The 71,176-nt window shown below is 40.2% G+C and overlaps 1 protein-coding gene across 2 annotated transcripts; it reads left to right on the top strand.

Annotated features, from left to right (window-relative positions):
* The first annotated feature begins 37,595 nt into the window (after nt 1–37,595).
* CA2 (carbonic anhydrase 2) lies at nt 37,596–55,617 on the top strand. Of its 2 annotated transcripts, XM_018078775.1 has the most exons (7): nt 37,596–37,829; nt 38,339–38,536; nt 48,906–49,024; nt 50,398–50,490; nt 51,227–51,289; nt 52,324–52,479; nt 54,764–55,615. In XM_018078775.1, exons 1-7 carry the CDS (start codon nt 37,796–37,798, stop codon nt 54,881–54,883), a joined length of 783 nt encoding a protein of 260 aa, XP_017934264.1. In that variant the 5' UTR covers nt 37,596–37,795; the 3' UTR covers nt 54,884–55,615. The 2 variants fall into 2 exon arrangements, with proteins under 2 accessions (XP_017934264.1, XP_017934272.1); XM_018078783.2 differs by lacking the exons at nt 37,596–37,829; nt 38,339–38,536 and adding an exon at nt 46,672–46,693 and having other exon boundaries at nt 54,764–55,617.
* Nucleotides 55,618–71,176: the final 15,559 nt, after the last annotated feature.

Raw genomic sequence — 71,176 nt, 5'->3', positions numbered from 1 at the left:
AATTGAAAAAATGATGGGATTTAATTTTAAAAATGAAAGCAGAAAAGGAATATAACAATTTCCAATATTTTCTAAACATCAATACTGCTGCTGAAAAATGTTTGCTTCTTTGCTCCATTACATTCCAGAACTTCCCTTCTGACTTGGTTGTTTTTTGGTTTTTTTTCAATTGTAGCTTCTCTTCTAGCAGTTCCAACCTGTCCTTTGATTAGATTTTATTATTCTCTATTCTCTATAACTATATCTTATCACACCTTCAAACCGCACTTCTTGGGGTGTTACCAATTGGCATTACTGTACAGGATCATGTTCTTAGACATCATCTTCCATTCAAGGCAGAAATTGTTACTATTCTTTTATTTCCTGTTGCATTGCTTTCTTCTGTATCCCCATGTAAATGACATCTAGGAGGGACATGCACAATCATGAGTTCATTTAGCCAGTTATTTCTTCTTTCCCATTCCAATGCTGAGAAAGGCATAGAAATACTGTTAGTTGAGAAAGGGCTAATTTCCTTATTGACTGATGTGTCTGGACCTGAAATACTGGGAGGTGAGTCAGTTGAAAGTTCATAAACCTTTCAACAGTGGTCCAGTTCCTGATTGAAATGCTCTGACTTTTGCTATCATGTTTCTTCTGGAATGTTCCTTATTAGATAACTTGCTGCTTTAAATCCTTGATGAATTTAATGAAACAAGCAAAGTGCTTCAAGTAACTGAACTTTCTATTTAAATTGACTAGTTTGGTTCATTCAGCTAATGGTAACTCCTGCAGTAAGTTGACATGCATTATGATATTCCTAATAGACTTCATTAAAAGTGGGTAAAGTAAGTTGCAATTCAAAAGTAACTTATAAGCTTCAGAAAGAGTAACTGAAGAGATACATGCACAGGTGCTCCAGAAGAAATATTATAGGCACCTGTATATACAGTTTAAAGTGTAATGCCTTTATTTTGTTCATTTAATGATAAAGGCAAAACCAGAGACAGACAAACTGATAAACACTCTGTCAGTGCTGTCCCATGGTGACCAACCAACCCTTACACACTTACTTACTGCTTTGGTACTGATTGGCTTTTTGTACATCTCAGGTGAAAGATAACACTGTTGGGCTATTCATAGGTAATTCATTTTACAGTGAATCCAGGTAAAATCCATGACACACAAATATAGAAACTTCTGTGACTTCTGAGAATTGTCAGTGGGAATGACTGTCTTTGAAACAAATGACTGCACAGAAAACCCAAAAAAGGTTGTAGCCCTTCCCCAGAGGGAGCATACATGGGTCTCCTCCCATCTTCTCAACTGCTCTATGGAGCCTGCAGGAAACAAAAACTTTGATTACTCTATCAAATTTGGCCAATAGATTAAAACATGGAGGGGCCAACTACCAGACACATGCACATACAGATATGCACAAGAACATTTTGTTTTGGTGAGCAAAACTACTTGTCAGGCTTTAAAAATCAAAATGGCCTTTATAAAGAGCAGAAAAATATGAACCTGTCCACATGAAATTTCATGATCACAAAAATGGTTCTTATAAAGTGATAAATACACTATTTCTGTGGGCTTACTGTTTTGCTAAAATTTATGAATTCAAACTGTAAAAATATACCTTCTGTAGATATGAGTTGAAGACAAAGAATGGGATAATGCATTTAATTGATGGCATATAATAAAGAATGAGGTTTTTTTGGTTAGTGACTCTTGTTTGAAACTGGTAAATTCCTGTTCTTTGTTATTGAGATTTTAAAATCACTCTGATTTCTCCACTACCTGGTTCGCTCGTAAGGAAATAAAAATAATGACATTCTTTCGAAGAGCCCTGGTAATAGACAGATCTTTCTAGATCAGTGTTGCAGGAGATGACACTTTCCAATCTATTTTTTTTTCATAATAAAAAATATTAAAATCAGGACGAATTCTTGGCTAAAGCACATACTTCAATATGAAAGAGAATGTGTGATTAAAATTATTAATTTCTTGTGAAGGTCACCTATTTTTTACTTTTTCATAAAAAAATTTCTATTATTTGCATCTGCATAAGGCCATTAAGAAAGAGGAATGAGTATCAGTAGCCATACTCTCCCCTATTACAAGCACTTACAGGCTGCTATTTGACCCTCCACTCTGGCAGACCAGCTCTTTTATAGCTTTTTACTCATGACATTGGTGTGGGAGGTTTCTGAGGCCAGAGCCCAATGTGTCTGAGCAGCTGTTCTGCTAGGGATCACTGATGATCTTTGTGTGAAAAAAGGTGATTTACTAGAAGATTAAGTGTATATTTGCCCTACATACAAGTCACATAACTGACATATATCCCTGTGTTTATTCTGGCAGACCTATGAGGAGATACAGATGGGTTTCACCTCAGATACTTCAGTGTCTCCCCAGGGTCTTGCTCTGTTCAGCCAGGTCAGGATAGGTTTCCCACAGTGTCTTTACAGAGTGTAACATAGCCCTCAGAGTAATACTGATATTAGTTCTTGCATTATAAAATTATTCAGTCAATGAGTGAAGCTCAATAGCTCAAGCCACTAAGGTACTTCATGGCCTTTGGCAGATTCTTCTTTTCATCTTGAAGCTGGAATGCAAAAACATATCCTAAGAGAGTCATGCCAATGCTTGGCCCAAGGAATGACTTATGGTAAGCAGTCACTGAGCATAATGAACACAGCATCTCTGTGATGAGGAACACATCACATGAGACATGGGTCTCCTCATATCCTTGTGGAAATCCCAACTGTCCTGCTAAGGTAGTTCAGGATCCTTTTTTTCCCTCTCTCTCTAGACCCCTGAATACTTCAATTTTTTCTTCAGGAACTCAGCAGCTTCAATTCTTGGAGGACGAAGAATCTCTAAGACCTAGTTATTGGCATATTAACCTTGGCTGGCAAAAATTTTATGTCTGAACTGCCTTTGGCTGGATAGCTGCAAGGGCTCATGTATGCATTGTCCCAGCAATCCTTTTTAAAGAACAGTGGCAAAAACTGCTTTGGAGAAGATTTTGTTCTGCACTTTGTATTAGTTTTGCTGAAAAGAAAATACTTATCATTTGGCTTCTTCTTGGGTCTAGCAAGAAATATAGAAAAATTCTGAGCCTAGGGTATGTTTATTAATTTGTACACTGCTGAAACTTTAGTTTGCCAGGGTACCTGTCATTCCAGATATGAAGGCCTTTCTATGTTCTCTGCAGAATTTTTTTTATTTAAATTTTGTACTTGTGCAGCTATATGTAGCTAAGATTAGTTTAGTGTTTTGGTATAAACAAATAGATGAGAAGAAAATTCATCTTTGATCTGATCACAAATAATCTCTCCTCACATACTAGAATAACAATTGCTTTTTTTTCAAGGTATTACAAGCTTTTAGTTAATGGATTTTATGTACTATATGTCTAGATTAGGTGTGCATTTATAATTTTTTGCATCATGAATAAAGGTATTAGCACTCAATTGCTTGGTGGACTATAACCCCTGTGTCCTGAGCATAGTCCCACTGAAAGTCTTTAAGCAGAAAAGCTACTTCAGGGTTTCTAGGAGTGTTCTCCTCCTCCACTCTCCAGTGGTGATATCTGAATGTGCAAAGAATTTCAAGCATATACACCCTGTGGTCACCTGTTGAAAATGGTTTCTCTGGACAATACTCTCAGGAACGTGGTGTTACTCTTGGGGGTGGTCCTGTGCAGGACTAAGAGTTGGACACCATGATCCTCGTCAGTCCCTTCCAACTCAGCATATTCTGTGATTCTTTCTGTGAAGTTAGAATCATGCCCCATGGTTTAGCTGTAACCCCTAAGGGGACAGTTCTCAGAGAAACAGTGGACAGTTTCACCTGTAGAAATACTGGGATTTAGCTCTTCTGTTCTTACTCTCTTCAGGGGCGCACTACATTGAGTGGTTTTCCACAGCAAGTTGGGAGTGTGGATTCACTTTCTTGTTACCAGCTATGCTGGAACTGTCTCAGATCTGACATATTACAGCCTTCTGCATTCAGAAAGGTAGGGAGGACACAAGAATTGGAGTACTATTCTGAAAATTGTTAATTTTTTGTTTGCATATAAATTCTATGTGTCTCTTAACAGATGTTGTACTGAAGAATACCAGATACGCTCCGTCTGATAGAAAATATGGATACTGGCACATTATAGAAATAGATTAGAATTTGTGATAATTTCTTAAGTTTAGAAAAGGTTATTCTTCTATTAGTCTCAGTAACCACCATGGTCTTAAGTCTGTTTTGACAAATCAGTTGGTGCTAAGGATAGTGAAAGAGTTATAGCCTTGCTTGCACTCCTAGCCTTGAAGTTTCATCCCAGGTCTTTGCATTCCTCATTTTCTATTTTGTTCCTTTGAGCTATTCCAGTGTGACTCTGTATTCCCTTCAGACTACAACTGAAGGTCAGCATCTGTCAAGCTTTGCCTTGGGAGAGTCACCAATCTGCTGGAATTTCACAGTGAGACTGGAGCTGATAAATAAGCTTAGGTCAAACTTTTATTCCTGGATTACTCCAAGCAGACTGTGCCAGAGCACATTTGTTCAGAAAGCTCAGATCAGATTTTCATTCTTGACTGGAACCTTGAGTTTCAGCAAGCACACCATTCAACTGAGTTCATATGAAAGCATGGCAATAATCACCTAAGGAAAGAGAGTATGCACTGTGCACAAGCCCTGCATGCTTTTGTTCTAAAGGAAGCAATTACAAATGAAGTGCAAGACTGTTTTTATAGAAAGGTTGGGGGTCACTGATCCCCAGGAGAGACAATGAGATTGAATAAATATTTAACTATAATTTGGGGGGGGTTGTTTATCTGGTACTGACATGTACAGTGATTTATGTAGTGCATGGCATAACAAACTCCAGACATAAATTTTCTTCTCAGACACTTATCAAGATAGCAATGAGAGATCACGTTATTGCTAGCAGAATTCCCACATTGGTATGGCAACATTCATCATCTCAGTTCATGTGGGTCACATGAATTGCAAATAAAAATCTTAATACGCACATATATAAACATGAACATGCATATTAGAGCACATAGGTATTCTCATTGAAATTCTCAATTTTTTAAAGATAAGTCTGTACTATTTTATAATAATTGTTTTTACTTATTTAAAGTCACAGATATAAAGCAACCTATTGAACAACAGCTACATCTCCCTTCCTTTCTAATTTATAGATCCTGAATCCTGTGTTAGAAGAAGAGATGGAGGGAAGCAGGGAGATGCAAACTCAGATAATTATAACGTAAGCTACAGGACTGAATTCCCTTGTATGATCATCAGGGACTTGGTGTAGCTGTATCAGAAAATGAAGTAGAAAAAATAAAGGAAAAAAGTTTTCATTTTCCTGTTACATTCAAAACTCCTAAGGAAAAACCAGCAGAGAAGTAGAATAGGTTCAGCTCTCTGAGCTGTCTGGAAGGACAGTCACACAGATGGGATCCAATGTCCCTTTCCTGCACACGGAGACAGAGGGAACCACTGGGCTTACCTAGGATGGGGCAGCTAGCTTGAGTTGGTTATTAATTACTCACATCTATTTCTACAGAGGACTCCTGGTGGTCTAGTGGTTAGGATGCAGCGCTCTCACTGCCGCAGCCCAGGTTCGATTCCCGATCAGGGAACTCCCCCGGGGCAGATGGAGCTGATCAGCCCTGTAAGGCCATCCATCTAAGAGAAGGTCACTCTAAACAAACCCATGTCCTGAGGATCTCGCTGCCACCATCCAAGCTCGCTCGGCCCCGGCAGATGAACCTCAGGATTAAAGGGTGGGCTCAGTTCAGCGCACACTGTGTCTCACCTAAAAAAATCCACTGCGCAGGCTCGAAGGGTAATGACCTTTCCCAAATCTTCGTTAGCGAAGACTGGCCATGACACTACCTGACACTACCTGACTACCTATTTCTGCAACAGGTGGGCCTGTCAGAGGTCTCCAATACTGAAAGGAGGCAACTTTCATGTGTGCTTGCCTCTAGTATTTTGGTTGTGTTTATGCCATCTCTCATTTCTCTGACAGAAAACCATTGTATTTCAAAACAGAAAATTCCATCGGCTGCATGGGAAACTAAATGGTAGGTAATGTCACTGCTGTTTCTCTTGTCCATGATCAGGAAGGGAATTGACATTCAAAACGTACTGTTGGAGACCGAGAGAGATCCAGATAGGCTGTTTCTCTCTGAATCCTTGACACTAAAACTTAGTAGTGGCAGAAGAAAAGCAGTTGGTCCTGCCATGAGTATCGTGTGAGTAGCCCACTGGGACCCATATTGTCCCATGGGTATGTGACCAGGCAGATCGCTGGAGTGACTCCCATTGACTTCAGGAAACTCTGGATGAAGCCTGAGGGCTGTGCACAAGTTCCCTGATGATCACAGTTTTCCACAGAGCTCAGTGTAGCTCCAGTACTTCCACAGATCGGCAGGTGGGTTCACAGTGTGCAGCTGGCTCCTGCAAACCCCCATACTGAGGCTGGCACTCTCCTGCAGGAAGGCATGGGACTCCCAAATAGTGTCTGGAGGAGACAAGCAGGCTGCTGCCAGACAACATAAAGCTGCCTAAAGAATGGCACTGGAAAAGCTTAGACATTGCACTTCGAATAGACTGTTCCCCAGTGGAATACAGATCTCACTTTGTGACAGCATGCCTAATTTAGTGACTCACGTGTAGCAACTGCTCGTTAATTTGTCCAAATATTTTCCATTTTCTTCACTCCCAGTTTCTCCAGCTCCTCTCACTTGCACACATCTGCCCAGACACATTGCTGCAGAGCCAGGCATGAGGCTGCTGTGAGCTGGAGAGTCTGGTGGCGAGGAGAAGGCGCCCACAACCATGTGGAAGAGTGGGACAGCGTCTCCCCCACCCCAGGAAAGCAGGACTGTCTGGCACAGGGGGACAAGATGCCAGGAGGAGGCAACACATAGGAGCTACCTGGGATGTCAGCAGTGTGCTGGGAAATCAAGAAAAAAACTCTCAGGTTGCAAGGATAGTAATACCTCAATAAATCTGTTTTTTTTTAAAAAAGAAAAAGCCCTAAACAAATCATTAACATACTACAGAACTAGAGAAAGACTCCATAGGAGTAATTTCAGCTCAGAAAGAAACCAGTAACTCTAGTGGAGATCAACTGGGAAAAATACCTTATGCAAACATGATGAAGAGGAGACCTGACATTTCTGGGGTTTCAGTAAACCTACCTAGTGCCTGACATTTGAAACACACAAAACTTCAGAGATTTCAGATAAAACAGCAAGATTTTCTTCTTTTGCACACAGGTGGATCTGAGGCCAGTGTGGGCTACCCCAAAGCAGCAGAACTGCTCAGCTGCTATGGCCAGTGGGCACGTGCCCTGTGGTGCCCTTTATCATTCCATCTCAGTCTCGTGTGAATGAAATCTACTAGCAGGAGCAGCAAGGCATGGACACCGCACCTTTCCTGACCTCTGCCAAAAAAGGTCAGGTCCACATCATGCTCTGGTATCCCAGGAGTCACAGCTCAGCAGGAAATCAAGACAATAAAAATAAATTGGCATGTACAGCGATAAGAGTCAGAAAGCACTGATGGAAGGAAGGAATAAGCACGATCCTTTTGCCCTTTCAATTTTGATTGTTGATCCCTGAAAACTCCTTTTCTCTCGGTCTTCTCTTTTTTTTTCCCTGGTGTCCTTTCACTCCCTTCTTCAAAGATCTGTTTTATCTTTCTGGTTCTCTGGTTTTCATCTTTCTGAAAAGAGCCTGCAGACCTTTCAGCAGTATTATTAGATACGTAAAGCCATGGTAAACTTCAATTAATCCTTATTTAAAGCTAGCTCATTTTACCCTCTTTCTGCTGATAAGCTATTCAGTTCAAGACACATGAGGGAGCCTGCCATGGTTTCTGCGGTGACCAGAGGCAAAGCTACAGGGACCTAAAAGGAAAATGTAGAAGTTAGCAGGTGGCAAAGGCCTCTCTGGAGTAGTACACTTCTGCTTGCCAGATTCCTACATTAGCTCTTAAAAGCAGATCACTTGGATTGGGTTGCATTATGGTCATTTTGCACAGTCCCCTATCCCAGAATAGACTTCATGAAGCTTTGATACAGTGGGATCTCAGCTCAACGTTTCTGAGGTGGACAGCTACAAACAGGACAGCTCGAATGGGACCATGGCACAAAGTGCAAAGGAAAACCTCCATCAGCCTTACTCTGAACTTCTGCAGAGCTGCAGATTGATAACCTTGCTTGGTCAGCAAGAATGAAGTCCGTCCTTAACATACACAATTGTAGAGGAACGTCTCTGAAGAGGGTCGACTGTTTCTCACCCGTGTTAGTAACATGACACTCATTTCCCAGTTCACACTTTTCTGTTTTATTTCTGTTCTGGAGGCACAAGTTCGAACCATTCAGCACCATCACTGTAAATGCTCAGTTTCTGCCTCACTGCCTGTAACATCAGCCACGACCGGACACTCATTCCCCTCCTTCTGAAGGGGCCTCGCTTCAGAAATATGACCAGACTTTGAAAAAGAGTCAACATGTCCTGTGTGGTGTGTGGAGGGAGCCCGGCTCGCAGTCACGAGTGCTTCCGTGACGGTGCCTGCCCAGCCCTGCTGCCCTCGCTCTCTGCCCCCGGTTCCCGCAGCCTGTCCTGCCCTCTAGTGCCGGCCGTGTCGGCTGCCTGTGCCTCCCTGTCCCGCTGAACCACACTGGCCGTGGTTCTGGGCAGGGACAAGATGCTGGAAAACTCAGGAGCCCCGCAGCAGAGCCCAGGGCACACTGCCAGCTGCTATGGACTCTCACCTCTGTGTCTGGGGACGGTGAGTTCCTGGATGCAGAAAACGTAGTTTTGGGAGGCTGGCTGGAGGAGCATGGCTTAGGGATGGGTTTAGGCTTGAAAGAGGGACAAAGGGTAGAGCTGCCATCGGAGGGGGGGTGGAAAGGGGCTGTCGATGGAAGAGGGAGGCTACAACTCCAGAGTTAACATGTTTCCCCTAACCCTAACTTTAGACATTTGCCACAGCTGAGCTTTGACGCAGACAGCTGCAGATGGCCCTCCTGAAGGATGCTGTAAACTGCGGCACAGGTTGCCCAGGAAGGCTGCGTAATTCTCTATCCTTGAGGACATTCAAAAACCTGAGTAGATGTGGTACTGGACAACGTGCACTGACTGGTCCTGCTTGAGCAATGGGATTGGACTACATGATCTGAAGAAATCCCATCCAACCTAAATGTTTCTGTTATTGCTATTTTTTTGCCTAATTTACCAACATCTTATAAAGTAATTTCTACAATTCCATTTGCTTGGAAAATCCTATCAGCAGCATTTGTATGTGTGTCAGTGCCTTTGACTTGGTGTGCGTGCATGTATATCTTTGAGACACTTCTTTTAGTCTTAGATTAATGAAGTCTGAGGAAGCTTTTCAGGTCTGTTTGTTTGTTGTGTTTTGGGTTTTTTCCCTCTTTTTAAAAATTTATTTATTTATTTATTTCACGGTTTTCTCTTGAGCTTTGTACTAAGAACAGAACTAAGATAAAGTGTTTTAGTCCAGAAACTCAACATTTTGGCTTTGGCAACTAGAATAATTTATTTGGGTAGGAGGGTTTTGGTTTTTTTGTTGTTGTTTGTTTGGGGTTTTTTGGTGGTCTTTTTTTTTTTTTTTACTTGAGGGTTTTTTTTTTTGTTTGTTTTCCTGGTTTGGTTTTGGTTTGCCTTGGAGTTTTTTTGTTTGTTTGGGGTTTTTTTAATTTTATTTTTTAGTTGTTTGCTGTTGTGGTTGTTGGGTTTTTTTAATTCTGGGCATAATGTAAAAGGAGGTTCATCACTGACAGTTCTTAGGACCAAACTGTGACTTCAGTATCTTCCTCATGGGCTACAGTTGAAAGCTTTGTAGAAGGAGGTAACTCTTCAGCCTTATCTCTCTATGCTGAGGCAGGAGCAGCACCTTTCAGATAGATGTGATCAATCATTCTTTTTTCCTCAAAAAACCCCCAAAAAAACCCCAACCAAACAAAACCCCAGAACAGACAGATACAACCTGTAGGCCAGGCTATTTGTATGTCATAGAATAGATATTATATTTTTGCCTTTTTCCCCCCTCATATGTCAGAAATTGGGCACATCTGGGGATACGATGACAGATATGCTGAATCACCAGTGTTTTGGTAAGACACATACAATTTCCAATGTTGTCTCCTGAACATATCAGTTTGAACTATTTGGAATCTGTATGCAATGTTAATAACCTGAGAAAAAAATCATTATAAAGCTATAAAACTATACAACAACTTGACTTTATAATAATTTTTATTAGAATAATAAGTTTATAATAAGGAATTTTGGTGGTTTACAGCAAAGAAAAGCATTAGGCTTAAAAATAGGTTACGAAGTGCCCAGTAAACCTTTATTGCTTCTGTCTGAAAACAACAGGTGCTCATCAGGAGTGAGTAAACACATATGCAAAATGACTAACCACATAAATCATTTCTATCATTATTTGCACTTCTTATCAACAGTAAAATTTATATCTAACTAGTCCTTTCTATCGTTTGCTTTCATGTGATCAGTGATAGAAAATTACCCCATTATCACAAGGTCATGTGTTCATTTCAATGACAAAGTGTATTATGGCCATTTGTTCGTGTTTTGGTTACTTATGATGACAATGCAGCCAGGCCATACTGAACGAAGGGAACAAGAATTGGATTTGGTAGCTCCTTTGACTTTTCTGGTTACTTTATCTTTACCATCTAATTTTTATAATAACTTTTTTGTGAGACAAAATGCCCCCTATGTGTTCATAATTACAACTGGATTGTGGTGAGACAATTTCTAGAAATTATTGTACCTAATTATTTTTTTTAACTCTGCAACTTCTTTTTTGTATTGTAAAGGAGCAGCACAAAGACAACTTTTTACATGTTGAATAATCAGGATGCTTAGTTCAAACTGTGAGTTATCACTTCAGTCTGCAGAACGGGTGTCTGGTGGAAATTTTAATTCTTTCTTGTAAGGACAGACAAGGTTTTTCAAGTCTACACCTGACATCCTTCTACCACTGCCAAACATTCAGTACAGAAAACCACAAAGGAATCCTGTCTTTGTTGTTTCACCTTAGTTAATCCTTCTTTTGGAAACATTATTTTCTGCTACCTCAAGTGCTTCTTCCAGATGCTCAGAAAACAACTTGCATTGTCCCTTCATGCTGGTGTGATCTCATTAGCTTCTGAAGCAACTAATTCTGAAAATCATTTCTGGGCACATTAGGGACAAGAAAATAATCGGGGTAGTCAGCATGGCCTCCCTAAGAGGAAGTCTTGCCTGGTCAACTTTATAAAGTTCTACAATGATATGAGTGACCTGGTATATGAGGAAAGTGCAGCAGATACTGTCTACCTGGACTTCAGGGAGTCCTTTGTCAATATCTCCCATAAGATCCTCATAGAAAAGCTGTTGGTATACAGGCTGGATGAGCAGACACTGATGTGGACAGAAAACTGGCTGAATGGCCAGGTCCAGAGGGTGGTCTTCAGAAGCATGGAGCCTAGTTGGAAGCCAGTTACTAGTGGTGTATCCTGGGAGTCAGTACTGCATTCAGTCCTGTTTAACAGCTTCATTAATGATCTGGATGATGGGGCAGAGTGCACCAACAGCAAGTTTGCTGATGACACAAAACACGGAGGAGTGACTGAAACACCATCCAGAGGGACCTTGACAAGATGGAGAAATGGGCCAACAGGAATGTCATGAGGTTCAACAGGGAGAACTATAAAGTCCTGCACCTGGGGCAGAACAACGCTGTGCACCACTATATGATGGCCACTGGAAGGAAAGGGTTAATGACATTTGCAGCACATGCCTTAAACAAGTGCCGCGTGTGAAACTTGTTGCAGAAAACATGAGGGGTTCTTATGCACAAGCTGCAAAAGGAACGAACTTTCAGTTCTGGCCTTCCCTAGGATGGAATAAAACTGATACTTTTCATCACAACATCCCATTGTGACCCCCAGAGTAGACCCCGACATGAGCACTAATTTAAGACCTCACTTCTCAAGCTAATGAGGGACTGTATAAGGTAACTTGGGGATTGAACTGGATGGGACCCCACCAGCAAGAAGCCCAGGACACTGAAGGACCAGTGGGATGCTGCTGTTGGCCCTCCTGGCTGCCAGGGCACTGCTGACTCATATTCAGCTTGACATCAACCAGGACCCCCAGGTCCCTTTCTGCAGCACTGTTTTCCAGCATCTCACTCCCCAGTCTGTACAAACATCCAGCATTGCTCCACCCCAGATGCAGAAGCCAGAGCATCCCCTTGTTGAACTTCATATGGTTGGTGATTTTCCAGTCCTTTAATTTGTCAAGGTCTCTCTGTGGGGCCTCCCTGCCTTCGCAGGAGTCAACTGCTTATCCCAGTTTTGTGTCATCTGCAAACTTGCTTAGTATCCCTTCCAGTCCTGCATCCAAGTAACTTATGACGGTGTTAAAAAACACAGGGCCTAAGATGGAGCCCTGCAGAACCCCACTATTGACAGGTTGCCAGTCTGATGTTACCCCATTAACTATTACCCTTCCATGGGTGCTTGTGTCTGCCATCACCACTGGTGACACATACAGAGATGGAATTGCGACAGCCAGCCTGAAGGTTGTGTTACTACATGGCACTGACAGACCAGCTTGTTGGATCTCAAAAATACAATATCAGCAGAGAAGGAGATGATGAGATTATGTAGCAGGCCGTGGACAGCTGGAGCTGGGAGAAGCTCCTTGCTCTGAGGACACTCTATCATAAGACCTATTAATATTTAGCTATGTTGATTGGCCTGTCTCCTCCAGCAAGATATGGAAAGCCTTTGTGATGATGTTATCAGACCATGTAGAAACCCCTTTGTCCTTTTCCCCCCATGTGGTCCTAGCTAAGGGAAAATATTAATCACTTGTGTAACTGTAGAAGAAAATTGTGTAATCCTCTAGTTAGCATGATCCATCCCCTAGTTAGCATAACCCATCCTCCTCATTAACATGTCCTGACCCAAGACCCTTATATTGTGAGACACGTGTTCAATAAAGTATTCCAGTTTATACCTCACACCTGGGATCGCTTAGTTTTTGACCGCCCACTCCAGCTGGTGTAAAGACATTATTCCCAGAGGACCGGTTGCACAGACCTGAAAATCTGCCCCAGTGTCTCTCCCTACAACAGGGAGGGCATTGTTTTATTCTCTAAGACAAAGTCCTGAGCACTTAAAATCTTACTAGAATGTCTGCTATTAAAAATCAGCCAGAGTCTGGCATTAGTCTTTTGAGGGCAAGGGCCATATATTTACTTCATGTGTCTGCAGAACCTAAGTACCAGCTACAGATGGGTAATGCCTCATGATTGAAGGTGTTGCCACCATACACATGAGTTTATGAATTACAGATAATTATCTCTGAAACAATGAAATTTCAAACTAATGTGACAGTGCCAGATAAATTTATTAAATATCTATCAAAGTGGTCATTTTCCTCTCTGTATCAGGCCAAATGTTCTTCTGAACACTGAACAGCTCTGGCCAGCTACCAGACGAATGATCTGCTTCTCTTTCAAACCTACTGAAATGATAATACTGAAAAAAGAGCACTACCTGAATTCCAGCTGAGATCTAAAATATGTGCAGAAAATTGGACCAGTGAGTCAGCACTTATCTATTGTATTCCAAATTAATTTCATACTAAAATGAATATACTCAGGTGGGCATAGTAACAGATGTTGGCATTTTTGTCCCTGAGGGAACAGTGACTCAGTAATGACCCTTCTTTCATCTGAGCCACAGATGAATCTGTAGCTGATGCTATGCAACATAGATAGATGAGTCAGAAATAAGGCTCTAAACAGATCTGTATTTTGCAGCCAGAAGCTTCTGAGATCACACCAGCATGCAAGGACAAGTTTCCAAATATCAAATAACTTTAGTATCACAAATAAGAAATTGAGAAATACCTCCCAGGCATCTCTGCATTCAAATGAGTTGGTCAATACTAATATTTAAATACAGCTGTATAAAAGCTTATGTTAACTTTACCCTAAGACTTCAGTTCACATCGTGTTTGCAGTCAAGTGATAGCATCCATTTTTCACAAAAAATGAGCAGGCATATTTGTATGGCACGCTAATGTGAGCAAAACCACCAACTTAGTTGTACAGTACCCATTAATTACCATGAGACATGAGAAGTTTTATACATGATTGTACAAAACCGCAGAAAGTATCTTTTAACTGAAAGAAATGGAAGCTCACATTCCCACTGTATTAGACAGAGTATTTAAATTTAAGCACTTACTTAGGTGAAATTTCAGTGGACAAGAATTATCTGCATAAGAGAAACAATTGCCAGAAGTTGAATTTAACAAAATGTCAACAATTTTATTACCTCTATAGTGGTTGTGGAGAGAGGGAGTGCCCCTTAGGATTAATCTAAAATGTTATGCTTCAAACACTTGGATTTTGGTAGTTAGGAGAGTTAACCTCATTTGACAGCAACTGGATGGCTGGATTCCTGTTCTCCTCCTTCACTTATCATTGACTGCAGCGCTTTCAGTGCAACTTTCCAGCCAATCCCTTATCCACTGAGTGGTCCATCATCAAATCCATGTCTTTCAAGAAAAGGATGTTGTGTGAGACTGTCAAATGCCTTGCCCAAGTTCAGGTATATGATATCAGTTGCTCTTCCCTTATCCACTGATGCTGTAATCCCACTGTAGAAGGTTACCAAATTTGTCAGGTCTCATTTGCCCTTAATGAAGCCATGTTGGCTGTCACCAGTCACCTCCTTATTTTCTATGTGCCTTAGCATAGTTTCCAGGAGGATTTCCTCTAGGATCTTGCCAGGCACAGAGGTAAGATTGACCAGCCTGCAGTTCCCTGGGTCTTCTTTTCTTCCCTTTTTAAAAATGGGGGTTATGTTTCCACTTTTCCAGTCCATGGCAACTTCACTGGACTTCTGCAAGTTTTCTACTATGATAGATAGTGGCTTAGCCACTTCCTTTGCCAGTTCCCTCAGGACCTCTAGATGCATCTCATCAGATCCCACAGACTTGTGCACCTTTAGGTTCCTTAGATGGTCTCGAACTATATCTCCTCCTGCAGTAGATGGTTCTTCATTATCCCAGTCCCAGCCTTTGCCTTCTGCACCTTGGGTGTTGTGGCTTCAGCAGTTGCCAGCGTAAGATCAAAGCTAAAAAGCCATTGAGAACCTCAGCCTATCCTGAGTAAGCAAGTCTCCCACTTCCTTCTGAAGAGGGCCCACATTTTTCCTAGTCTTCATTTTATCACTGATGTACCTACAGAAGCTTTTCGTGTTGCGCTTGACATCCCTGGTCAGGCTTAATTCTGTCAAGGTTTCAGCATTCCTGACCTAATCCCTGGCTGCTCGGACAATTTCTCTGTATTGTTTGCCCATGCAAGCCACCTGCTGTTTTTGCCCAACTTTCTCTTTGTCAGGATGCATTGCTCCTAAGATTGGAAGAGGTGATTCTTGAATATCAACCATCTTTCTTGGGCCCCTCTTTCTCCCAGGGCTTTATCAAGCAGATCACTGAAGAGGCCACGGTCTGCTCCCCTGCCCATGGTAGTGAGCTTGCTGTATGACCTGCCCTAAGGGTCTCAAGCTCCACCATTTCATGGCCACTGCAGTCCAGGCTGCCCTTGAGCTTCACACTCCCCACCAGCCCCTCCTTGCTGGTGAGAACAATTCCAGAGATCCATCCTGATGACTTAAATCTTCAAAGGCACACTTGCATAGTCTCCCGGGAGGGAAGTTTTAGGCACTGACCTAGGTTTCGCTTCTAATTGACGACCAAAATCCCTGTTAAGTAGCTATCTCTATCTTGTACTAATATATTTTCCTCATTAAGACCTGGAAGTGTTGGAAGGGATATAACCTTTCTAATTTTTAACTGTTTTAATTAAATCTTTTAATTACTTCTTTTAATTAATCATAAGATGTAGTAGGCCTTAAATTACTCTTAGCCAGCTTTTAGCAAAAAGCTGTCATAAACTACTTTTGTGAGAACATAGCTTGGGAAAAGTATTAAAACTGTAAGTTTTGCTAAACTAACCTTGATATGCTTCAATGAACAAAGCCTGGGAAAGAAAGATATATTTTTTAGTTGGACATATGGAAAGACATTTTGCAAAAAACAGAAAATAAAGAAAAAGACGAACAAAGGCTTAGCATTTGTGTTGGGGAAAAGATATTAAAAAGACTAAAGATAAGGACTAACTATTATAGAAAATGAGAAATTAATAACAAATAGAAGATAGTATACTAACTGAAGAAACAGAATTATGTAATTTAGAACCAATGAACATTAATGTCTTTGTTTTCTAAAATGTATAAATAAGTTAAAAAAATATTATTGATGTCTGTGTGGGGACTGGAATTCTGTCAGTCTTTCACACACCCCTCTGGCCAGAAATAAAGTAATGCCTCGCTTTCTAACACTACAAAGATGGTGTTAGAAAGTTTTATTTATCCAAACACTTTTGGAGTATTTGGCAACAGAGGGAGCCAGTAAATATTGACTCTACATTTATGGTGTGTACTTATTTGAAATCAAGGACACAGCAAAGTTTCGAACCAGGAAACCCTCAATCCAGAGAGCAGAGAGCAGCCCAGTCTGGAAGTCAGCCCCTCTCCTGATGTCACCCTGCTAGAGCAGCTCATGCTGCAAAATGTGTCAGTGACAAGGACAAAGCTGAGGATCAGCTGCAGGTGCCTTGTCTCAGACCCAGCTGCTGGGTCTTCCAGTTGCATTAGCACAGGGCTTCCAGCATTGGCACCACAGGTTTAACTGCCCAGAAAGACTCACTTGAGAATTGCATTTACCGAGAGGTTTTTTGTGCTCCCAGAACCTCAAAGAAAAGGAAAAATAGCCTCATACCTCATTACTAATAACCCACAGGACTGACACAGGCTTCTAAATCCACACTACGTGGGGAAAGTCACAGACATATGAAAAAGTGTCATGGAGGACAGCATTCCTGCAAAGGTTATAGCTTCTCTCCTTTTAGAGGAGCCCACATGCTGCCCTTCTTGCTGCTGTTCCCCATGCTGAGGATGCTGAGATGCATCCTGTTCTTCAGACAGAAGGCTTGCCACATCTGCAGTCAGATCATGGATGGATATCTAGTTTGCTTTCCTGTGGCAACCATGGCAATCTTCCTTGGGAGGAGCATTTCACCAGGGCAAAGCCTTGCAAACAGTGGCCCAGTGTTGCGTTAAGAAGGCCTCACTCCTAGACTTAAGAGTCCCAGCCCACAGAAACCAGCAGTCACTGCTGTGACATGCTGAGCAGTATTGAAAGCTGGCTGAGAGCACCTGGAAAGCTATGCAGCACAGCCACTGGCTTCCAGGTGCCCATGGCAGTCATGGGTGACCTGTGTAAGCAACTTCTACTTTATTAACATTATGTTCCATTGTGGTGGTAATAAGGGTGGCAACAAGTTGCCTTGAGCCAATCTCCTCCTCATCAAGTAGTTTCTCTCCACTGCTCTCCATGCGTATCTTGTCTGGTGTCTTTTGTCTTTTTTTCTGTCTGTTGGAGAGCAAGGCAGTCCAGGATGGCTCAGTGCAAACTGATCAAACCAGACAGCTCAGTGTCTGTGGTGTTAGGACAGAGGGACCTAAATCCTGGAAGCATCATAGTCTTGGCCAGCTCAATGGCTCTGCCTAAGAAAGTGTTTGTGGCCTGCAAACCTGGACTGGTAGCAAGAGACAGTGAGGGATTATGCTGCTCAGGTTTTGGAAAGGACTACACTGTAGCAACAAAGGGGGTCTCTGTTGAGCCCTACTGCACATCAAAGGGGCCCTGAAAATCTCTGCAAAATTACTCTTTGAGGTTATTACACATGGTTAACGGGGACCAAGCAATACTGTAGTTGCTGCTGTACTCATTGGGGCAGACACTTTCCCATTTCCACACAGTAGAAGTCACCCTCTCCCTATCTTTTTTCCACTGGGGATAATTATTTTTTAACTGAGTGTATCCATGGGGAAGAGTTCCAGAAGAAGAAAAAAAGAGAAACCTGTCTCCTGATTGTCTAAACTGCTAATGAGGCTTCTTTACTGAGAGGAGGGCAAGCCAAGTTCAGGTTCCAGTTCTGACCCACTCAGAAGCATAATTTTCTTCTTCAGAACTATTCCTTTACTAAAAACCAATGTATATGCTATTTGATTAAGTGTAAAAAACCCATGTTACAAATAATCTTCCACGTTTGATCTCCCCTCCCCCTGTCTCCTGCAAAAAAAGAGCATATAGGTATATGGAACATCAAGAACAGTATTAATCCAAATGGAATTAAAAACTGTTCATTTGATTCTTGTCAGAAAAAATATAAATAAGCAATCGTTCATTGCATTTTGGCAGTTTTTCTTTTATTCTAGTATTTTACCATGTAATACGGATGAGCTGACAGCACCTCCTCCACATACTGGGATTTGGTGTTTCAGAGATAGTTATCTGTCATTCATATATTTAGCTGTGTGTATGGTGGCAACACCTTCAATCATGAGGCATTACTCGGCTGTAGTTGGTGTGTAGGTACTGCAAACATATGAAATAAATATATGGCCCTTGCCTTCAAAAGACTTACTACCTGGCCCTGACTGATTTTTAACAGCAGACATTCTGGCAAGGTTTTAAGTGCTCAGGACTTTGCCTTAGAGAATAAAACAATTCCCTCCCTGTTTTAGGGATGTGTAGAAGAGTTGCTTGTAGCTGATGAAACTGAAGAGGGTAGATAAAAGTAGGGACGTACTAGAGGTGGTTAAACTAAAAAACATGAATGTCTGCAGCAGCATTCAACATACAAACAATTGTGGAGAAAAATTTTTGGCTATGGTCAGTGAATTACCAGCTCACTGACATCACACTCTTAGTGTGAAATGTCACATTTTAAGAAAACTTTGCTCTCTAATTTTCAGAAGAAAATATTTATGAAGTGTGTCAAAGAGTATGCATTTTTCCGAGTTTAATGTCCAGCTAAGGAGCACAGTCTTTGCCTTCCACAGGGCAGTAAAAGAAGAAATCCTCCCTATGAACTGCCATGGAGAGGAGTGTCATATGGCTCATGGCAGCTCCTGCACTCTACGCATAATGAGTGTCTCCAGGATCTCTGGGTTACTTTTAATCACAAAATTTCATCGATTTTGAAAATGCCATTAGTCTGGGTCAAGGATTAATAAAGGGCCTGAAAGAACTTGAAAATAATTGCTCTTTGTTTTCAAGTCTATGTTGTTGGTTTGACTTAGGTAAATGATTCATGGTAATTTAGTATCATAAATTGGGATCTGTTTATAAATATGCATCATGGAAGACCTAAACCACACTGTCCTGAGTGTGTTTTCATACATGGCTTTGGTAGGAATTCCTCACCGGAGTGTAACCTCTACCATTAGATACTGAAATCTGCATTTGCAGCGTGCAGCTGTTTCTTGTGGTGAAATTGTGTGTGTTGCTCTGAGCCTTGTACTAACCTAACTGCTCATTAAGAGCACATTTGCCTGGGTTGTCTGTGAACCTCCAGCACTGCCAGGAGTATCTACCACACTGCAGTGTCAAAGGGCTGGATTTATACCCGAAATTCCTCTTCTCACCTTGATCTTCTCCTGGGTAACAAGTGACAGGATGACAGGAAATAGACTTATATCGTGCTAGGGGCAGTTCAGATTAGATATTAGGAAAAATTTCTTCACCCACAAGGGTTGTCAAGCATTGGAGCAGGCTGCCCAGGGAAGTCACTATCCCTGGAAGTGTTCAAAAAACGTGGATATGGCACTTGAGGACATGGTTTAGTGGGGAACACAGTGCTGCCAGGTTGACAGCTGGACTTGGTGATCTTGGTCTTTTCCAACCTTAGTGGTTCTCTGATTCAATCTGCAATCTCTTTCTGAATGAGATCACAAAATCACAGAAATTGTTAGGGTTGGAAGGGACCTCTGGAGATCATCTAGTCTTACCCTCCTGTCCAGGTAGGTTTTGAATGTGTCCAGAGAGGGAGACTCCAAAACTTGGGAGCCTGTTCCAGTGCTCCGCCACTCTCAGGATAAAGAAGATCAAGTGGAGTCTCTTGGACCTAACCAATGGAGTGAACTTGAAGGGGCATTATTCCGGTGAGTGTGGGCATATGGATTGGGTGGAAGACCCTGGTCTTTCTTCAGTGAAGTGCCACCTCTCGCTGGAACGGTGGCTTGTCCCACACAGGCAGATAGGACAGCTTTGAGCTGTCCTCTGAGTCGTGAAATTGTTCATGACAATTCTCTACTTGTTTTATGTGCTGACGATTTCGTTTCTGAAGAACAGGGCCCGCTATTACTAATGTGGGCATCGGTGAGAAGCAGAATTTGCTACAGACTGAGCCCACAGCAGAGTCACTCACGAACGGGAGAACGAGATGAAATCGGGGGACGTTTCCTGCCGCGTCCCATTTCTGTGCTGGCGCTGCAATGCTCAGTTCCAGTGCCTGAACCGGAGCCCGGCCAAGACGAGCCTGGGCCGTCAGAGCCGCCTCGGCCCCCGCCGCGTCCCGCCGGGCAGCGCCGCGCTCCGCCCGCCGAGCGGCAGCAGCGGCACAGCGGCCTCGGCGGCTTCGCCCTTCGCCTCGGCTGGACTGGGCTCGGCTGGCTGGGACTGGGCTCGGCTGGGCTGGACCGGGCTCGGCTGGGCTGCTCTGGGCTGCGCTGCGCTCTCTCGCCGCCTGCTGCGGCGGCTCTTGTGGCCGGCGCCACCTTCCTCCCCGCGCACGGGCAGCCTTAACTTAGGAGTTCCAGGGAACCCCGATACCAGCCCGCCGGGCTGCGCTCCCGGCTGTCTGCGAACAGCACCGGCCATCTGCTGTGGCAGCGTGGTTTCTCCACAGGGAGAAGCGAATGCGAGAATGGGCAGTGGCAGGTCGGTGTCCCGCTCTGTCAGCCCCCGTTACGGGTCACGGGTTACCCGGTGCGAGCTGCGCCACCTCAGCTGCGGCACTGAGCGAGGGGAAGCCCGGCCTCTGATGAAGCGCAGGCTCTGCCCGCTCCCTCCGGCCCAGCCTGAGATGCGGGGAGCAGCCTGGGATGTGGGGAGCAGCCTGGGAAGCCCTGCTCATACTGAGCTGGGCATCCCCCATGGCCCAGCCGAGAGTATGGGCTGAGATGTGGGGCTTGGGGAGATATAATCAGGTTGTGAGCTGAAAGCAGGGAGCAGATTAATGGGGATTTGAACTCGCTACAGAGGGAATTGGAGGGGAGGTGTACAGGCTTTGGCAATGTGTTTATGTTTGGTATAACCTTTCCTCCCTGGCTTATACACATCAGATTTAATAGCACAAATGTAGACCTTTGCCTTCACCCTTGAGAAGAATTTCTTATCACTATAGAGATGTCGTCACTGTTACAGCTCCATGCAGTTACAAGTCCCACTGCAGTAGAGATGGACATAAACCATGTTTATATGCACATCTGAACGACAGTAGAAACACAGGCAGGCACAGGTAAATGAGGCTTAGATTGTGCAGTCTTCTTGGGTCAGCCCTATTGTGCATTTCCCTGTAGCCCTTCAGATGCTCTCTCCTCATTGGTATGCTGTGTGCTAAGCACATTGTGTCCAAGTAGTTAAATTTCCATGATGAACCAGAAACAAACCTTATAAATCCTGTCAGAGGCAGAAGAAAGACTCGGTGTTAGATGGCAGGGTTTAAAATGTAAAGCCTGAATCAGATGAAGAGCTCTTTTCTGCTACAGGTTGAAGGGCCAAAAAGTCACAGACTTGTAGTGGTTCCGAAACTCACACTGTAGGTTCAGCAGGGTCAGGCTTCCAGATCAGGTATAGCATATTCTGCTGTGTTTCAGGGAGTAAACAAGAGACAGTTTTATCTGTCACACTTATTTAAATAATTTCATTTGAGAAAGGAAAAAGGAATCAAGATGAACCCTCAAATAATGGAGGAACTATTTCTATTAGATAGGTCATATTTTCTATAATTTCAGGAATAATTCTGAGTCAACATCTCCTTTGCACAATACAAATCGATGTAAAATTTATCTAAACTGAGTAGTGTCCCCAGTAAAGCTGTAGGAAGCATTTTCCTCCAGTTGCTCCCTGGCAGATCCCAGCAGTGGTGGCAGGTGATTACAGAAGTTGGGATGTTGGCAAAGGCACAGGAGAAATGTTCCATGCTGCCTTCAATTGCCAGGTCTCTGAAGGGTGGGCAGGAACAAAAACAGAGAGACAGGCTGAACCTAGGGCTGGCCAAGTTGCTGCTTTCAGCTATCATCAGGAGCAAACATTACCATGCCATAAAACTTAGAGAGTTGGAGCTCTTTCTAGAACTTTAATTTGCATTTAATTCCAATTTTTATATAGCATGATTTCTTCTGTATGACTTTTTACCCTATACAATGCCTTCCCTACCTCCCCTAAATCTGTGATTTTGCGCCTCAGTGAGCTTATTATTACTGTTTCTCCTTTCTTTGTTTATCAATATAGAAAGTATGCTAGTTATTTTTGGATTACCTGATTTGATCTGTTCTTCTGAGAGTGTACCCAAGATAGTCTGTACTAATTAATACTTCTTAAAGTCACCACAAGGTGAAGTCTGTGAGTGACTGAATGCAAAGCATGTACATTTTTATTGACAGTGGTCATCTGCTGCATTATTTTATCTCCGTGTTTCTTAGTTTCCAAGTTATGTAGGAAGTCTAGAAAATGGAGCTGATGTAAGTGTGACTCTAGGTATGTCTTGAATTGTCTTACGCACTTTGCAATAAAGATGCAGAAGGATATATAGGTTCATATTCCAAGGCACTGATGTTTCCTTGAATTTTCATGAAATTCTTATCCTTAACTATCAGTATTTATTTCCTTGTAAGCTTAAAACTATACGAGAAAAAAAAAGCTATTAAGCAAATAAATAGAGCAAGAGTAGCCAGCAAAATAATACAAATACAGCAGGACATAGTGAAATAATTAACCCTAAGTTCATGAAACTGAGGTTGAACAAAGGCTTGCAGGCAGCCTGCCTAGTAGCAGTTATATAATAGCAATAATTTGTTGCCTTTCTGCAGAGTCCTTCTTTTTTTTTTTTTACCCCCGATAAAATGTTTAGCACACCTTGTACAGCGCAGCAGGGGCTTAAGCACATGAGCTCATTGTTTCACTGTTTGTACCTCCCTTCCCCAAATGCCTGGGATTTCTGGTTCCCCAGCAACCTCAGGGCCGTCCAAATCTGCACTTTGCAATATGCAGTAATGTCTGTATGGTCTGGAGTGGTTTTAGGGCTGAAAAGTCATGGTGCTTCAACTTGCAAAAAAGAGCAAGGAGTGAAACCTGCAGACTGCAGTACCCACATTTCATAAGAGTGGGTCACAGAGAGCATTTCAGCCATAGTGATTTATTAGTTTGGAACCACTTTATGGACTCTTGCTTCTACTCATCCTGTTTTCGTGGACATTTCCCGTGCAACCCAAGACTGTGAACTATGAAAATTGACTGAAAATTGGCACATTTAATAGACCTACATGTCATGGTCTGAAGTTTTTCTGCACTGTCTCACACCAGTTTTAGAAAATTATTGCATTCACCGAATAGGGCTTATTCATGTAAAATTGCAACATTGCTTTTATAATGCAGTGGTAGTATAATGCAGGAGGGGCATGGCTGCTGAAATTTTTTTCACCTTCTGGTAGGACAGCATGTAGGATGGGGGGGGAATCAGCAGGATTAGGAAAGGAAAAGTGGTATGGTAAGGTATTTGCCTCATAGTTAAAACTAAGTGTTCCATGTGGGAAACAACAGCCCTCATGAGAATAGCCATTAAATATACTGTCATCCCTTTGGCATAAAACTTTTTGTTCAGAAATACAGACAACTTTTGTGAAAGCAGGAAACTTAATTAACACTATAGCTTATGGAGCTTTCATAGTCTTGTGGTTCTTCCTCTCCCACATCATCTCTAATTTCATTCCTCCCCTCTGAAAATTTTAAGATGTCCATTTTGAAGCAGAATGTTGGAAAAAACTCATTAAGCATATTGTTCCTGATTAGATGCATAATGATTGTAGGCTGCTGTTCAGAAACATCATCTTCTTGAAATCAGACTTTCCAGAGAATGATAGTGATAGAGCTTTATCTTCCATACTTTGGATAAGACCTTACCAAAAAGTTGTAGAAGGGCACACGGTGTGTGTAAGAGACAAACATTTCAGTGACGTCCTTAGCCTCACACTGATGCATGTTGATTTGCTAATGTCATTGATAAAGCAACCTGAAGAGACTCAACTGCACCTGCTGTTGCAAGACCATGACATAGTGATGCTTGGAGCTTCTGCTAATGTCATTCTTCCAGGGCCATTCTTTCCATCTACCTATGAGAAATCTAGTATGTGTCCACCATCAATGAGTTTCAGGTTGCGAGCCTTTCTTGATTTGAGAGGACAAGAATTAATATTAATGATGAAAATCTTTGAGGAAAAAATGAAGATTAACCAGCAGTATGGTATGTCTATACACTTTTCAGAAAACAGAGGAGTGCCAGGGGAAATGAATAGCCAGTTTGTACAAAGCCTGGAAGACACAGAAATATCAACAGTCTGCCTGATCCTGGTTACTTTTCTGTCTGCTACCCTTAACCTGAGAAATTAGGGGGGGGGGAAGCAGGCTTTAGTTTTCTAACTCAGTTATATTCTCATAAGATTACTTTGCTGATTCAGATTTTATTATCCCATAAGGTATGTCTGCTAACTCATGATGCTATCACTGCAGACATATAAGGGCTTTGAAATCTTAGCTGTGGGATTGGAATATAGATGTAATTAACAGGAAAAGTGCTTGCAGTGTAGAGTTTATTGGAAGAGTTTAGATGTCCTCCCAGAAGATTCAAAAGCTGCATGTGCACCACAGAAAATGTAAGGGAGAAGTGAGGTGGAAATGGCACATTTAGTCTGAACAGAGCTCTTTAAGAAACAGCCAGCAAGACCAAGCCAGGAAAAGCCAAGCTAAGATGCTTGAAAAATAAGGCATGAACTGATTTTATCAGAAATTCATCAAATCACAGTGAAAACAGAGCAAGATGTATTGCTGAATATTTGCAGAAAAAAAAGAGAGAGAAAAGGCCTGAATGGTTTCCATGAATTAGCCACAGAAGTAGAGTCAAAGTGGGAAAGGAAAGAGAGGCATTCTTAAGGGAGATAGATAATAGTGTAGTGGAGACTTTGGAGAAAGGAAAATGTCCAAAAATGGCCCTTCTAGATGGTAGAATGAAGATAAGAAACCTCAGGAGCTCAAAAAGATTGAATCAAGAGTGGGCCAAGACAGAGACTGAGATGCTTAGAAGAAATGTGGATATTTTGGGGGGAATATAGTGTTTACTGGAGTAACCATAATTTATAAATAGAAGAAACTTGGATTGAAGAACAATACTCAGAAAACATGACATACCAGCATTTAGTTCATGAATCCTGGAAACTAAAGTAGCAGCCAGTTAAGAGAAAAGGTAAATAATATTTTAATGTGTGTCTATGTTATTACCTTAATCATCCTGACTTCCATGTTAAAAATACTTAAGCTCCTGGATAAATATTAACATAAAATAGATGTCACAGATCAATACCACATCCACAAGCTTTTCTATGCCCTTGTAATCAAACAAAACATTTAGTTTGTTTCAGAGCCAAATCCTGTGCAGTCAATTTTATTTAGCGTTTTATTAACACTAAAAGATACCCTGTTGTCTCTTATCTGTCTTCTCAAGGAAAAATAATTCCTTTAGTTAAGTCATTGCTGTCATGTGCTGCTGCCATTATATAGACTCTTCTTGGTGTGTAATGATGAATAAATACAACATAGCAATTAAGTAGGTTTGATGCTGGCATGGACATATTAATATGCAAGCTGTAGAACAGGTAGAGCCGATAGACTTTGATAATACAAATTCCTTTACTGAGTTCTGTCTCAGTTCTGACCAAACACAAGACCGGCAGGTAAGTTAGGGTCACTTTTCCTACATTTGCCAAGCAAGAGGACACAAATTGTTATGAAATGCCTACACTCAAGCAGATGAATAACATCTGCTTTTCAAGTCTGTCATCATTCAGTGCCTAGAATTTTAACAAAGATCAAGATATGCTTATCCCATATACGTAATTATGAGCTATCCACACGTGTTACCTTATTCTTGTGTAAGGTCAAGTCAGACAAGGGAAGTGGGAGGGATTTAAGGGTGACACTTGTGGTTGTTCACCTGGAAAGGAGATGGGTGATTCTTTTCAGAGTAGATTCAGTTTGGTTATCAGTTAGAGAAGTTTATTGGCAAAAAATATACAGATAATGCATAAAAATATATTCAAGCAGAAAATTCAGAGGTAGTTTTAAAACATCTTGTATATAAAACTGTTTAAACTTTGAAATGTCACTGTATATTTTTGCCCTTAATACAGTATAGAGTGAGTTTTCATCATGTAATAGACATGGATTTTGAACTTACCACTATATCAATTCTTTGGTAAGAACAGCTGCAGATTCTTCTACAAGTAATGATAAAGACAGTTTACTATTAGTGTGCACCTCAGGCTGCCACTGGAATATTATTGTAACCAGACATATTGAACCATAGAATTGAAAAAATAGTAATTTGCTAGTGAAGCACCATATAGTTACTGTCCAGAGTGTCTTTCAGTTTAGTTGTAGTTTCTTGAGTCTGGAAGAGTTTTACTCCATGGTGGATCGTGAATAACCTTTTCCCCAGAACCCTTATTGTGGGGAAATGTCAGACTTGTAAAGAATGATCATGAGGCAAAGAGGGTGAGTTAACAAGGTCAGGGAGTGTACAAATGACTGTGCTGGTTTATATGCAATACATGCCCTGTATTGCACAACTTGCAGTGGTGTTCAAAGCTCTTCCATTTGCACCTGTTTTTTCAGCCAATGCTATTGATCAGTCCTTTGTCTTGTTTGCTCTCCAGTCCAGCAAGCTGTTCCTGCTCTGAGGGACTTTGCTTCATCCTATTCTCCATTATTCTGCACAGCAAATAATTGATATGAATTGATGTTAACTGCACCTAGTCTAGTGTGTCTTTCAGCATAGAGATGACTGTAACTTGACATGTAAGTTTTTTGTAACTTGCAAGTAATTCAAGCACAGCTCCCACACTAGAGGGTTCTGCCATTTGCCTGAAAGTGAGTCTGTGCTATCACAGATCTCATGAATAGCCCCCACCTGTGGGAAGAAGTGAGCTGGTACAAGCTGATGAACCCCACTAGTCACATCAGCACTTGGTGTTCAGGCAGCAAGCACAGCCTGGCCCTGATCACAGTGAAAACCTGCTTGTCATATGCGAACTATCCCCAGAGTTCTTTCTTCCCTCAGCTTTTCAAAGGTCTGGTACATGTCTCATGACCAGTCAAATGAAGCTTTGAGTTGTGCCTCACCAATTCCTGGAGCTCATTCTTATCAGCTGCAGATCTTCTTTTCACATTCTTACTTCCCTTATCAAGAGCTGCTTAGTCCTTCAAGCCTCAAACTGTGTTATGTGTTCTGCCTGTCATGGTGGCATGGTGCCTGTCAGTGATGTCTTTATGACAATGCAGTCAATATGCAGCTTGTTATATCACCTTACAAATTAGCCCATGTTGCTTGTGAGAAGCTACCTTCTCTTAAATAGCCAGGTTTTGTACTTGTCTGGCAGAGAGGTAGGTACAATAGCTTTGTACAGCTTTAGCCTAGCAGAGAGCTTGATTCTATGTTAACCATATAGTCCCTGTGAAAGTTTGGCAGAAATGATTGTTCTTTCCTTTTTCAGGAAATCACCTCTGTGTCCCTAATGACATTGTCATTCAAATTGCTTGTAAAATCAAGAGTTACACTCTTTTCCAGAACTTTCTGATAAACAGTCTTGCTGATTTTTTCAAAGGTGTTCAGGAAGTAAATCATTAGCATCAACAGTTCCTATTAATCCCTCTACAAAGGTGTATAAAAAAAACCCCAAACTTTTGCAGACTGAATTGAGTCTGAGAACTTGTGATTTTGGAGATTACAGAGCATCATGCATCATGTCCTAAGCAGGACAAGCTGGATGTGCTTCAAGATGCATCCTTTTTTAATGTTCCTTATAACAACAAAGTGCTTGAGAAGGCTTGACTGACCTTTATTCTACCTTGCATCTCATCATGGAGTTATTTCAAAATTAATAGCTGCTCTTGGACAGGAGAGACTTTCCAGGAATCTTCAGAGTCTGGGTTTCTGATTACATCAGAGGTTTTAATAAGCTCATGGAAGTGACGTAAATGTTGTAAGTTTTACTTCTTCCTTTTCCTGTCTTTATATGGTGATAAATGCTATGGAAATTGTTCCATTGTTTGCCTGAAAACTGCTTTTTGCTTTGTTAAAGTAAGTATTGGCAGCATATGAATACAGTAACACTGGTGCTCTACCACAAAGGTCTTTCATATGATACAGCTTGATCTGGATTCAGTGACAAATGGTCTTTAATCCAGCCTGCCAGCAGGTATGTCTGACCAAGATAACACAGTCGAAGTGGTGCCTATTTCCTTTTTAAACAGAAGCTGACTGGCCGTATTACTGCTGGCAAATTGGCTTGGATGTTTCCACTTCATACTGTCAAACCATCCCTGCGCCAAATGACAAGCCTCATCTGAGCTATTTCTTCAAATAAAGCATAGCCTATGTGACTTTGCAAGTCAACCTCACTAGCTATTTTTACTCAGTACAGCAGCTATGCCAGTTGCCCTTCAGTGTTACTTTGCATTCTGGAAGAATTTTCTCCTCTGTGCATAGAAATTTCAGATGGTAGCTGTAACCAACTGCCATAATGTGTGGTTTTGACCACAGCTAAAAAGGATTCAGCACACACAGCATGTGATGTCTTTTCAGAAAACATACTATTTTTAATTCTTTCCCATTGCAGAAGTTTGGCCAGTAGTCCTAATTCCCAATTCAAAGTTCTATGTGAAAGCACAGAGCAGTGCTCTTGTCTTTTTATTAATTTTTTTTTTTTTTACACCACCCTGTATTCTAGGCTAGCTGTACACAGCTTTATGCTTGTTTTACTACTCTTCTGCCTGCATCCCTTTCTACAGGATTTCTTCCCAGCATTGGCAACTGCAACACATCACTGCCACTGAAAGACTTACACAGCACCATCATGGATCTTTTTCTGGGTCAGTACATCACTGTGCTAAGTGTCTCCACTGCTGTGAACTTATTATATAGGGGTTTTCAACATTTTTGTAACCAACAATTTGCATGGTAAAATTAAACATTCAAAAAATGTCAGCTGCGCGTTCTGACAAAGCCACATACATGGTTTAACTGGTCAGCCAAGTCTGTTTCCCAGGGAATTGCTGACAGACAAAATCATGACTACCAAAGTCATGTTCTTGGTAATGGAATGAAATGTAGAAATTGGGTTTTGTAAGCAACTGTTTCTCCTCTGAACTCTCCAATGAGTCTAAATTCAGTCTGAGTTCCATTCTTGGAAGGATATTTATGTCAAAACAAGTGGTGGCAAAGAGTTTATATCCTGCTGCCAATCCAATATAGAAAGACACTTAGAATTTAAATGCAAACATAATTTCTGTAATATTTTGATATAAAACAGGTGGTAGCTGCTGATCATTATTTGCAGTTGTTATCTGTAATAGCAGACAATTTGGTACACAATGTACAGTTATTTGTACATTTTGAAAGAGTTTTTACAATGAGCTGCATAATCAAACCAGTTTTGTGTAGTATATCAATCCTGGGAGAATACTACTCCAACCAGAATACTTAAGAAGGCTGGCTAATGCTAGTGCTTACTGAATAGAAATTCTCAGAACTGCATGCAAGAAACACCATGAAAAATGATAAAATATGAAAATACTAGTTACATTACTGATCTTTGCTTTCTGAATTGAACAGTTGATTTTGTGAGATATGTCATAAATCAGAATATGATAAGTTAGAAATATTCAGGTAACATTAGAATTTTCAGTTTTGATTAGTTTAGATCAATCCAAATTCAGAACATCTACTCTGTATTCATTCTCGTAGGAGATAAAGTCAGAATCAGAATCACAGAATATTCTGAGTTGGAAGAGGCCCACAAGGATCATCACATCCCTTGCATTCCACCTACAAGTAGGACCTTCCTCTGCCTCTAAACAAGGGATAAATTTTTCTGCTTCTTCTGAAAAAGAAGCAGAAAATGTATGGCTTGGAAAGATATGAAAAACAAAGGGAACTTTGTAGAGCATTTTACAATCCCTGACCTTGTAGAGTGTCTGAAACTCTGATGAGCTTCTAACAAGAATATTTTCATCATTTTTAATGGGTACTAACTCATATACTCGAAGTAAACATCTTAAAATGCTAAAAACTTAAAAAGCCATGAACAATTATTTTTTTCTATGTTTTCCTATGCTGTTTGAAAATATTTCAACTCCACTGCTTGTTTCTGGAGATAATTACCATTTTCCTCTAATAACAGCAGGCAGCCAACTTTGTTTTACCTACAACCATCTTTTCCAAATAAAAGCTACAGCAAAGCTAACTTCTGTCATTGGTGTGTTTTAATAGTTTGTAGGGAGTATTGCAGGGTGACACTAATACCTGCAGTTAGCCTGGCTGTTTGCAAGGTAGCTCCACAGTGATTTTCATCCTAAGCAAGTAGAAGAGAGATCCCATGAAATGCACATCACTGGTCTCTAGCGTGGAAAAGCATGTAGAAGATTTTCCCAGAAAGGAATAGAGTGGAGTGCAGACAATATCTATTCCAACACAAAGCCTTAAACGTGGCTGGTTTAACCAGTGATGTTATCCACTCACAGGGGCTGAATTTTTCAATGACATCCTGCCCGCTGTTAGAGAAATGACTGAAAACTGGTTCAGCCAGCTCTGAACTGCTTTTCCTTTTCACACCATCTCAGGCCTTAATCTGCAAAGGACATTCTGGGGTCAAGCTCTGGGATGAGTAGGAGATGAAGTATTATCCCCAGTTTAAATTGTTTGAGATACCATATCTGAAACAGTTATCCTGGTACTTTGTGTCACGGGGTGAGGAAGCTATCAGCAGCCCCATGGGTCAACATTCAGAAAACTGATGTGGAAGCACCTTTTCTTTACTTTTTCGATCTGTGCTAGTTTAGCTAGTCCCACAAGCCTGGTTTCACAGTTTGCTTTGATTGCACATGCCAGTGAAAAGGTTGAAACTGATTTAAACTTTGTGAGATGGATAGCAGCTGTTGTACTAAGCTATTTAAACCCAACAATTTGGGCTTAAACCTTGGCTGAGTAAATACAAAGCCTTAACCATACATAGTAGCCATAATGAGCTTTTCTTTTTCAATTTCAGTGGATAGAATTTATTTTTAAATCAAATCAACAATATTTTACTGCCAGATTTTTCAATACCAAATTTTTCATTGCCAGATACTGAAGTATCTTACCAAAAAAAACCCTAAAAATAAAGCAGGTGAGTTTATTTACATTTTTCATGAGTAAGGCATTTTTTGTCATGCTGTGATGCAGTGCAGCTCTCTCCTCCCTAAAACAAAGTTTAAAAAAGCCCAACATTGGAATCATGTAACAGTCTGAAAAATTATATCTTTGTGTTGTGTGTGTATGTCTCATATGTCTCTAGAATAAAAGAAAGGAAGATGAAGTGGATGAGAGGAAATGTAAAGAAAACCAGCCTACAATAGTGTGTGCACTTCCTGTTGGTTTCTGTAGCTTTTAAAGTCGAAAGTGGTACATACATATAAGAATGGGAAAAGTTCCAAAGCATTCTTTCTGAAGTCACGAGGTTGTTTCCTTATCACTGAGTAAGGCATCTAATGCTGACAAGAGTAGGATAATAATGTTAATTTTTTACCCAGGTAGAAAAGAATGAGTGACAGATTCACACAGCTGCTAAGATTGCCCAATTCAATTTGCAATTTTTCATTAGAACCAGAGGCCTTGGGTGTAGGCTTTGGATCAAATGTGAGGGTTGGTATCAATCCTTCTTCTTTACACTCATTGATGGCAAAAATCACAGATTCACTTGAAGGGCTTTTGGACAAATCTAGGTGAAAGTCTGTTGCTATTAATACGGTTTGATCTGCAATTTCCTGCTCATTTGGATGTGAAACTTTAGCAGGAGAAACTAACAAAATCAGTATTTGTGACATGACAGCTGGCAGCTTTGCATGGTGCAGCCACTGGTGTTCAGCCACCATCTATCTCCATGCAAGCACAAGCCATTTCTGAAAGCTAGGACTTTCCATCTTAACCCACTTCCTGCAGGCAACTTAGAGTACTCCTGTGGAAATTCTCCTTGGTCACTGCTCTGCACACAGCTGTCACAGTCCCTCAGAGTACCCAGCATTGTTTTTCCCAACCTATGAGCATTTTTATGACACTTTATAAGTGGAGTAGAAAGCTCTTTCAAAGGATAAAAGAGGAGCTTCTCACCATTTTTTCTCACCCTGAGAAACAACATTCCTGTGTTTTAAGTAAGAGCTTTGTATAGGATCTCATGTAAGGTAAATCTTAGAATGCCCATTACAGAGGTATCTAGTTGAATACTATTTTCAGTGCCTTCACTTTTACACATTTAGCAAACAAAAGCAGAGTATGCCATGGTGTCTCACAACAAAGATAGAATACCTCACGGTGTGCTGTGGATTTTTGTTTGTTTTTAATATGAAGTAAAAGTAAGAAGTCACAGAAGTTCAAATTTCATCTCTTCCTAAATTTTACATTTTTACCTGCAATGAAAATGAAAGCAATATGGCTGTTGTTTGGTTTTGGTGGGTTTTTTAAATGCAGGTGATTTAACTAATCTAGATTTAGTGGGGCAGATGGCATTATAAACTCATCAGAGAACCCAATGGAATTACTCATATATATACAATTACTCATATATATGAACATTTGTATGGTAATAGTTGACACCAAAGTAAATACTACACTTTCTCACAAAATCTACTTTCCGTTATTTCTTTCAGCTGTACTTAGAGGTGAGATCCTTTTTTCCATAGCTATCTCTTAGCATTTATTCTTACATACTCCTCTTTTTTTGTTTCCATTTGTCTCATCTGCAGTTCAGTTTCAAAAACTGATTTACCACCTTTTCTTTTGTTTTGGAAAGAAACAAAAGTTTGCTTGGGAACTTTCTGTTCTGTCTTTTGAGAATTCCCTTCACACTCACGCGGCATTCACTGCAGTATTCCTAGACGTGGAATATTTGTTAAGTCCATCTATGAGTATGTGCTACATCAACTATTTTTGACTACAGGAAAGTCTTTCATTTTCATCAGGACTGACACTTACTCAGTGTACCAGTACAATAAAAATGTTTTATGTTCTAACCAAATGTAACTTTTTGTTCCAGAGGATCTCAGAAGCAAGAACCTTTTGGCTGCTGGTAAAATTTTAAAGGAGGAATCTCTAACTTGCTGACCTTGGTGGGCAGGAATTCTGGAGTTACCATTTGGGTTGTCTCCTCTGTCTTCCAAATGGTGCTTGCTCTTGTCAGAGGAATAGTAAGTTATGTGCCTCATGACCAGCACATACTCTTATGTGCATGCTGGCAATAGATTTCCAGTGTGACTGTAAGTCTGGTAATAGACTGCAAATTTGCCACATGGTGCAATGCCAATTGCAGAAGTCACGGGAAGGTAGTTTTCAAGACTAATGGGGTGTACTTGCAAAAAGGTACACAGGTGAGAGAAGTCAGGATGATGACCACGGACATATGTGAAGAGGAAGGCGCACTAGCACATAAACAGAAAAATGGCATTGGGAGCTGTAAAGACCGGACAAGTAAAGGCCAGGTTGTGAAACAGTTCAAAACAACATGGAATACAGGTGGTGAATGAATACATTAGCCTGTATATGTGAATGTATACATTAGGTATGCATAGAAAGATTTCCCTTAAGTTACGGGACTAAACTAAAACACCCTTGTTGATGTTAGTTTTATACTGCACAGGGCTTTATCATGTGGATGTAATTCCATTGATTCGTGACAAATAGCTTTTCTCTGGAAGCTAGGTTTATCTGTGTAGTCAAGCTTGTTCAGTTTTAGAAGAGATTACTTAAATATGGTATATTTCAAAGTGTATCAAAATGTGAATGTCATAGAGCTGGTATCAGCAATGGCCAGAAGTCAGCAGAGAAGCAGGCAGGCTTTTTCCACTGCATTGACATGTCACAAAGCTTGCCTTGCTGGTACTTGTATTAGTCTCTTCTTAGAAATTAGTAATAAGACATCTTTTTTGTAATAGAAGGAAGGGCTATAACCTGACATCACTGAAGGGCCAACAATTATTTTTATTTTCATAATTGCGTTTAACTTTCACAGAATAGCTAGAATGAATCAGAATAATGCAGGGTTCTTCTGGATCTTGCTCACCACTGAACAGTAACATGGACAAGGATGTCAAAAAATGACTGCAAACAGATTTTCAGAGTTGAAAACCTATCATGAGAAGGTGGATTTATAACATGACCATTGTATGCACTTCTGCTGAAACTGTCTATCAGGTTAAAGTATGTTTGATGTGTCATCACTCCTGCATCCAAAATACTACCCAAAGCTGGTAATTTACTAAGGGGAAAAAGACCGATATGGAACAATCTGTGCCATTTTTCCATCTGTACTGATATTTTCTGTCCTTTACAACTAATAATAATGATCATAAAAATGTATTTCAGGAAACTTCATAATACATACACAAGCAGGATGTGCCCTTCCTGTGCACAGGGTGAACAAATGTGCTGTGACACCTAAAGTTTCAAAGCAGGATTCAAATGGGGCCTAAGTGATATATATGCTTTGCACTATCCTTTGCCCAGGAATGAACCATAAACAGCATGAAAGTATCTGAGTGAGTAAACAGTTTGCACTTAATGAAGGCTACTATTATTGCTTCTATTTGTATTTACTAATATGACTCAAAAGAACCATCAAATCTAGAAATACCAATTTGTTTACTACATTCAGATGTGACATGATGTTAAGAAATTGAGGACAGATGAAGAATGGTATCTGGTTTTATTAGTTTCTAAAAACCTTCACAGTATGTGGTACTAGTAGTGACAGGAAAGGGAGACAAGATTACACTGGCATCTTTTCTACCCAAAATATTAATGTCAGAGTCACGAGTAATCAAATGGCTACAGTAATTATCTAATCTGTTCCCTGTGTTTGTATTGCTTGAAATGTATTTATAATGCTTTTGTCACCACAGGATTTGTGAACATTTGCTTGAGGAACTGCTCCTACATGTTCTGTATGTGCAAGTAGGCCTTACTGGTATTCATCATTCCACCAACTTCAGCAGAACCATGGCAGAGAGGAACAGGTTCATGGATCATAGTTTGGATTTAGGTGAGATGCCTGAGCTACTGCAGGTACCAAGCTCGTGTGTATTGTATCTTTTGCTGTTGCTAACACGCCTTGCAGCTTCACCAGTGTGCCATATTATTGACTGTACTGTTTCTAGTATCCAACTTCCTCTCAGGGCTAGCTTATGGCTTTGAGGCATTCCATTCTGCCATAAAACCACAGTCACAGATTATGAGTCTGGTGTAGGCAGGAAACAGAAAAGAAGGAGGCTGGAATCAACAAGCTCAAGTCAACGCCAGGCTCTTGACAGCAGTCCCTTGGCATGGGCTCAAGCCTGCAAGCACTGCTGAATAATCAAGAAAAACAGGTATTTGATTTTAAGAACAATGGACCTTCTAACGTGGATGTACGTCTGTATGTGCTTAGCATGTCCCACATACCTACTGACAAAAATAACGTAATAAAATGAAGATTCATATGATTAAATCCCAGTCCCTCAGTGCTGCTGGTAACTGACTTCATTTCCCTGCTAAGAACCCTATGTAGATCTTTTAGGAACTCTACCATGCCAAACACTGTGTTGTGTTTAATCCTGTACTTTTCCTATATGTGGTGCTCCCTTTGACGTCAGTGGAAACTTGACATGTGAGAATGCAGGGGAATCAGGCTGAATGGATTTTTTTAATAGTAAAACTGAATGGAAGAAAGCCCTCTGAAATGTACTGAAATCTTATTCCTTTCTATAACATAAAGGGATGCTTTCTGCTTTGCTCTTCAAGGATTCTTAACTATATGGATTTGTATATGTGTGCGTTTATGAGACTGTTGACATACTGAACAGCGCAACTGCCAGATTTAGAAGTGATTGATGGAAAGTATCTATAATGAGCAAACAAGGAATTCCTAATAAAGGTATAATGTGCATTTCCATTTGCTCTTCTACATCACATACACCACAGCCCCCTCTAAATAATTTCTGTGTATTCAGTTTTGCCATCACCTTTCCATTTTGTGGTTGCTAAACCATCTTGAGTAGAAGCACGCAAACATAAGGACACACACTGTGTTAATCAGTAACAAGCTTTAAATATTTTCTGCGTACACTCGAAGGGGTCTGAGAAATGCCTTTAATTTTTGTAAGCAATTTCCCAGCTGGTTCCTTTTGCTATTAGCAACAGTACCCACATTGTACAAATAGACTTTTCTCTCTCCTCTTAACAAATACAAACAAATGACACACGTTTTACAATGCTCAATGTAAATGATGGAGTCATTCTGGTGTTGTTGTTCTAGCTTTACAATGACCTCACTGAAAACAGAATTTAGGCCCCTGCGCTTGAATCCCAACAGAACAAAATTAAAACCGGATTTGAATAAACCATCTTAATAAGAAAATGGGATAAAGTTACGTCATTCTCATACCGAAAACTGCTCGGAGCAAGAGGGCAAAGAAAAGCCTTCAGAGGGGACCATCTGTAGCCCCCCCGTGTCGGCGCTGCCCTCAGGGCCAGCCTGGCCCCACCGCAGCGCGGCCGAGGGAGGCCGGCAGGGCACGGAACTGAGCCGCCGTGAGAGGGCTGCCAAGGTCCCGTCCCTCCTGTCCTGCGGTAAAACACCGGAGCGTTGCGCAATATAAAAACATCTAAAATATGCATTGCTCAATTTTATCCTCGCAGATCCATCCTCGGGAGCGGCAACTGAGCCGCTCTCGGAGTAAGTGGGTATTTCCTAAACCGTAAGAAATAAGCGTAAGCCCGGGTCGACCTGCAGCTTCTCCAGAGGCGATCAGGAAAAACGCAGTACTGAGCAATAAGCGCTGACGTCCCAGTTCTCCCGAAGCTCAACCACAGCTCCTCTCCGCCAACTCCGCTAATCCCCGCCTCCAAACCCCGGTTAATTCCCTCCAAAACCTGGCACCCATGACAAAACCCGGGCGGCTGCCCGGGCCCTCCCGCACCACTCCTTTCCCGGCCGTGTCTCCCCCCTGCCTTCCCTGGGCTCCCAGCAGGGGAGCAGCACCCGCCCGCCCGGCCGAGCCGCGCCCGTGCCCCGCCGCAACGCACGTACAGGCGCGCACACACCCGCACACACCGCAACACCCGCCCCGCACCCGGCCCCCGGCAACCCTCCCCAAGGTCACGGCGCCCACAGCGCCTCGCGCAGCGCCCGCAGGTGCGCGATGCGTGGGAAGGAACGCGGGGATGGAAGGCGAAGGCAGACCCAGACCGCGCCGCCAACTGCCGGAGGCGCTGTTGACCCAACCCGCAGCGGCTCCGCTTCCGATCGCGGATTATAAGGGACCGCTCTCTCCGCCCCCAGCGGAGTCTCCCTCCGCCTCCACCCTCACTCCCCACCCCTCCTCCGGCCGCAGAGAAGGGCATGGAGTTGGCGGGAGCCTATAAAAGCCCCTGAGAGAGCGCTGGGGCCACGGAGCTGCGATAGCCTCCACGGGCAGAGCCGAACACCATGTCCCACCACTGGGGATACGGCAGCCACGACGGTGAGTGCCCGGCGCTGCGGGACACCTGTCACTTGTCAAGGGACACCTGCCGGCAGGTTCCCGGGAGTCGCGCCCGGGACGTGCCCGCTGTCGCCCGGCCGAGCCCTTGCCCGGAGCCCGAATGAGCTCGGTGGCGCGTTTTTCTCGTAACCTTGAAATGCACCTGCGCCCGAGCAGCCCGCCCGGCAGCGCCGTGTGCCGGCGCATCTTCTGCGTTCCCGCTGTCATTCCTTTACTTCGGAAAGGGAAGGGTGGGCGCAGCTCCACAGGACGGGGCGGCCCCCGGGACTTCCCGGTACAACCCCCGTCTCCAAGGCTGAGGGGCTGCCTCGGTCCCGGAGTGGGATATCCCCTCGCCTTTGCTGCCAGCACCGCCAAACCTTCATAATTGGTACGCTGTTAGAGACATGCTGGTGTTCGAACATCCCGGTTTCTAGAGCGAGTGTTATTGCTTATACCGTCCGAGTTTTATGTCTTTTCCCACTGAGCTGCTTTCCGCTGTCTTGCAGGACCTGCTCACTGGCATGAGCACTTCCCCATCGCCAATGGAGAGCGCCAGTCCCCTATTGACATCAACAGCAAGTCCGCCAAGTACGACTCCTCTCTGGAGCCTCTCAGCTTCAGTTATGATGCCAGCACGGCAAGAAACATCGTCAACAACGGGCACTCCTTCAACGTTGAGTATGATGATTCTTCCGACAAATCAGGTGAGACCTCACCTTCGGGTGCAGGAGGGGACATGGCAGAAATTGCTACCAACGCTCCTACTAAAAGGAGCTCCTACCCTACTGAGGCTATAGGGTTTTTTTAAAGAGAAAAAATACCAAAGTCGGCTTCTGTAAGGTGTGGATTTAGCATCATCTCACACTCCTCTAGGCAAGGAGAAAACTGAGCTCCTGTTAGAAGAAAATTAACCCTATCTGGGCAGATTTGAGCTGCCCTACTAGGGAGAAGCGAATTGCTTAATTTTTTTATAAATCAGGAGGATTTGGATAAGGACTCAGCTGTGGAGAGAAAAAAATTAAAAAGTATTTGACAAGAGCAATTTTAGGCATAGCTCATTGTAAGCTACTGATCAGATGGTTAACAGAAGAGGCAAAATACATCATAGGAAGAAATTAGCCTTAGAATAGTAAAGGCTTACAGTTAACAATTTGAAGTGGAAATAGCTTAGAAATAGTTCTTCGGTTATCAAAATATTATTTCATATTTCTGAAGCCAGCGTGCTCCCAGGTTAATACAGAAACAGAGGAATGATTAGAAAATACCTCTTTATTCTTTTGCAATTTAAAAAAGACTTACACTGACGTTTCTCGGTGGCTTTCTAGGTAAAGATAATGTATCCGACACATTCTTACAAAGTTTGCTGGCAGGCAGTCGTTTCACAGGGTCTTGCTGTTCATTGTGCTGTATGGTGATATTAAGCACTGAATTCTGCAAACCTTTAGTAATCCTTACTGAAAGGAATGACCTTATTGACGGAAAGGCAGAATCCAAGATGCTGTTGCAACAAAGTTTTTGTAGGTTGTCTTTAATTGTAGTTTTTCATTTGGTTGAATTCGCAGAAATCATCAGTCTCTGCAATAAATGTCCCTTTATTTTCAATTTAGATAAAAAAAAACAATCCCGTTGTAAGTCACTGACTTCTCTAGACACTGTCTGATTTAACTTGCTTGAGCAAGTGTCCTGTTTTTCATAAGTGTTTCGTTGGCAATATCATCTAGGGAATGGTGCTGAAACCAAATGATCCGTGCCTAGTAAAAATATGAAGGTTTTGCAGGTAATGTAATATAACAGTATAACAGACATTCAGCATTGCCCTAAGAGTTTGACTTTGTATTTCAATTACAGCCTTTATGCTTAACAATTATAAGTGGTCAGATATAAGTGTTCACAGTTGTATAAATACACATAGGTCCATGTATAACTTACACAGAGCACCAACATTAATATTTGCATGGTCTAAAAAAGAGAAGAAGGTGGTATTCTGACCTCTTAGTGTGTATTTTTGTGAAGCACTGCAGAGCTAAAGGAACTGAATTCATGTTCATTTTAACAGTATTATAGGAAATAAGGTAAAGGATCTGGAGGACAAAAAAGGGGATTCTGTTTTTACCAGACACATGCAAATTCTGCTCCCACTGCCATCCTGCTCTCACTGAGCCCAAAAGAAACAGGTTCAGGTTTCCACAGTATAAAAACTATTACGTGTTCACTTTACATGTGCCTAAGTTTGAAAAGAACTGTGAAAATTAGGTTGTGAGGAAAAAATGGCAGATACATAAAATGATTTAAAGAAATGTCTGTAGGAAGAATGCTTTTTATGAGAAGTCGGTGCAGAACCAGAACATCTGTGACAGAGATCCTCTGACAGATACTCAGTGACACAGCTTTCAGAGTGGGAGGATAGGAGATGCAAGTAGAAATATTCTCAGTAGCTCTATTAGTGTATCAGAAAATGAGTATTCTTTAGAAACAAAACCCAACTAAACAGATCTCTAAGAAGACAGGTAGAGGTGGATCATTCAGTATCACACTTACTATTGAAAATTACAGTGCATAGAACCTACCTGGCAGCACACTTAATTGGCTTCATTTGTATGCGGTTAACTAGGTAACCTACTTTCCTTACGCAAAATAGAGCTGTCTTTGACTTGTCTCTGCTTGATCTGAATTTGAGACTCTAATGCATGTACCCAGTTCTTGGTTAGACATCACACGACAGTCACAGGGAGAAACTAAGTGAGATTATGTGTGAGTGCTGGTATATTTTACCGAAGACAATGGAATAAAATCCTGTAGATACTTCCCACAGGCTGTATTGCTTGCTTCTATGAGCTGTCCCATATGTGGTAATGAATTAACTGTGGTAGTAGGAGCAAAATGAAGTAATAATTGCTTGTGAATAATGACTAACTGCATGCAAAGTAGATCCATTTCATTAAGAATCTTCAGGCTTATAACCAATGACACTGAAGCAAACTGAACAGCAGTTCTATGTCTTAATGCCTGATCACTCCTGCTTTTCAGAGTATGCAAAATGAGTTCTTGCAATAAAAAATACAGGTAGTAATAGCATAGTAAAAATAGTTAAGTCCAAATGCATGTTTAGATAAAACTCTGAAAGTAGTTGTTACTTATTTCTGTGATTCAGAAAACATGTAGTGCAAATAATGTTGATCATAAGTAAGAACAAGTAGATATCAGAATTTTGATATTTCCCATTCAGAATGTATGTTTGTTACGTTACACGTGTGCATCAGGAATATGTAATATAAAGCTTCTGCTCATATCTGTGAAAAAGAAAAATCTAAAAGAAAAATTAGGGTTTCTTAAAATATGTCATCTATATTACTTTGAGTAAGAAAGTCGTCAAAGTTTAACTTTTTAAACAAAAATAATCTATGTGCAATTTATGCAATTAATATATCTTAACAGAAGAAAATGTTTTCTTCTCTGTGCTTAGAAGATTTCTATTAGTAGATGGAGATTTATAGACATAACTCTTGATTCAGGTTGTGTTTATGTCTATGGCCTATACAATTTTCCCTTGCAATTGGACTTGTCTGTCTCGTATTGGCCTTCTTAGCCACCAGCGCGCTTGTAACAAATGTGGGTAGAGCCCTTCCAAAATCTTCGTTCGCGAAGCCCAGCCATGATGATGATACAATTTTCTCTTACAATGAAGTTTTAACAGAGAAATTATGTTAATCTTTTGTGATAGTTTTAGAACCTTCGTTTTACTTTCTTGTTATTTTTTTTAGATATGGTTAGACGTTACTAACTATGCTTAGAAAAACCCTCTTCCCAGGCAATTACTTCCAAATCTTCAATTTCAGTTCTTGTAGTATAGCCTTTCAGTTTCTTGGGTTGTATGACAGCTGTTACATTCCAGAATATACTTCTAAAGGCTCAGTCAATTCCCAGAGTGAAACACTTTCATATTGCAGAGTTGCTGATAGGTAGAAATTGCTTATGGAAAGGAAATTTCACAAGCCAGCATTGCCATGTTTATGAACATTTTTTTGTTTAAGAAATTCCATTATTTTCTCTTAGATTAAAAGGATATCTTCTGTCTTCTTTCCTGGCAGTCTTTCAGAATGCTTTCTTGGTTTTGTATGCAGAAAGTGAATGGTCAGCTTCCTCTTCTAGTTGTTGCTTAGTCACTCTTCTCCTTCAGTTCTTGCAGTTGCTTTCTTAGATCTCATGTCCACTGTCTTTTAATAGTAGTAAAAGTTCAAATATTAGTAGGCATTCCTCTTTAAAATTTCTTAAACTTTGAAAGCAAAAGTGTATTATGATAAAAGCGTCTCTTTAAATTCAGGTTCATCCACTGTTGTGTCCTGGGACCAGACCTTCCACGTATGAGTGAAGCAAATGGTGCTTATAGCTGTTAAAATAAGGTGCATTATTACAATTTAGGAATGTTATAGCAAAGGAGTGTATCATTAAGGGTACTTCTTTTATCATATTAGACATTTCATATTATAGTCTGCTGTAAGGACTTGTGTGTTGTTTCACTCACTTTAAAAGACAAGTAAACAGCAACTTCTTAGAGCTGTAAAACCACAGGATGTGACTTTACTCAGAAAAGCCTCAAGAACCTGAAAGATTTTGTAATGTACATAAAATGTATTCTTTGTTTAAGTTTTCACAGGAAACCTTTTGGAACTTATCTAAAAACCTGAAATTCAAATGAAAAAATGTTCACAGCAGTAGACTATGTATTCTGTATTTTCTGATAATCTGTTTGAGTTCACAAAAGGAAGACGTTGATCAGCCCTTAATTTATTCTATATCAAGAATGTTAAAATGTCATATTTTAGCTGTAGAACCTGACAGAAGTGAATTGCAACTGTGTGTTAAGCTTTAGCTAAATGTACTGCTAATTTATGCTTGTGGACAACTCTCTTAATTGTTTCCTTCTCCTTCCTTGCTGCTGAGCTAGAGAGAATATTGGAATTCAAGCCAGTCCCAAGTAAATCTGAATTTTTTCAAACATAAAATCATAGCAGAACTTAAAAATTATGAGAAGACTTGAGGAAATGGAAAGAGTTTTCACCTTGATATTAGCACCCCTTGGGAGTCTTTCAGTAGTTGTAATCCAATATATTACCTGATTCTTTCTGTAATTGTAAATATTAATGAGTATGCTTCAGCTGTCTTATGACTCACTGTAAACAAACCATTCTATTTTGTTACAATGGTAATTCAAAAACCAGTGCAACCAAACTGCTTGGTTGGTGGTGAGTTTGAAAGTTGTGCCAGTGCTTCTTTTGTATGCTTCCACATCAGCTGGTAAATGGAGGAAGAAACATACGGGTTTGCTGTCTTTAAGGCACCACTCTTCATCCAAGTCACTGCTACTGGTCTATTTTTAGGCTTCCCAGATCCAAAGTTACATTAGCTATGCCAGAATAATATTGCATGTCATCAGTATAGGGTCATGGATTGAAGGTCCACAGTGCAGGATAGCCTAAGCAATGTGTTGATCCCTTGGAATCAGAAATCAGAGAACTGATTGCTTATACCTTTAGGGGACTGTACTCAGCGCACCTGCTTATGTCACAAGTAATGTTGTGCACAGCTGGACTAGAAAGTCAGAGGTCTCAAGGGTGTGAAATCATTAAGTCATTTTTCCTGTGAACTGGGATCAACAGAAGCTGCAATGCCTATGTAAACAAGTGACTTGAATAGCTCTAGTGCTTCCAGGAACTGGAAGGTGAGATGAGAGGGCTTGAGATCAGTCCTGCATGTTTCAGGTCTTTATTTCTTTACAGAGCCCAAAAGTGCCCTTCACTTAGATTGGCTTTTTGTTTCGGTTTGTTGTTTTGTTGTTGGTTTTGTTTTTTTTTGTTAACATATGATTTCTGAGCAGAAACTTGACATAGACTGCACATTTAAGAATCGTGGCAACTTCCTTCTGTTTTTCCAAAAGCCTCCTCTAGGGGCGCTTTTAGTGCAAAACCAGGAGAAACTAGTCAGCTGTTATCAGCTAGGGCCATTTGGAAAAACTTATTTTTAAGATGTAATGAAGCTGTGTGCCAGATGTCATGATTACCACTCTTCCCAACTGATAATTTGTTTATTTACTTATAGGCATGAGGGCTTGCTGCATACTTATAGGCAATGCTCACACCTTAAGTTTGTTTGTCCTTCATTAGATCTCAACATTTTATGGACACTGTGTCCAATACAGAATTTTCAGTACAGTAAGCAGTCACTGAGATTAGTATTTAGCTATTAGAAATTAAACCAACTGACGAGAGAGAATACTTTCAAGAGAATTTCAATACTTCCGACTTGGTTCTTAAAGTTGTTGTCAGGCTGTACGGTGTGAGATGTGAGGGCTCCTCAGAGGCTCAGTACAGTATCATATGATTCTCAGAGAATCTCCACTTAAGAGACTACATGAGAAATAAGCTGCACTGGTCCCAGGGAGCTGAAGGAATGTTAAGAACCTAAATGACTTTGTCTTTAAGCAGGTCAGAGTCTTTCTGGCTGCAGCCCAGTCTGGATGAAATAGTTCAGCTGAGGTGAATTGAAACCACTGACCTGCTGCAGATACACACATATTCAGACCTGCTGCGTTTTGGCAATTGTTTCATTCTGGTCTATCTCTGTGGAACATCCTTGTTGCCTTATCAGGCTAAACTTCTAGCAAGGTCAAAGTAGGGGTTTTTTTTCCTAATGGTGAAACCAATTTTTTTTTCTCATGGCGAAACCCGTTAGAGATGTTTTCTGCAAGTATGAACCCTACAGTCAGATGCTTGAATTGCACTTCTTGCTTGTCATGATAGAACATCCTAGGAGGAATGTCTGAAAGAGATAACATACAGAAGGAAACATCTCACAAAGTGTGACTGTGTACTCCACATTTCACAGAAGTGACAGCTCACCCTAACTGAACTCTTCAGTCTGTCAGATGAGGAAGCCCATTCTTGCATAAGAGCACAAGGCTAATCCCTGAGCGTCCTCATAAGAGCCTTTTTTATGTCATTAATAGTGCATGGTGCACAAGTAATGCTTCATCTGCTTTCCCTCTTCAAGTGCTATTTTCTATTGTACAGATTTCTTTTGTATACACAAAAGCTTACAAAATATTAGCATTAATATATACACTATGCATATGTTTACATACATATATACCTACAGTACATATGTACATGCACATCTACTATAGGCTGATACAAATTATTGATTTTCTTTGTGCTAAAGCAATGTATGTAAGAAGGCTGTCCTCAGAGGTAAATGCTTGAAATGTCTTGCTGTTAAGTTTTTGTTTGATGGCATCTCAATTAGAATTAATATCCTAATTTTGGACAGCTACTGTGCTCTAGTTGGACCCATTATTTCAGCTACTGGAAGGAGCTTTGCTGTTAGTGATTTTTCATTTGAAGAACACTTTCTTATTCAGAGTAATGAACTTCATAGTAGTATCTTTTCTTACCACACTAATTTGTATGGCAGGAAGGAATTCATTCTAGCTCATGAAACAATCTTGTAGTTCAGCCATTTTCATTATTTCATCGGCATATGTATTGCCTTGATGAGATTTATTAGTCTTCTGCACTGTGTAGAGGGAACATCCCATAGGAGTTAACTAAATAAGAGTAATTCCACAGTATTTCTGCAAAAATTCACAGATATGGATGCTAACATTTTCTGAAAAAAGGTATGAAGTGATCCACAGTATTTTTTTCAAGGCTGTTCTGTTTCACACGGGAAGGGTAGCTGCCCACTGACTGGCCTTAAAGTAGAACAGTGAAGTTTTGTGGCCTCAGTAAACAGCTGTACGAGGTGCACCAAAATGGCCTTTGATTTCTGTGTGTTTTCAGATGTCCCCAGAAAGCATAATAGAGTCAAATCAACTTCACGTTCTGTATCCAAGAAATCCCACAGTCAAAATAAGTCCCATCAATGGAACAGTTCCATTCCAAATTAGTGCTGCTAATACTTACGTATTTAGACCATCTTTTGAGATCATTTAATAACAGTGCAATGTAATTACTAGATGTTACTAGTCTAACTTTTCCAGTAAAGGGTAGAAGGTAGAATGATATCAGAAAAGTTAGTTACCATTTCTTAATTTAAGCAAAGTAGTTGCAAATTTGTCCCACTGTGACATTTAAAATAACTGTCAAATAGTAAAAAACCAAAAAGGTGCTCTCAAGGTGTTACCTCTTGGGCTGTGGCACATCATTGGAGAATAGGTTGTGACAAACTGTGTTGAGTAGATTGAATCTATGAGAAAAGAATGTATTTTCAGCTCAGCTTGTGCTGTCTCCAGACGGCATTGCATCTGAAGCTGTGCTATAGAACAAAAAGGAGCACAGCTACACGTGTATTTTCAGAATGGTTTTTGCTAGTATTAATTTCAAAAGGAAGGGAGCTAATGATAAAATGCTCAGATATGGATCAGAACTTCCCCATCCTTTTTAAAAAGAAGATGGAAGGGTTGGACTTATCTTCTCAATGTGGCCTGACTTGATATTCTTGTCACATTGGACAAAGACAGGGAGGCTCCTGATGTGAATGTTGTTCTGATTCTTGATGAACTTTTACTTTGCAAAAGCTGGTGGCATTTATTCATGGTTTAAAAAGCTTGTGCTGGAAGAAAAAAAGCTCTGACATTTCTGCTTTGTCTTTTAAGTTTAGTTTTAAATTCTACTTCTTTGGAAAAGCTGAGAAGTATTAAAAATAAAATAACTGCTTAATGTAGGCTAGAATAAGAAGGGCTGTTCTGTAATTAAGCCTGCTGAATTTGTATTCATTTACACTAATCTAATTATTACTTTCTTTGAATGCTCTGCTGTGAGTCAAAATAAGCTAGAGCTGGATTTGAGAACCACAGAATGAGAAAAGTAAGCAAAAACTACAAAGAGATTTCTTTTCTTTGCATCTTTTGAGTTTTATGAGACTATAGCAAACTTTGTGTAGACAAATTACACTGCAAATGAATTCGAGAATATTGCATGGTTCTGCTTTTCAGCATGCTTTCCATTGATTAATAATGGCAGATTAACCTGTGCTGCGCTAGTGCTTTCTGAGGTTGAGGAGTCGTGGAACCTCGGTCCATTCGTACCTTCAACGAGCAGCAAGACCATGAGCTAAAGAACCTGAAACTGAAACATTGCAACTCCGTGGCATCACTTTTAAATGAAGCAAGATATTGTATGGATTAAATGATTTTGCATCTGTAAAGATATAGCAACCAATTTCTTCATTTCCCAAAGGAACTAATACACATTCACAGTCACTGTTCTGAAAAAAACACTCTGATTTGTGGTCCTGTGCTTAAAACAGTTATGCTTCTTGGCAACTAGCAGATGCAGAAATGTAAAAGTAGAATAAGATATGTTTCTATTTAATTACTTTAACTAACCATTCTTCTTTGGATCACATAGCTTGGCAAGGGGTAGGGCAAGTCCCAGTCTGTTGGCTGTTCAGTGTTGGCTACGGTATTGGAAATTACAAAGGCTGCAGTAGAACATGTATTCACATTTTTCAAATAGAAGTACATGTTAGGAGACTTTTAAATATATTCACCAAAGGAACACCAGGCAATTGCTAAATTTGTCCACTGAACCCAAATTTTGCATGTGTAGGGCACACAGTTGGAAATGATTGTATTTTTTAAAACTTGTATTTCATTTTCATGTATTCTGATTTATTAGTGAAATCCTTCTGACCTCATTGCCGTATATCCATGGCTGTTGTTGTCCATGCTTGCCTATAAACAGAATTATTCAAACCTGAACATACAGTGACCTTTTCCTATCAGCATTTGGTGTATGTTTTCACAAATGCACGTATTGTGGTAGTGTCTAGACTAACTGCAGACTGAGAGGAAAAGCATCTTTACTCCACAGAACCATTTTGTGGCACATACACAGAGCACATTTATGTGTAATATCTGATGTCAACACTCTTCTGTCACTTTATTACATATATATTTATGTATTACATATATTTATGTATATAGAGAGATGAATTCGTCTCTTAAAATATCTAACAGCTCAAATTACATTTAAAAATATTTTTTTGTTTTTAAATATTAATTAAATCTTAAAGATTAATTGTGAATTTGAATTTGAGATGTTTAGAAAAAAAGGAGAGAAAACCCCAGCCAAACCACAAACCAGCGTAAAACCTTGCTCTGGTGACTTAGATAAATAGCTCTATTTAATAGAACTATTTGTTATTGTTCTGTGCTTTATGCTGCACTGAAGCAGACATTGTCTGTGCCTTGAGCATTTTGCAGTAGTAGGGCTTGATCCTGCATGTCATAATGGTGATTGGTCTCAGTGTAAGTGGAAGGGTAAAACTAACAAGCAGAATAAGGGAGCTCAGGGGACCTCACTCCTGTATAATTGAAAGCATGGCTGGGCACTCCACTTACAGCAGTCCCATAGCATGAGTAATGCCAGATAATGGAGACCATAAATAAACAACTCATAATTTAAAAAATCTTATTGTACTGGCATTGCCGTTTTCACCACAATGGGAGGGACAAGAGATTTGAGTTTACATCTCTGCAATGCCTTGCCCTGTGCCTAGCACTTTACCTTACTGCAGCCCATGGCTAACAGGTGTTTAGGTTTAATTTGGAACCAAAAGCATTTTACCCAATCCCATCTGCCACAGGATTTGCAGGATTAAGGCCTAAATGGATGAAGTGTCTAAAATGAAAGGTCAGAGCACAATAGTATATGAAAGATGATTTGGTCTTCAATTGTACTTCCGTAGAGAATAACTCTGTATGAACCTCTTACAAAGGCCTTTTTTTATCTGCTTGGTGACAGAAAAGTTACATCTTCCCTCATCACTTGTAATATTAGCATGCCTGTTAAATTGCTGATGAGATGCTCACTGTAAAGTCACTTACGTTTTTATGCATTTATTACTGATTTTGGTGTATTGTAGTAATGTACCATTGAAGATGATCTGGAGTAGCATGGCAGCATGCAATGAACTGTAAATCACATGGAAGACTTGAGATGGCTGTTTGAGTTTGAAGTGAGACTCAATAGCAAAGGTTATGAGAGTTGCTAATAGAGGCTCTTTGTTTTGCAGTGCTGCAGGGAGGAGCGCTGGATGGAGTCTACAGGCTGGTACAGTTTCACATTCACTGGGGATCCTGTGAGGGCCAAGGGTCTGAGCACACTGTGGATGGTGTGAAGTATGATGCAGAGGTAGGACATGCTTTACCTTCTTCAGTCATTTGTGTATAATGAGTATTTATGTTTTTTAAGTATTCCACCACAGTAGCAGCTTCTGTACAGATCTTCATAGGAGGAGGTTACCATAGAAGATTTGGTACAATGCCACCTTAGAACCTGCTCCTTGCAAGAGCAGAAATCAGAATTGGAGGACTTGTAATATTTCTTTTCCCAGCTACTTCATGTCAAAGGGAAGCAGAAAAACCTGCATTAATTATCACTGGTTTTTTTCCTGCTTTCTCAGCGTCTCTTGGAAATGATGAAGGAATAGAATTGCAGCACCTCTGTGCACACACATCCCCTTTTCCTGGGTTCAATTTTTAACATCAGAGGCATTTGTATAAGCAACAGAATAATTTTGGGGCAGACAGGGCAGGCAGCAAAGTGAGATCTCGCAGGCACACTAATACCTCTGAGTCTTCAGATGTTCCTTGGACCACTTAAGACTCTGTATTACAGTCTGGCTGCAGAAACTGAGTGACTTTAGCGCCTTGCATCCCACCTTTCCTTGTCCCGTGTTTAGAAATCTACCTCTGGATGCTGCAACAGACTTCTAAAATGTATTCATAAATACACATTTACTGAACATACCTGTGATTTGCATTGACAGATAAAAGAAATGGCCCCACAAATTCATTGGCTCTGCTGCTTTTTCATGAAGTAGAAGTAGCTTTTGTCTTATCTGAGAAACTTACCATTGGCTTATGTCTTCATAGTGCCATAATTACTTGCTGAACTTGACTTGCAGATGTGGGGAAACAGCCAGATGAACTTAAATTAGAAATAACTTAGAAATTAAAGAGAAAGCAACATCCTGAATTATGTGACCTGGAGATTCAAAGTCTTTCCAGAAAACGACAGGACTGGTTTTTGGATTGCTTTTTTTTTTTTTTATGTCTTAAATTGCTGGTCAGATCTGTAGTTAATGTGTCTTCTCTGCTTCTTCTGACACTGACAATAATGTATTTCAGTGTTGATAAGAACTCTAGTGTATATATAGCACTAAAATACTGCATCAAAATCTTGCAGGCTGTATGTGGGAAAAACTCATGCTGAAGATAACAGGAGTTTTGCTAGAAAACAGAATGATACAGCCACAGCTTGCATTTAAAACTGTGGGAATAAGAGTGAGAAGCAAAATAAAATGCATTACAGAAATCTCTTTGCATAAATGCAACTTTAAAGTAGATGAATGATTCAACAAATTCTTAACTGTACAAAAGTTTTTAAATTTCAGCAATAAAACTCCCATCTACTCTTAATAAATTACTTTCTGGCATCCTAATTTGTGAAGTATTCTGGATGGAATATCATCTTCAATGCACTTGTTGTTTTCTTGCTCCTAGCTCCATATTGTACACTGGAATGTAAAATATGGTAAATTTGCCGAAGCTGTGAAGCATCCTGATGGTTTGGCTGTGGTGGGAGTCTTTATGAAGGTTAGTTAAACTTCTGTGTCATTTGTCCAGCGTGTTCATTGTGTTGCAGAGGGGACCTAAGAGCCTAAAATATAGAATAAGGCAGCATTGTACTATACTGCTGTAGTATAGTAGTACTCCAAATTCTCATCTTCCTTTACCTATAACAATTGTACACTAGTTATGGAGTATGACTGCCGTCCCTCACTGTGGCAGCCCTGTAGCAGCATAATTGGCTTTAACAGGACAGTCACACTGCCATAATTCTTACCAGTGAAAGGTGATGTGCATAACTGACAAAGCTGTGTGTATGAATCTGCAGTAGGACAGCCTAAATAACATCTGTTTTCCTTTTCTTGTTATTGTTAAATGTCCAGAGTGTTTTGTTTCAGTTGAATTGTCTTCACAGCTAGTTGGAGAAGGTGTCTGTGCCCCAGGGATATGTAGTACTCAGTCCTGGCCTAACTGAGGGTGACTGTTTTATTAGGAGGGTGATTTATTTGAAAAAAGAACAGTCTGAATCTAAAAATAAATCCTCATACTGTAAACGAAAATAGCTTTATTCTGTCCAGTGTCCTTGGCTGACTCATCTGTGCTGACTGTCAACTGGCATGATTTTACAGAGACAGTCCCAGTCACTTATGCTGTAATACTCCTGTAATGAAACGGTGCTGGGAAAATGTTTTCTTGTAACAAAAAGCTAAAGGTTTCATGAGAGTGTATGGCGATTTTTCTTTTCATATGGTTTGTGTTACAGGTGGGAAATGCCAGGCCTGAAATACAGAAAGTTGTGGATGCTCTGAACTCCATTCAAACCAAGGTAATATCTGCTGTCTCTGACTAACACCAATCACAACTGTGCTGTGTTTTCTTCTTCAGAAAGTAGATTTTTTTACTTCTCCCAAACTGCTGCATGTGCTAAAGTAAAACAAACCTTCCAACCATCGGCACTGGTGCTGCCGTAATCCTAAATGCAAAACAGATTTGAATGAAATTGTGGTAGAGAGCAGGGAGTACTAGAAACAGTGATCATTTCCTATCTCTGTGACTACATTTCTCTGTCTTTTAACTGCATCTAAACCTATAGTGTAGGAATTATCTTCCTGATCTAATATGCTCTTCTAGGTGCATTTTCTAGTCAGTGGTGACAGATGGAAAAGGTGCTTCCCCTCATCTCTGCATCTGTGGGATAAATTTCCTTCTTCCAAGAGGGCATGCTTCTTATGGCTATTTCTAGAGAGTCCAGATAAACAGTTATTTCAGGATATATAACTGTTAGGAAAAAAAAACCTTCCTGTATTTAAATATCATATGCAGTGTGTGTGTGATACCTTAATGAAGTGAGTAATGAGAAACTTTTAAGTACTTGCTGAGTAACTAGATACCTTCATAATGGGTAAAGGCCTGTGCCAATGAGAAATGTGGACAGAAAGGTAAAAAATGAGACTACACTGTCATCTTTGTCGTCAGGCGCACTTAGAGGTAATTGGATGTTGCTATTTATCACAATAGACTTTCCAACAGGTCTCCCAGCTTCTATATTTCCAGTGCAGTCAGTATAAATGGCATCTAAAATCTCACTGTTCTTCAAGCTAGGCCAAATGTTATCTCTAGGAGCAAGGAATGTAATGCAACATTTGAAATAAGAAACAATCTCTTGAAAACATAAAAAAATATATTGCTGAGACTATTTAGTCCCAAATGTACTGTATTTGGTACTCAGTGCTTCATGCCAAACTACATTTCTGTCTTTTGCCAAACATGGAGCTTCCAGAGGAGACTTCACTACTGCAAGCTCAGTGTGTGTATGTGGTCTCTCCCCTGACATCAGCCCATCTGCTTACTTTATTGTAGGGAAAGCAAGCTTCCTTCACAAATTTTGACCCCACTGGACTCCTTCCTGCGTGCAGAGACTACTGGACATACCCTGGCTCACTGACCACTCCACCTCTGCTTGAATGTGTGATCTGGCATGTGCTGAAGGAGCCCATCACTGTCAGCCCTGAGCAGGTAGGTGTCCAGTGGGTGGTGCCAGTATATGTGTTCTGGAATTACACTGATTGCATCAGCTCAGCCCACCAGGTGGTCAGTGTTACTGCAGAGCTATGCAGAGTATTAGCTAGCATCCCATGTCAAAAATACTTGTCTGAAGTGGTTATCCTCTTCTGACAGGACTCTGCTTCTGTGTGTGGAAGTTGAGTTTGCTGTAAAATGTAAGGCTGTCCTCTATTTGGACACAGTCCAGAGAAAACAAGAGGTGTTTTAAAAATTTCATCAGGCTTTCCAACTATGTGGTTAGAGCTGTCATGTGGTAAAAATCTGGAAAATTGAGGCATGCATGAAAGGACCATTTGCACATGCAGAGTTAGTCTAGCATGTATTGTGATCATCAACTCACTGTACATGCACACACCACCTATCTGGGTATACCTGTGCTGAAAATAGCAGATTTGCACCTGGAGAGCATGTATCCTGCCTCCAAAGTCTCACATTATAAATCTGTAGTTGGTCTGCTGATTTTCCAGCATTTTCAGGACACAGAACTCTTTTTACAAGTTCTGTTTGGCACAGAACAGACCATGAAATCCTACGCAGAATTGTGACAATCCTAACAAAACTCAGTTGTTTGGAAGAGGCAGAACTTGCAGATTCCAGAAGTCTGCTGCCTAAGAAAATACTCTGTTGACCAGCTTGAGAAGGGTAGTCTTCCTAACAGGAAGAAGCTTGTGTGGATTAAATCACTCTTGTCCCTAGCTTTCTGCACCATCCGTTAATGAAGCTACGTATAGCCAAGATTCCATTCTTGGGTTCAGATCTGTGTACTTGGGAGATATAAATAGAATCTAGAGCCTATAAATATAAACTAGCCCTGAAGGGCTTTAGTTCAACCTTCAAACTCTTAAATCTCTCTCATCAATGGCAGACATGCTAACAATCTACACATAATTCTAGGGGATTTGTTTAGCTGATGTGGAAAAAAAAGTGTAACCAAGCTGTTGGGAGACTCAACGTAATAAAAGATAGAATACATGTCGAGGAAGAACTATTGGAAGTAATAGCAATAATTGCCATTAATAATCTGTAAGGGAGCATTAAAGTTTACACTGTTTGTTTTTTCTAAACTACTGCTATTGATAATCCAAGGTTTGCAAATACAGTTTTATTATAGGGCAGAAGCACATTCACTAAAATAGAGTTGTTTTTCCTATTACACCTACTTTAACCACCTACAAGTGGTAAAAGACACCACTTGTTTCTCCCACACACTCCCCTTCCTATTACTATCAACATTTCAGTGATGGGTTTGAGATCAAAACACTGTGTGTGTGGTAGCTTGCCTTTTCATTCCAAAACTGATCAAACCAGAAGCCGTATATCAGAGTATTGAGACAGGGTTTAAGTTGAGTAGGTTTTACAAAGATAGATAAAAGCTAGGTGTAACAGCAGGGTGTAGCAAGCCTGTTATAACCTGTTGTAGTGACGCAGCAGTTTCTGGCAGAGGTTGAACTCTGAACTCTGTTAACGGTAAAGTCCAGGGGAGGCTGGTCACTGCTGAGGGCCTTACTCCTTGAGTGAGGGAAAGCCTGGTCTGCAGCCTGACTTGTAGGAAATCCTGCCACCTACATTTTTTTTGTCAGTAGTTCCACCTGTCTGTGTGAGATCACATTTGGGGTGGGTTATTATTTTGGCACAACGTTTTAAAAGTTTTGGGGATGCTCATTTAGACACAAAGGCGTTTTTATTACATCAGACTGTGGAAACACCAATTGTACTTTAGGAACAAGCACTATAAATTTACAGTATGCTCCTATTGATGTGGAATGGTCTTCCCTCTCACAGTATTTGAAAATCAGGATAACTTCAATAAATTCAGTAGCTTTATTTTGACTCAATGGTAAGCTATCTTTTAATTATTATTATTTCAACTGGATTTAAAAAAAAATGCAGAAAGATACAAAACTGTACAACTTGCAGATGATTCTGAAAGGATTCAATGTAGTTCTGGTCAAGGACAAACAACATTTTGTTCATGGAGTTCAGAAAATGTGTGCCTATGTTCTTGTTTCCTGTGCTTTCAGTTGTTCTTGCTTTGATATTTTGTGGACAGGAGAGCCTGTGTCAGGAACAAGAAATGGTGTAGATCAATGCAGACACATAGGTGCTGACACCATCTCTAGACTATTAGTGCTGGCAAAACCAAGATGGAGCTCTAGTTCAGGCCCAAGGTGTATAATTTCAAATAGTCCTGCTGAAGTGAAGGATACATTTAGGATATTTGTGCATTTTTCCACAGATGTGCAAACTCCGTGGCCTTTGCTTCAATGCTGAGAATGAGCCCGTGTGCCATATGGTGGACAACTGGCGCCCATGTCAGCCTTTGAAGAGCAGAGAAGTCAGAGCTTCCTTCCAGTAACCTCAGTGCTGAGACCGTTAAAAGTTGCTGTGTTTGTGAGGGTGCCCTTTTGCTAAGCCCAAATCAGACCTTTGCCATGTGTGCCCTGGCAACATCTTGTCTCCGAGATCCATTTTTTCTTTTGCTCTGCGTCTGAAATGCCAGCTAATGAAATGTGAAAGGCTCTTGGCCAAATGGGAGAGGGTTCTTAAGGTGTGGGGTTGGGGGAGGCAGGGGGTGGGTGCTGTGTGCATTTTGATGACTATTACTGTGACTGACACTTTGGTATAACATTATGTTGGCTGCTTGGGAGAGGATATGATAGCAAAATAAGCCATTTTAAGAAACCTCATCCACTGGTGTGATAGTACACGTAACTAACAATAACTTGAAGCTTTGTGAGAAGCACAGGAATACAGAATCTATCTATGACTTAGGAAAAAAAAGTATTTTGAGAAAGTAAAGCAAAATGAATATTTAGGATTAGACTTCTTAGATTTTAAGAAACTGACATGTAAATATTTTTGAGACTGTTTTGCATTTTTACCCATGTTATCGACAACCTTGGTTATATCTTAATAGTAGTGTTGGATTTTTTTAATTAAAAATGTTCTAAATTAAGTATTATCTTTAAAAGTTGTTATTACCATAGAAATAATACAAAATATCTTTTCATTGAAATAATATATGTTCTAATTTAAAAAGGAAAATAATGTTGTATTTTAGATAACTTCTCTAATAAATCTATACTTCTATTTTTGCTTCCATGCTGTTTTTTTAATACCGGAAAGGAGTCACTAATCTGTTAACATTGTTGCATATTAAACATAATTACTAAACATACAGTATGTTGGGAATTGGTTTCAGTGACACCAAAGGTGAATGCAAAACTATATGGATATAGTAGGAAATTTCCTCTAAGTAGTAGATATCTTATCTATGATAGCAGAAGGAAGTGTTAATTTTGAGCAATCACTACAAATTATCATCAAAGTTGACCATATAATGAAAGATCCTCTCACAAGACTTTTGAACAAAATTATGCTGAAGAACAATCTCATTAGATTCTGGTCCTAGTTTTTAAAGCAATTTATGATGAGTTTTCTGCCCCATCAGGAATCACTTTGTAATTTATAAGATATCAGTTGGGCAGGCTAGGTTCTGAAGCACTTGGATCTTGAAATATGTGAGATGGGAATGAAGCCTTCTCAGAATGCATATAAGTATCTTTAGAAAACTGTCAAACCTCACTCTTTGAAAAGCTTTCACATTTAAAATGTCCACCATGTGATTTGTTCTAAGTTCAATTTTTTTTTTTTATTGGAGCTACAAAGGTCTCTCGCTCCAACAACTCTGCTGACTAATTGAAGTTCTTCATGTTGCATGGTTTGAATACTTTCTGACTCTAAGCATCACCTGCAGGCCTAAGTGCTATGTATTCTCCCTAAATAATTACACCTCTAAAATGGAAATTATAGATCCAATACATTGTGGCTTAAAGCTGCTGAAGCAAGCTAAGAGGAAATAAATACCTTACAAAATCACAGGATGGCTGAGGTTGAATGGGGTCTCTGGGCATCATGCTTCTGCTCAAGCAGGGCCAGCTAGAGCATGTTGCCCAGGACCATGCCCAAATGGCATTTGAACATCTCCAAGGATGATTAAAAAATTACTCTTAAAATTAATAAAATATCAGAGAACGAGATACTAAAAGCCATAACTTGACTATGATATTCTGACTACTAGATAATAAGACTTTCTGAGAAATAGTAATCTCATTGTTTCCTCATTGTACAGCGTAAATAGTATCAAGGCTGGTAGGTGACAGAGAATGTAAACTAATGCCTAGGGTAAAAACCTGGAAATGCCTCTGAAATTCTAGCTACTGCTGCAATAAAGAAACTTCATATCTTGTGCTCCAGCCCACTTCAAGGTTGCTCCATAAATAGTAGTTAACAGCAAAGGCAACCAACATCAGCCATATATTTATCATCTCTTTTCCATGAGGCTGTTTACCTGGAATGTTGCCAGTGCCATATACTTGCCTTTGCTGAGTATGAAGTACTTCTGTATTCAGCCAAACAATGCAAACTCTCTTTCCTAAGTCACATACATGGTGTACAGGAAGAGCCTGTGGTATGTCTTACCTGTGTGTTCTACCAGGGAGCACTGTTCTTCATTCTTCTCTTTTTTTTTTTTTTCTGTTAAGTGAACCAATTTGTAGAACTGCCTCTCAAAATCCTCACAAAAAAACCCTCTCCAGCGCAAAATGATACATGGACTTAAAAATTCACATTTTGTAGTTAGACTCTAATGACACAGATACCCTTTTCAAGGGAGATGTGTATTAATTCCAACCCAGAAATAAAGAAAGTAGTTTCCCTGGCATTCATGATTCATTTCCTGAATAGTAAGTTCAATTAAGATAATGGTGAATCCAGTTCTTCTTTCTGACCTGTATTATTCTTCACTATTTGCTCATATGAAGAGTTTATATTGGGTCTTGCAGTTGTTCCACAACAGACTTAAAACAACACCCATTCTAACATCACACTCAGACCTGTTTTAACTGGAAAACTGTTTATGAATTCATAATGAAAAACAAGAAACCACTTTGGTCATGGAACCAATGTTCCGCTACGTGTCATTGTTTTATTGTCAAGTAGGCAGCTTTGATTGAAGGGAAATTCATGTAGAAGAAGAAAAAAGAAGGCTAGTGTGTTAATTTGAAGTTATCATAAGATACTCAACCAGTTCTTTGATGGGGGAAAGAGAAGCACATTCACTTGCAAACTGTTCATTTTGCACAGTTTGTGATCTTGTCTGGCACTTGTCTGCCAACTCCATGTGTTAGAACATTTTATGATTTTTCCAGTGCTATTTCTAAGGCTTGGATGTGTCCTAGATTGACATGGGCGGGTAGACTGTGATTAGAGATGTTCCATGGAAGATAAGATAATAATGGCCTGCATGGAGCCAGCAATATTTATAGAAGTCCAGATAGTTTATAGAAGAGTATCACTCACTAAATGACAGCTTTAGGATTTTCTGACTCTTCAAAGAAAAACCATGCAAGAAACAGCTGTGTCAAATCCAGTATCATAGAAACAAACAGTGATGAAAGTGCAAGCAGTGGCTTTACTGAAAAATTCCCATGGACCCTCTAACATCAGCCACTTCCTCTTCCAAACCACAGCATCCCACACAGTCAAGTAGCACCTGGTGACAGTTGCTTACACTGACAGTTTGGTATATTTTAAGTCTGTTTGGGAACTGGATGCTTTACTGCTGTCCCTTCCTCTTTCTGTATGATTGTAAAGGGCTGTGTTGCCTTGATGCCATCAATGGTTCACTCAGGCCATGAGGCTTCCCAGCCATCAACTTCCTAAAGGCACAAGCACAAAACTTTTCAGGGATCTCTGACTAATTTTAGACCACAAGTTTTGCTTTTGTTTTTTATCCAAACCATAAAACAAAGCCATTTGGGGTACATCCCCAGCCCAGTGTGGATTACAGTGTAGTGATTCCTCGAATTCTCATGTTCATCCAACATGGAGCTCTTCAGGATGCTCACTTTGTTCAGAGCTCAAAGCAGCACAGCTATGTTGCCTGAGCTGATGGACCAAGATGCTCAGCAGGGCTCAGTGCTAACAGGGTGTAGCTGTGTTGCTCCTAATACCAGAATAGTCCATTTTGTCCAGTGAGAATGTCAGCGCACTCTGTCATATTAAGTGGTAAAAAGATATCCTCAGGACGTTTGGAATAAGGCAGTGTGTAAGCCTTGTCTTCATAATCTGGTGTGGTATGAGCCAGTCACTGCTCTTTCAAACTCATACCCTGAAACAGCAAAGAAATGCATTGACACCATAAGCTATAAATAAGTAACTAGAGCAAACAGATGGATATTAACTACATATTTTTCCTGAGAGGTAGGTTTTAATGAGTCTTGTAACATCGCTCAGTGTTCAAAGACCTGGCAAATTTGCTGCAAAGTACTGGTCATCTTCTGTCTAGGAAGCCCCAAGATTAGACAAGGGAAAAGACTGTGTGTGCCACCTAGGTACCCGGGACCGGTGATGACACAGACAGAAATCTTCCCCTGTCTGTAGCTCTGTACAGTGTCTCTCAGAAGCACAACAGACACACCAGGGCTGACAGGTGTCACAGAAGGCAAAGCCAGGCTCTCTCTCATGGGCACTGATCTACTAACCCCAAGGCTAAAGGGTCCAAAGGGTAAGGACCCTCACTTGAGTGAAGTGGGGGGACTCCACCTGGAGGGTTCATCAGTGTAAGAACTGGAGCCCAAGACCAGTGAAGGATCCTCTTTGCTCATCCAGTGCCACCCCACCTACAGAGGAAAAAGCAGGCTGGTGTAATGACTCACTGCTCCACAGCTGGACCTCCAGAAGGAGTCCAGTGCACCTAAGCAGGGAAGCACTGTGGAAGCAGACTGCCCTTTCCAAAGTACATGAGGAAGGATAGCCAATGATCCTGGTTTTCCAAAACTATGTAGTAGCAGAATACTTTCTTGGAGTTACTCAAAGATCAGGGAAGAACTTTTTCTTTCCTTTGCTTAAATTCCTCTTCAACCAGCTGACTTGAACTTGATTCAAGAGGAACATGAGCCTATTTAATTGGATGGCATTACATCGGTGATGCGGGATATTGTAATTTGGATGGTGGATATCTTCACCATTAGCTGTATTTCTTTCAAAAAGTCACTATAAGTAGTCCAATTGCATTATTCTTAAACAACGGTCTTAAATGTATTCCTTGAGTTAAAATCAATACCTAGATACCTGTAGATACTTGAATTGCACGTGTTTTTGTTGTTTTAGTGATTAATAATCATGCTCCAAGAAGGAAGATAAAAATAATAAAGATAATAAGAGCATTTTGCAGGAAAAAAAAAGAGAAAAACAAGGCTTGAAAAAATACCATCCTCACTCAGAATCTGTTCTTGGGAGACATTTAAAAGGACAGCATTTTGCAGATTAGCTTAAAAGAGGGTGGTAAACACAATTTCCTCCTACTCTCTGTAGAAGTACACCAGCCTTAAATGTTTTCTGACTAGTAATGAAAATCATACCCAGACTGCATTATGAAAGTGAAAATTTTAAATTATTTTTAGTCATAAACAAGCGTCAATTAATGATAATGCCTACAGATACAAAATGCAGTAATCCCAGAATGAATAAAATGCCTCTGCTGTGACTTCTTAAATATCACCTTCTACTCTGCAGTTCCTGATGTTCTCTCTCGCTGGAGAAGAACCCATCATATCATCGAAGGTATGGGGGAAGCAATACAAGAAATTAAGGCCTGATCATGAAAACTCTGATGTGACTAATCACTGACATGAGTAATCCCATCCATTAGTTGAAGTTTAATTGATTTCCCACACTCATTGCACAGGAAAGGCCATTCTTCTTCCATGAGGAATGGAGTTTGGAGGCTGAATACCTGAAAGATCAGGTGTCCTGTTCCTTTCAATTTCAGTATAGAGATTTATCCCGAGGAATAGTGGAAAGGGGATAGGATGGAGGAATTACCTGTAGTAAAGGTGGCTAGACGTTCTTCATTTTTCCCCCAGCTACACAGAGGTTTCCCAAAGAAGTGAATGTGAACCAAGGGCTGCACTGCTCCCATTAGCATATCACTTGCATGGAGGGCTATTTTCAGGCCTTATATTCCAGATGCCACTTTAAATTTGACAAGCACTGTAGTAGCTAAAGCACAAGAAAGCCATGAGTGGCGCAAGCTCCTGCTTCTCCTGCTTCTCAAGGCTGCCAGAGTGCCCTGTAGAGTCAATAGAGAGGTCACCCATGAAGCACTGCATAACAGGTGGTTTCTGCATGACCTCAACCTCCATACTTGGACCTTGACTTTCCAAATATCTCACATGCTCACTGTCTAGCAGGTAATGGGGTAATGTAGCCTGGCTGAATAATTTTCTCCATTTGTCACTCCAGAGACGGCTTCTGTCTGAACAGGAGTAAGCGGGGCTGGTGGGACTGTTCACGTGAAGAAAGCTGAGCATGCTACTAAGTGACTTGCAGTATCCAGCTCTTAATTTCTGTTGAGTAAAATTCTATTTCCATCTAGTTATCTAATCCTTGTAAAGTCTCCAGGTAAATGGAAATGTCAGATCATTCCCATCTGAAAATCCATTATTATTCCTCAGAGGATATTGCAAGAACTGAGCAGCTATCTAGGTTAAAGGAAGAAAGGGGACTGTGAGAATATCTTTGCCTTTCAGGAAGAAAAATAGCAAACAGAAAGAAAAATAGCTGGAAAAAAGTCTAAGCTTGTGGAATATTAGGTTATTTTAATTTTGAGGAATAATTATGTCAGTGCAATAATGACCTACTTTGTCATGCAATAATCATACTGTGTTTAATAAAATTGCATGATAATAACAAAATATATGAATAATGTTTTTTTAGACCCTGGGCCTCATATCTGACTACTGCAACGTATCTGGCTGCATGATAAATGCCAACACCAATTCATGAGAAGGAAAAGTCTACCTTTCTTCAGCATTTTATGCTTTCAGTAATATAAACCATTGAAAAAGTATTTATAGTTGTCATTTAGAGACCATTTGTCTTAGAGTAGATATGAAATAGAAAACCAGTATACCAACTATCACCCAAAACAAATAATCCACATCAAGCTAATAAAAATATTTTGTATTACTTTGTCTTCAACACTTTTCACTTTGATTAAAACTGTACCTTTTGAAGTGTTCACTACTCAGAATAGGGAAAAATTGGGTCATATGTCTGCTCCAGTAAAAAATACTGTGCATTTCAGACACCACAGATTTGCTTATGGTTGCTTACAGGAACTAGAGATTCCCCCCAGGGTTGAAAAAAAGCTTTATTAAAAGATGTTTCAAGGACTCAAATGAAACTAATTGCCCAAGAGGGATAGGGAGACAAGTAAAAGTAGGCCTGTCATAGGCAGCCATCACTCCTAGTCATTGCGTTCCTTGTGACTGAAGAGCTAATGACACCAGACTCTTAGGAAATTCAGTGCCTGCAAGCTTGATTAGGTAAGACAGCAAGTCTAATCTGCATTTAATGAATGATTCAGGAATAACTTTAAGAGCCTAACTTTATGGTAGCAGGGTGTTGACAGAATTAGGTACATGGTCTATGCATATCTTGTGACCTAGTTAATTATGGGTTTCTGAAAAAGTTACTACACTTCAATCCAGTTTCAAAATTTGTTGTCTGCTTGTTCTGCCAGCTAATATCTAGCATTTTGTTGAAACTTGTGCTACCATGAAAACAGAAGCTGGAAAACAATGAAAGAAAAAGGAAAACTGACTAAACCTGTTATTTCTACAGTGCAGTGTAGGCAGACTGATATTTGTACCTCCATGGAGCTCCAGTGTTATTAGTGTGTATTCACAGAGATATATAGGAGGATTTTTACCTATGTTGATCTGAGTGATGAAAACATGCAAGTAAATGCAAAGAAAGAAAACTAATCAACTATAAAAAGAAGATTAGGACATCATTCTTTTTAATCCTAATAATATTTTCTTTAAGATAGAGAAGAATGATAATTTACTTTAAAGAGGTGGTTCACAGATATATTATTTTTCATTTAGAAATAATTTGTGAATGTTGGCAGCACTGCAAAATGTCACAAAGGAAAAACTATATTGACGTGCACAGCCTGCAGTAACACCATCAAGGTATCAGTTCTTCTTGAAGTCTGAAAACCAGCACATTCCCTTTGATTTAACACAGAAAACTTCCTGAGGCATATCTAAAGGTAACTATATGCCCATTTTCCAGTAGGGAAGTGATGTGTTCAAGAGACAGATAATTGTCACTCACACTTTTCAGACCTTGTGTTTCAATGCCTTCTTATTTCTGTCACTGAAATGTATGTGCAGAATTGATTCAGCAGGTACCTACCACCTCTGAGTGTAGATTCCCATCTTGTGTTCCATGTCTTGAGAATACAGAGCCTGGGATAACCAGGGCACTGTGAAACAGGAGTCACACTCCTTGTGACAAGAAAAAAAGCCACTGCCAAAATAATATAGTGGCAACCTATTGAGTAGCTGAGGAATGGCAACTTGCTCCTTTGTCATGTTTAGCAGATTAGGATTCTGGGATTCTCTGTGTTTCTCTGTGTTTTTTTGTTTTCATGTCTGAGTTTCTTTAGTGCTCTGGACAGCAGTATGGCTAAAATCAAAGCATTTGGAACTATTACCCGCATTTTACAATGGAGGAAATAAAAGTAAACACAGAAATAAAAGTGATCTCCAAAGTCATACTGTGTACAATCGGAAAAAAAGCCCAAGGCTTGTACGTTAACTAAGGAGACTATTTTTACTTCTCAGCATTAAGAAATGAGCTACTGATTGCAAGAGCAATAGTGATGTGCTTGGGAGAATGAGGGCTCTCGACCCTTTGAAGCAGTCAAAGGAATCTGGGTTAGACCCAGACAGTAGCACCATCACTCATGCAGCCTCTACTTAAACAGTCAGCTTTGCACCACAGAGCTTTTCTGCTCCATGCTGCTGTATATACCACCAACCTTGTGAAGATTATGACTCAAGATCTCTGCAGACTTATAAGATTGAAAATATCCTCAACAGCTTCAGCTCTTGTAAGGCATTTTTGGATGTTAGCAAAACCTGCTGCAACAAGCCCAGTCGGGATATGCAGAACTGAAAAAAAGTGGCACACTCTGCAGAATTTCTATTATAAATCCTCTGTTCCAAGGGACTGAAATGCAACTGTAATTAATCACTGCAGGATGGAGCTAGGCAAGAAAACCTTCCAGACAAGCACATAGTATTTTTCTTTCAGCAAAACTGAAAATATTGCACGTGTATGTGAAACACTGGGCAGATTACTCCAGGGCCTTGAGATTATTTCATTTTCCATGTTAATAAAAATAGATTTAACAGCAAAAACTGGCATACCATGAGGTTTTGTAGCAATGGAATTTCACCAGATAAAAATGCTACGACCAAATTAGAGCCTGTCTACCTCTGTTCCCATGTCTCAATCAAAGGTCCTTTATTTAGCCCTTCCCCCAGTTCTGCAGGGGTTTTTTGCACACAAAAGCTAATCTTTTTCTTGTGACCATAAACTAAGGCAGTGTCACTGAGTTTCTTTATAGAGAGCCATTTGTGGCTCTCAGTGAGTTTGGGCTTTAAAATGTGGTCCAGGAAATTCATGTACCTTCAAATCTATTTTATGACTGTGGCTCTGTGTCTGCTCCAAATCCTTCTGGTGGAAGGATTTCTGAAGGACACTGTGCTGTCAACAATGTCTGGCAATGTTTTTTTCTGTGCTTTTTTTCCACCTGCCCTTACTGGTCATCTGTGAGTCCTACATCCAGACCACCTAGTTAAATCTCCTCCTACAACCACAGCATGAAGAAAAAGAAGGGAGAAAAAAAGGTACTCTGCATGTAGTTCAAACCTTTTTCCCAAGTGGATGGCAGGCAAAAGTAGATTTACCCGCGATTTTGTTCTTAGTTTTTCTGGCTACAAAAAAATCTGTGGGAAGTTCACTGATGGCAAAATAACCATGAGAAAAATGTCACCCAGATGGTGTAATCATAAGAAGCACTTGATCTGTTGTGTGGCACATAATCAGATGCTGTGAAAAAAGATGATGGTTGACTTTGTGATTATTTATAGCATGTAAAGATAGACCCTGGAACTGAAGGAACCATGACCTCTGGTAAGTACTGCACACTGTGGAAACCAACAGCTGTAACTGTGCACCAGCAAATCTTCTGTCACTGTTTTTGTGCTGTTTGTCATTTCATAGAGATGAAACACCACAAGTCATGTTCCTTATCCCTTTTTTTGGATAAAATTCAAGTTTTTTTTCAAAAGATTTGTAACATCCAATGAAAACTCAGTCATTTTATCCATTCAAACAGAATGGCTTGTTCTATTTGGGACTGTATTACAGTGTCAATCCTAATACTTTCTTATGCTAAAATATTTAAAATATTAATCTACAAACATGTACTGAAGAAAGCTTGTATTTTATAAACTGTAAAGGGATATTATGCATTTTATATCTTTTTTTTTTCAGTTTAATGTTCCAAACCTAGAATTATTACAGGCTAGGCCATAGTTTCATCATCACACAGAAAGAAATAAAAGAGCAACATACACTAGAGAGGTACAACCCCAAATTTCTAAATATGTCAGTTATAAAACTAAAGCTCTTGAATACAGCAAACAAAGCTCAGAGGAACCAGCTAGACAAAAAGAGATGGCAGTAATGGCATTACTTTCTCTGAGTAACTCACAGGAAATTTTCTACATGGAGATTATTCTTTTGGGTCATAAAGATAAAACGTTATCAGGACACTAACTTTCAACAGTTCTCAGTACTTGAGGGTGATAATCCCAGAAATCAAAAATAAAAGTATAAAGGAAGTTAATACGCTATCAACTTTTAAGAGGTAGTCATTGATTCAAGTAGGTAATCTGTTCTAAAACCAGATGGCATTACATTGCCCAATGTGTTGAGCTGATACCAAAATAGGTAATTCAGCATTGAAAGTAGCTTCTTTTCTTCCATGCTTCTTGTCCTTATCTTTTAGAAAATGCATGAGTTGGAGGAACTACTGCACTGGAGTTCGGTCAAGAGTAGTAGAGTCTACTCTGTGCTGAAAGTTACTAACTTAAATCCAATAAAAAAATAGAAATACAGTAAGATAAGAAAAAAATATTAACTGTTGCCCAAATGGACAATAAAAACCTTTTTTTCTCATCTTACTGTTTTGCAGTGTCTTCTTTATCACTGTAGACCAATATCTGTAATAGCATTCAACATTAATTCAGATCTATGATCGCAATTCCTGAGGCGGGATGGGGTTTGAGATGCTAATCAAGAATTCATTAAAGTAGATTTGTATCCTCACCCTGCATGAACATGGAGAGAAGTTTAGCTCCTGCTTTCTTGCAATGAACATAAAATCAATTTGCTACATTACCCTTTCCCCCCAGAATCCCATTCAGACTTCACAGAGAGGGAAGCTTTCCAAGATGAGGTCTAGTACTTTCCACTAGTACTACACTAACTTAACACCAGTTTCCAGGTTTTTATTTGAATGTAGCAAAAAGTTGTGGTGGGAGTAAATTACTCTCTGTAAAATTGAACATGATGAGGCATGTGAGGGCTTTTATAAGGGCTTTGAATCATCTTAGTCATCTTCACACTTTCCCCACTGTTTGGCAAATGGTACAAGACGTCTCGTTTTTAAAGGTCTGTTGCAGGCTGCCTGGTATTGCTTGTGATTCAGCCTCCTTTTTGCAGACAGGTTTTTTTCCAGCCTACACACCAGGGAGGCGGTAAAACAACTTCAGTTCACTCAGACTCTGAGACCTGAAGTCGAGTGGCAATTTTCAGGAAAGTACTACTGCAGAAATCATTAAAATCTCAGGTATATTGCCAAGGATTTACTTCGTTTTGCTACAGAGAAAACAACAAAGGCAACCCCCAACCAAGTAATAAAGTCAACCAGACTGAATTTGCCTGTGTTTCTCTCTATCTTTCACATGCAACAGTGGTGAGAATGATTGTTAGAACTAGTAACTGTAGAAACCACAATCATCAGGATGAGACCTGCCTAACAGCATCTCAAGATACAGCAACTTTACTCACAGTAGCAAATTATTCTAAAAAATGAAACTTACTTTATAAGGTTTTTTTTTCTCTGTCAATGGTTTTGCAAGTAAAATTCCAAAACAGAAGCCATTACATAAGGGCTGAATGTATGGAGCGTTTTATCAGTCCAGACAATCAGCTCTGTAGTGATCATAATACTTTCTTCTTTTAAGAACAAGGAAAAAGATATGTTCTCTGGATGCTTCAAAAAAAGAAGATTTTCTGATTATGAGCAAAATGAATGAATATAAAACATTTGGAGCCATTTTGGTCTGGTTATAAACAGAAGTATCACTCAATGAATTACTGTGAATCGACTGGGATACATTTATCCATGATAACATTCTGGAAGTACATATATGTTTGATTGTCCTAATATTTCATTCTGGTTTTGCTAGATGGAGGTACAGACATGCAACATTTTCTGAAGCTAATGTGAAATATACCAGAGTGGGGACTGAGACACTGTCTCCATGGTTCATTGGAGTAGGAAACTTCTGCAAGTCACAGGAGTGAGAGAGAAGTTCTGTGTTTTAATGACAGGGATTGTATTCAGCGTCAGAATTAAACAGAGCTGCTATTGCAATTTTCAAGAGAATAGCATTCATAGTGTTACATTCATTTACCAAAACTGACAATTACTGCATACCTACGTTTAATAATACTGTCAATGCAACTTTTCTTCTTTCACTTAGCACATAAAAGAAGTTACACATGTCTATTCTGCAGTTGCTTACCATATAATTGCAAGTCTTATGTAAATCAGCACAAAAATGTCTAATTCTAGAAATGGAATAATCATGGAAAGAAATTAACAACACTAAAGATTTCAACTTGAACAAACAGAAGGAGCATTAAATAAGTGCAAGTTTTTCTAGTGTCACTCATTAAGTTTGTTTTTTAAATTCCTAATGTATTACACATTCATATAAATATTCTTCAGATATTTTGAAATTTTGTCATATATATTAGATCATGAGTTACACTTTTGGGTCCCAGTCTGGAGTTTTAATTATTCTTTTTATTGACCTCAGGAAGCCTCTTATCTCCTTTAGGTAGTCTCTACAAAATTCAGCCTTGCAATCAAATTAACTTCTTTTGTCCTGTTTTGAAATGCAGAACATTTACATCCTAAAGACAGCTACCCTGAGCTTTTCATGCACACAGTATGGACCATACCTTGCCACCTTCCATCAGGCAGAACAAAAGCAGATGTGGGACAGCTCTGGTGCACAACTATCACACAACATAAACTAAGCTAATCTCTAGTCTGGATCCTGGACCAGGACTATGTTTTGACATGGTCAAAATCCACTGATCTACAAGATCTGATCCATGAGACTGCACAAAGCATTTTGTGGGAGAATGAAGGAACACCCCCCTAAAAAAATCCAGATGACTGTATACTGCCATTTCACTTCCGTGACACATAGTTGATTAAACAGACAGTCCCAAATGGCTCCAGGGTTTTGTCACCCAACAATTAATCCTTTTGAGAAATATAACAGCAAGGGACATTAATATATGGTAAAACTCCAGACACAGTCACTCCTCGGGCATGGGCACAGTGCCTTCTACTCAGAGAAAAAGGTGTCACTGGGTAGCAAAGAGATGATTTTGCCAGGTCTCTGCTATGTGAGAATTCTCTCAAGGGATTTCACAAGTAACTGATTGGTCCTGTTGAGTCCCTTGAGGACAGAAAGGGAATGCCTTAACCATGGGCATGTCTTTGCAGAATTTTATTTGGAGAAAGGTCTGCCGCTCTTTGCAGGTATTACTCAGTGATACATGTGCTAACAGGAGCTGATGCTCAGCTGTGAGAGCTGAACTCACAAATCAGGAACTATAAATCACATGAACAAAAATATTGCCATTAAATGAAGGTCTGCCAATATTGTAGATTCAGGATTCAAGACAATTGCCTTTCAACATATATTACAGGCTGGCTGTTCCATTAAAAATTGCTACTTGCCAAGGACCTTCTGTAAGAACAAAAAAAGCTACTTCTCATCTCTCAGAAGACATCAAATATTTATTGAGTTCTTCATTTACTTAGCTACCCACAGGGAACCACATACAGGAGATCTTAGTTGCTGGTTTGACCTTGACTGTTTAATTAGATGTATAATGATGCTATTGCAGCAAACAGAGCCTGGCAGGACAAATGCAAGCAGACACTGCACTAAGATTTCTCATCATCTACCGAAGCAGCACTGGGGAAAAAAGATAATATTAGATGAAGGATACAAATCTCAGCATGCAAGATCAATATATGGTGGCACCAAGTATCAGATGACAAAAGAAGAACTAATGCCTATTTTGTGCCATAGTTTTTTTCTGTGAGAGATGTAGGAAACCTACATGTTGTATAGCAGCTGGTAGCAGCAAATTTGATATTGCTTAAAATGAAAGGTATTTGAATAGCTTCTTCCCTTTTCTTGTGTATTTGCTACTATATATATATATAAATATATACGTGCAAAACAAGTGTATTTCAGTCACAAAACAGACATTTTCAATGCTTTTTTTAGAGGTCGTTAGTGTTTGTCTAAGGGTTATATGGTAGTGAAAGACTAAAGCCCTTTCCAAAAGTCTTCCAAAAGCAGCAGGCATCATTAGACGTCCATTAAGCTTGATGCAACATAAAACTTCAAGATATGTCTCCTGCTTAGAAGATAGAATTGCACTGTATCCACAGCTCTCCATCTGGGGAGACTGTAAGGAAACTAAGTGTAATTATATTCCCTTGGGTTTCTTTATTATACCAAGGGCAAAGTTTACAGTACACAAGTACAGAGAGGGAGGGATGCTTTGCCTACTTTTTTTTTTTTTAAGATCCCTTCTTTAGGAGGAATACTTGTCACAATTCTGCATGTCTTCACCCCTTAGTTTTCACCTAGCCAGAGGTGAGGAGGGCTTTCAGTTCCCTGAAAGCCTACATGCTAGGGAGTCAGTGGTGCTCTTCAGTGTCATATATTAGACAAGCTATAATACTTTGCAGATATTGAGGGCTTTTAATAGTTGTTAATGTTAGATAGTTAAGTCTGATTGCTCTTTGTATTCACCAATAAAGGTGGCCTGTGTCATGTAGATGTCTTGGAAGAAGTGAATATGAATGAGGGAGGTGGAAAGGTCAATTGCTTTACAGCTCAGGTCAAACAGACATTTTAGTGAATGAGAAGGACTGGGTTAAAGAAAGTTCAAAGTCTAATAAGGGGGAAGGGGACCAGTATCCCTGAGAGATGCACATATGTTTAAGACAAGCAATTAATAGAGGTTTCCAAGACAAAAGCAAAGGTTTGTGTTTGAGAAAAAGACCAAATAAACTCATTTTTTTTCAATAAATCCATTTTGATTATCAGTTTCATTGAGGAACACCTCTAATGTAGAGGTAGTTCACTGAGAAGTAATGAAAAAGGTGAATTCACATGTGGGCCTCCCCACCATGAGAGCAACCTCAAGGCATTCTGTCTAAAACAGATGAACTCTCCCACTCTATCTGGCCTCACACTCTACTAAAAGCATGTTTTAAGTGTCTGGAAAGTTCACCTTCAAAGCATAGTAGTAAAACAACCTGTAGGTTATCCTTAACCTGTAGGAAGTTGGCAGACTTCCCAATAGGAAGGGCACCAGGTGTAGACTAAGAATATCCCTCTTTGGGGGGCTGGACATTCACTCTTCAGCCTCCGTGTGCAGATCAGTCTTTATTCTTTCCTGTTGAGCCGCTGCCCCATTACCAGGCCCCTTCTCTAGTACTTGAACCGCCTCTTCCAAATCTGTTACTCCTGAACCCACTGCACTCTCCTCTGGGAGCAGCATGTGGATTATGGACATGGTCACAGACAAGAGTTTACCAAATCCCGTTATTACTGAACTGCCTGAGGGAAGTTTTTTCCCAGGCCAGCTCCTGCTAGTGCACAGTATCCACTTCAGCATGGCCATAGGGCAGTGGGGATGATTGCAGTCAAGGGTCAACAACCTTCTTACTCTTTTGAACAGGACTGGAAGTTAACTTTTCTAAGAAGCCTCTTTCACATGTGGGCTGTCACCTCTCAGAGGCACAGACAGTACAGAGGGTAAGGGTGCCTTGTACCTTCTTTTTCCTTGCATAGATCCGTAAGCCAAGCCACAGAGTTTTGGTTTTGTTTGGTTCAAGGTCTGCATAGTTTCATGGTAACAACTTTTCAACAAACATTATTGGAGATATAATATTTCTTCTGCAGTGGAAATTGAAAAAATATTTCCATTTTAAAATATACTTTTGCGATTGTTTTTAATCGTATTTTCCCCCCATAGCCACTTTAAACCCCAAATCGATTCTCTCAGCAGAATGATACCATTGTGGTCTCACTGTCATGTTACATTCACTGTGCATATCTCCATGGACATTTTACAAACAAACAAAAAGATACTCTGATCATATCTGTCTGTATTCAGTGGAACTTAGAAGTGCACTTAAGAAGCGAGATTAGAAACTACTTTTCAAACACACTTCTATGAATTGTTGTGGGTTTTTTCCCATGCAAAAAAAGAGAAAAATCTTACAAGACAGGTGGTGTGAAATAAAGTAAATATATTGTCAAGTACTATCACTAACTGCATGAAGCAGTTAATAAGGGGATTTATAGAGTCCTGTTATCATGCA

The sequence above is a fragment of the Manacus vitellinus genome, unplaced genomic scaffold (genome assembly GCF_001715985.3).
Source record: "Manacus vitellinus isolate BGI_N305 unplaced genomic scaffold, ASM171598v3 scaffold_1_pilon, whole genome shotgun sequence".
NCBI lineage: Eukaryota > Metazoa > Chordata > Aves > Passeriformes > Pipridae > Manacus > Manacus vitellinus.
The sequence above is the reverse complement of the archived record's forward strand: the minus strand, read 5'-3'. Positions and strand labels throughout refer to the sequence as shown.

What these genes read in the sequence shown, in the direction of transcription:
- CA2 (XM_018078775.1), top strand. Translation starts at nt 37,796, where the DNA reads ATGTCCCACCACTGGGGATACGGCAGCCACGACG. An exon ending in GGGATACGGCAGCCACGACG is followed by an intron (nt 37,830 to 38,338) that starts GTGAGTGCCCGG and finishes GCTGTCTTGCAG; the next exon opens with GACCTGCTCACTGGCATGAG. An exon ending in GTGTGAAGTATGATGCAGAG is followed by an intron (nt 49,025 to 50,397) that starts GTAGGACATGCT and finishes TCTTGCTCCTAG; the next exon opens with CTCCATATTGTACACTGGAA.